This window comes from Aphis gossypii, unplaced genomic scaffold (assembly GCF_020184175.1).
Source record: "Aphis gossypii isolate Hap1 unplaced genomic scaffold, ASM2018417v2 Contig00317, whole genome shotgun sequence".
Taxonomy (NCBI): Eukaryota; Metazoa; Arthropoda; class Insecta; order Hemiptera; family Aphididae; genus Aphis; species Aphis gossypii.
This window is the reverse complement of record NW_026083063.1, coordinates 32022-104110: the sequence shown is the minus strand read 5'-3', so window position 1 is coordinate 104110 and position 72089 is coordinate 32022. Positions and strand designations below refer to the sequence as shown.

At 28.3% G+C, this 72089-nt stretch overlaps 8 protein-coding genes, 1 long non-coding RNA gene and 4 pseudogenes across 10 annotated transcripts; 8 read left to right on the top strand and 5 right to left on the bottom strand.

The window, feature by feature from the left end:
• The first annotated feature begins 4491 nt into the window (after window positions 1–4491).
• On the top strand, window positions 4492–7621 carry LOC126553724 (uncharacterized). 2 transcript variants are annotated; one of them, XR_007606577.1, is made up of 4 exons: window positions 4492–4983; window positions 6364–6531; window positions 6637–6960; window positions 7148–7621. XR_007606577.1 is itself a non-coding variant. In XM_050208848.1 (3 exons), exons 1-3 carry the CDS (start codon window positions 4867–4869, stop codon window positions 6892–6894), a joined length of 543 nt encoding a protein of 180 aa, XP_050064805.1. In that variant the 5' UTR covers window positions 4492–4866; the 3' UTR covers window positions 6895–7621. The 2 variants fall into 2 exon arrangements, 1 of the variants encoding a protein (XP_050064805.1); XM_050208848.1 differs by having other exon boundaries at window positions 6637–7621.
• A 28-nt stretch (window positions 7622–7649) lies between these two features.
• On the top strand, window positions 7650–9003 carry LOC126553723 (uncharacterized). Its single transcript, XM_050208847.1, has 2 exons — window positions 7650–8495; window positions 8704–9003. Exons 1-2 carry the CDS (start codon window positions 8058–8060, stop codon window positions 8827–8829), a joined length of 564 nt encoding a protein of 187 aa, XP_050064804.1. The 5' UTR covers window positions 7650–8057; the 3' UTR covers window positions 8830–9003.
• A 5075-nt stretch (window positions 9004–14078) lies between these two features.
• LOC126553722 (uncharacterized) lies at window positions 14079–15478 on the top strand. Its single transcript, XR_007606576.1, has 3 exons — window positions 14079–14342; window positions 14457–14681; window positions 15236–15478. It is a non-coding gene; the product is annotated as an uncharacterized LOC126553722 (long non-coding RNA).
• A 436-nt stretch (window positions 15479–15914) lies between these two features.
• Window positions 15915–17155, bottom strand: LOC126553717 (uncharacterized). Its single transcript, XM_050208843.1, has 4 exons — window positions 17111–17155; window positions 16721–16969; window positions 16407–16657; window positions 15915–16341 (listed from the first exon to the last, which is right to left on the bottom strand). The coding sequence occupies exons 2-4, from the start codon at window positions 16953–16955 to the stop codon at window positions 16189–16191; spliced, it is 639 nt and encodes a 212-aa protein (XP_050064800.1). The 5' UTR covers window positions 16956–16969; window positions 17111–17155; the 3' UTR covers window positions 15915–16188.
• Window positions 17156–17403: 248 nt separating this feature from the next.
• LOC126553713 (zinc finger MYM-type protein 1-like) lies at window positions 17404–18264 on the bottom strand (annotated as a pseudogene).
• Window positions 18265–28252: 9988 nt separating this feature from the next.
• On the top strand, window positions 28253–30711 carry LOC126553718 (myb/SANT-like DNA-binding domain-containing protein 3; annotated as a pseudogene).
• A 1248-nt stretch (window positions 30712–31959) lies between these two features.
• LOC126553719 (putative nuclease HARBI1) lies at window positions 31960–33038 on the bottom strand. Its single transcript, XM_050208844.1, has 3 exons — window positions 32589–33038; window positions 32294–32429; window positions 31960–32228 (listed from the first exon to the last, which is right to left on the bottom strand). Exons 1-3 carry the CDS (start codon window positions 32717–32719, stop codon window positions 32004–32006), a joined length of 492 nt encoding a protein of 163 aa, XP_050064801.1. The 5' UTR covers window positions 32720–33038; the 3' UTR covers window positions 31960–32003.
• Window positions 33039–33579: 541 nt separating this feature from the next.
• On the top strand, window positions 33580–34186 carry LOC126553716 (uncharacterized; annotated as a pseudogene).
• A 12296-nt stretch (window positions 34187–46482) lies between these two features.
• LOC126553712 (uncharacterized) lies at window positions 46483–48081 on the bottom strand. Its single transcript, XM_050208840.1, has one exon. It carries the CDS (start codon window positions 48079–48081, stop codon window positions 46483–46485), a length of 1599 nt encoding a protein of 532 aa, XP_050064797.1.
• Window positions 48082–52614: 4533 nt separating this feature from the next.
• On the top strand, window positions 52615–55707 carry LOC126553711 (uncharacterized; annotated as a pseudogene).
• Window positions 55708–56398: 691 nt separating this feature from the next.
• On the top strand, window positions 56399–57508 carry LOC126553710 (uncharacterized). The gene is made up of 3 exons (XM_050208839.1): window positions 56399–57121; window positions 57280–57423; window positions 57491–57508. Exons 1-3 carry the CDS (start codon window positions 56399–56401, stop codon window positions 57506–57508), a joined length of 885 nt encoding a protein of 294 aa, XP_050064796.1.
• Window positions 57509–58946: 1438 nt separating this feature from the next.
• Window positions 58947–62209, bottom strand: LOC114119892 (uncharacterized). Its single transcript, XM_050208838.1, has 3 exons — window positions 61952–62209; window positions 60900–61022; window positions 58947–60665 (listed from the first exon to the last, which is right to left on the bottom strand). Exons 1-3 carry the CDS (start codon window positions 62207–62209, stop codon window positions 58947–58949), a joined length of 2100 nt encoding a protein of 699 aa, XP_050064795.1.
• A 2645-nt stretch (window positions 62210–64854) lies between these two features.
• Window positions 64855–66022, top strand: LOC126553709 (uncharacterized). Its single transcript, XM_050208837.1, has 3 exons — window positions 64855–65305; window positions 65371–65591; window positions 65684–66022. Exons 1-3 carry the CDS (start codon window positions 64855–64857, stop codon window positions 66020–66022), a joined length of 1011 nt encoding a protein of 336 aa, XP_050064794.1.
• Window positions 66023–72089: the final 6067 nt, after the last annotated feature.

The following is a 72089-nucleotide window of genomic DNA, read 5'->3' as shown; positions in this document are numbered from 1 at the left end:
CAAGCAAATAGACATACAAACTAAAATCGTTTTCATAGTAAAAAAGAAATTAAAAATCTATATATATAAAAATGGAGACAAAAATGTATAAGACAATGTATAACTGTCACTGCAGTTCAGCAAGAAAATAAACTATATTAATATCGCTATTGATTATGATTGAATATAATAGTTACAATCGTTCTCCTGTCCGTTATGTGAATTCGTGCACTTTACTTTGGTCCGCTGCCCACGAACCAGCAAGCCGTGCGCCCGTGCCATACTGTGTTTCTTGTTCCTGCTGCAGCTGTCAAACCACGTTTTTCTTGTGTTTTGTGATTTCTTCTGTCTGGTAACTATCGTTCGCGCATTTATTGCTCATCATTTAATTGTTTTTCCCCTAGTTTAGGGCGGTCATTGATTACCAGCAGAAGATTGTGTTCCTCGTGGTTTGTTGCGTTGTGTGTCCGCTGTAGCAGTGTGTATTGTGAGTTCTTGTTTCTTCGTGTTGAGGTTAGCGGCGTTCTTGAGTGTGTGCGGGATCAATCTTGTACTTTTTATTATATTTTAAACTTATTATTATTATACGGATCCCGGCACCTCAAGACGCCATAACCCCAAGGGTATGTGATATATTTTATTATAATTAGTCATGACCGACGGGTCTTAGTTAATATAATATCATTCACAACATGAGTTATTTATTGTAATATTTTATTGTTGAGCCAAACAGGCAATTATCTATTATTTATTTATTGTAATTTTATTTAATATACCAAAAAATACAACCAAATCTTTTATTATACTCATGGGACGGTAGTGCAATAAGTTGCCTACCCTCCCGGCCGCTAAGGCTCATTAATCTACTTATTATTAAAGCTAAAGGCGAGCCAACACATATATTAATGCATATTTAAGATTTTTTGGTGCATATTTGATTGATTTTTAATGCATATAAATCCGCTTTCTAATTATTATATACTTGCGAGCATAAATAGTTTTTATATAAAACAATAGTAATAACTAAAAATTAAAAAAGCTTATTTTAAACTTTAATTTTATATGGTCATGCTATAGCTTATCGTACCCTTCACTTTTCGGTCAAAACAAAAATTTATATAATATATTATGTAAAAAAAAAAATAAAATAATTGCTGCCATATAGTTTTTTATAAGTTGCATAAAATGTTGTAAAATAATATATTAACATTATTTTTATGTTAATATGTCACAATATGACATAAAACAAATACCTAAATGATAATCCTGGTAGAAGAGCTGTAGCAAAATTATGTCTAGTTAGCTTATGGAGAAAATTTGGGGGCTAGGTAAATTGAGTCCGAAATACCATTTTTGTGGTAAACTTAGTCTCGGGTCTGAAAAGGGTATAGGTAAACTGAGTCCCAAATTAGTTTCCAAAAAAGCACATTTTCCTTCTCACTTTTACAGGCTTAGGACTGTCTGTTATGTTAACATAACTGGCATGGTTAAAAATGTGCTTTTTTTGTTTTTAATATCTAATATAATTCACAACGTTATACATAAAAATCACAATTAATTATATATATAACGGGCGTGGTTAAAAATGCGTTTTTTTGTTTTTAATATTTAATATAATTCACTACGTTGTCCATAAAAATCATAATTAATTATATTTATGATATACAAATTCAAGTCAATTTTTTTTTTTTTTTACTTTTATTATTCGATACTATTTATTTTTATTATGTATATGGTAAAAATTTATTTGATATATGCTCTTAACGAATTCAAATCTTGAAATTTTCTTGTTTTCATATTTTAACATTTCTTGTCTCGAAAAAAAAAATTTTTTCTACTGTTGTTTTTTTCATTTTAATAACTTCTTTGCTACGTATTTTTATATATGTATCTATTTGAATATCTTTAAGTACATAAATGAAATTGTAAATATTTGGATGAGAACAATTAAACATTCCATTCAGTCTTGAATGAAATGATTCGCAAACATTTGTCGTTCTATTTGTTGTTACCTTAAACTCAGCCCAAACATCAGGAGGAAATAAACCAGAAGGATCAATATATGTTTCAAAAACGTTATATAAAAATGCCTGTATTTTATCTCCTGTAGGTTGAATTGCCATGATATCTTCAACAAAACACTGATCAACATCATTTGGACTTAGAAAAGGTAAACCAAAAAATACTCTCAAAAATTTACTTTGTTCTGATTTCTGATCTCTATATACGTAGGTTAATCCAAGACTTTGAATTTTTTTCCACCAAATTTGTCCAAGGTGGAATCGACACTCTTTGATTTCAATCAAAGGCCAAACATGTTTCGCAGCATTATGTATACCTATCTCGAAATTCTCTCGAAATTCGATTTGGCAAAAATGTTAAGTCTATTGTTGAACAATAAGTTACAATATGTTTGAAAAATTGAATGTTAGTACCAAGTTCTTTATTTCCTAATATGCCAAATACAAGTGGTATATATACTTTATTATTAACGTATCCATAAATTGTGAAAATTTTATGATAGAACTTTGGACAGCTTTTAAATGTTCCGTCCACGTAAATGTTGTCTGTATCACAAAGCGTTTTTAAATTAGTTACTGTCGAAAAAATAATTATACTTGTATGAATGTCATTAATTATCATAAAAGGTTCACCAGTATTTGTCAATATTTCCATATTATTTAACGAATTTTGTGTTTCTAAAGAACTTTTAGATAATCTTGGATGAATACTATTTCGAGAATTTCGAATATTTCGTTTGATAAGGGTTACATCTGATAATGTTAAAGGGGGTAAATTATTTGTTCTTATTTCTGTATGAATTAATTTAGATGGTTTTGTCGAAATGTCAAGGATTGCTTTTCTTTTAAGTGTATTATAATTGTTGTCTATTCAGCGTTTCTTCGTGTGGTTTTTGGTGATTGTGGTTATCAGAATTAAAAATAATAGAATTATTATCGTTCAATTTTAAAATAACACTTACAATAATTTAAGTAGCAAGTCCATCGTTGAATATCGTTTTTAAGTGTCTTATGAAATCGAAATTTATGTCCGTCAACTATAAAAAGTGTCTTGTTTCGTTCACTTGTCATTAAATCCATTGTTTTAAACCACACTGTTTTTTTTAACAAATATATTTTATGAACTGTAATTTTGAAGTTGAACACTTGAACTACAACCGGTGATTAGTTGTTATAGTCATCGGTATAATTGACGTATTATTTGACGATACGTTTTTTTTGATAATCGATAAACGGATAATATAGTGTGATATATCTAGTGCTCATAAGGTCTTTCCAAACACTATCAGCAATCGGTAAACGATAATCACTAATTGGTGACTACATATAGTACTCATTGAATGTAGAAACTTTTTATTTATATCGTCGTTATTTGTAAATTATTTTTTTGAAAAATATTATTACTCGGGACTCAATTTACCTAGCACGTTAAAGTTTTCCAGACTCAATTTACCTAGCCCTAATATCTACCCAATTATTTGGGACTCAGTTTACAGTTTACCACTCCCGAAAATTTGGACAACGACAAAAAATGAAAAAAGTGAGTTTATTACAGACCCACTAAAATTCTATAAAATATTATTAGATGATAGATTAGAAAATATAAATATACAATTATTAAATGTTAATATGATACAAATGTGTTTAAATTATAAACATTATTACGTTGACAATTTTCACAATACAAATATTTTAATAGCTTTATTTACAACATCTAGTAAAAGATTAAGATTATATAAAATGTTAGATAAGTTAGATAGGTAGAGCTGTAGTTTGTTATGATACCGATTCTATTTACTATAAAGTTAACGGTGTTAATAAAATTAAAACAGGAACAATGTTGGGAGAATGGGCTGATGAATTAGGTGAAAATGTACATATAGGTAACAGATTGGGCATCTACAGGTCCTAAAAGTTATAATTATAAAACAAATGATGATAAATTTAAAACGGTTATAAAGGGTTTTACTTTAAATTATCAAAATTTTTTTAAAACTTAATGGAGAACAAAAATTTTGTCAATAATTATTAAGTATAATAGTAGTGTAGTAAACCGACGTTTTCAGCATAAAAATGTAGTTCTAAAGTCCAGTGGACTAGAACTATATCACGCTACCGAGTCGGATAGTAGGGTTAGGTTAGGTTAGGTCTCACCCACACATACACTTGGTAATTATGGTTTTACAAGAAACGCAAGCTGAAACGATGACAAAAATTCAATCAATTGAAACCGACAGTTATAAAAGTATGAGTTTTATTCAAATGCAAAAAATTAATTCAACTATAATGGCTTACGATGAATATTTAAGAAATAAATGTTCTAAAGATTTACTAAAATATTTATTAAAAGTGGGATATAAATATTTAGGGATACCACTTTAAAACGTTGACACATACTACAAATATTCAAATTAAATATAGAAATTAATTTTAAGACTAATCTGTATAGGAAATGAATTATACATATATTTATAAAACAAATGAACTTTTATTTATTATTTTATTATTAATTTTTTTTTCAACGGCAACGTTGTAGGTATTTCTATGCTCAATCGTGTTATATTTTGGATTTATATTGTTTAATTGTATCTATGCTCAATTGGGTAATGAAAAAGGTAAACTGTGCTCAATCGGGTTTCAGCCCTTGCTAAATGGATAGTATAATATACAGATAATTAATGTTAAAATTAGACTTATATTTTATGATTCTATTAGGTAGGTACTTCCTTACGTTTTGTAATCTACCTACAGTTAAATATCGTTTTTACGTAAAACTGTTTCGTCGTGAGCGTGTAATTCAATTATTAAGTGTTTTCATCAATATTAATATATATTATTTTTTATTATATAATAAACTAAAATAACTATGCCAAAAATTATGAATTGTGATAATCCAGTGAGACGGTACTTCAAATATCACGCTGAAGGTGAAAATGCGAACAAATCTATATGCAAAATTCAAAATTGCAATAAAATATTAGCAGTAAGTTTCAATAAAATAACATATATTTATAAATCCATTACCGGTACTAAGTCACTCAAAATCTACAAGTTGTATCTTACAACATTTTACGAGGGGATTTTTAAAGATTATGGATCGATATTAAAAAATGAAAAAATACGTGATTTTTTATTTTTAACAGGCAATTTTTAACATACAATCGTAAAAATAAGTATTATTATTGTAATTTATTATAAGTAAATTATTATTAATAAAGAAAATGGAAGAAATTTGAAGTTTTACTGTAGGTATCTATATTATAAAAAATAATGTCAAAAATGTCAAAAGTCGTAATTTAAATTTTGGTTTATCGCAGCCATTGGGTATCACTGTATTAATAAATATAACTTAAATATTATATATTACTTATTTAATATAGGTATTAACAATACTAAATCAAAACCGTAAATTAAAAATTTAATATAAATGTATAGTTTATTTCCACAAACGTGCTTTTAAATTTCTATATAGTGTCGTATACGCCGATTACTCGGACGTATACCAAAATAAAGTTAAACACAAAATAACGCAAAGAACTTTATTTAAACACGACGTCCGGTGGTGATCGAGTCACACGATCACCACCACTGACTCCCTTTGCTGTCTTAGCCATCTCACTTATATAATATTACACTTACAATCGAATTACTATCGATTGTTCTACATTTTTCTATTACTACGTTAAATTTACAGTTTATAGACACTATGATTATTATGTAATTGTTATTTTAACCCGATTAGTAAATTATTAAACAAATTTATTTACATTTCTTATTATTATATCTTGCTTACTATGCTAACTGTAATATAAAGTTTACTGGCACTGAATTGCACAATTGTTATTTTAACCTATTTGTGTGAATAATTAAGTATTGCTTAACTTATTGAATTTTACTGTTTTACTAATTATTATCTATAGTTTTTCTTAACTTATTTCTTACGTACTAACATCTCTTATAAAATATTCATACATATAATACAACAATAGGTATATTTAAAAATAATTTAATTTAATTTATAATAACATTTTTAGAAAAAAAGCTTTACCAGAATTCATTAAAAAATATAGTGGTTACCATTTAAAATAAAGAAACGCCTCTTTTTTTGTTTTTTAAATATTCCGTATAATCGATCTATAATCGTTAAAAAAAATCCGCATAAAGTTGACATAATAGATGTACCCTGTAGCCTATATAATTTAAATTGTAGAATATAAGCACTAAATATATTAAAAAATTTAATATTTTACAATTTAAAATGTGGAAATAATCAAATAAACTATTTACATTTATATTAATTTTTGAACATAACATTATAACCAAACAATGTTCAAAAAACTATGAATATATCTAACACTTTAAGGGTAATCATTTGGGTAATTTGAAGCGTCACTTAAAGGTCTTTCACGCCATAGAATATCAGCAAATATTATTGGAGGAAGATGAAATTAGTACAGATACTACAAATACCGTTTCTATGTCATCGACTTCTTCAAATTCACCTGATTTATTTCCACCAACACAAAAGAGAGTAAGATACTAAGTTATCATCATTATTTTTAAATAATGATGGTATACTTTTATATGTATTATATTGTATTTTGATTATACAAACATTTGTTGTCATATTTTGTAGATGCACAGTGCAGATAAAACAATTAACGTGTCAATAAAACGCCGGGCAGTGATTGACGGCTGTATTGAAATGGTCACAATTAATGGTAGACCCTTAAAGATATTGGAGGACTCTGGTTTTAGAAAAATAGTAGATCCCATTTTTCGATCTTTAGGATTTACTATGAACGCTGATGTTGTGCGCAATAATATTTGTAATCGGGCAAGTTTAGTCCGTAAAGCTATTACTGAACAAATGAAAAAAAAATTTTTTGTATAAAAATGGACACTGCAACTAGAGTTGGTCGTACTATACTTGGCATAAATGTTCAGTTTATTTATGAAGGTAAGTGCTCATAAGTTATTAATATAAAATAAAATAATATTAATTACTAGCTGAATAACCTGCTATATGTATAGTATATATCAGATACTCGTAATTTAGATGACAAATATTATAATATTGTAATATTTATTTTCAAATACCTACTTATCAACTTCTTATTTAGCTCTTGTTCACTCTTTATTTTTAGGAAAAATTATTATTAGGAACCTGGCTACGACAGAAGTTTATCAAACTACATCTATCAACTTAAAATGTATACTTTTAAAAACATTGGAAAGGTACAACTTAAATCCTAAATTTATTTATTCTATTACGACAGACAATGGAGCGAATATGTTGAAAACGGTTTCATTAATTCGTGAAATGAATAGAGATTTCGAGTATTTCGACAATAATGAAGAAATGTCTGAAAATGTGCACAATTTTGAAGATAATCAAGTTCACACAGATGAAGAAAACAGTTATAATGTTTCGGAATGTTCTGATGAAGACAATAATATGATAAACGAACAAGAAAACGAAAATAACCAAGAAACATTGCCTTCAATCATCAACGATTTGGGTGCAGAAGTCCACACATTGGAGGTATTGAGGGGTATGCGATGTGCTGCTCACACCTTACAACTATCGATTCTAGATGTATTTAAAACAGAAAGTATAAAATCAATCATAAACAAATCACGGAGATTGGTGAAGACGTTGAGATTACCAAAAAATTTAGAAGCTCTCAAGAATATGGATTTAAAACGACCTGTAATCGATTGTGTAACTCGGTGGGGATCAACATATGACATGTTAGAAAGTCTATTAAGATGTCAAAATTTTTGTCAAGTGTTTGGTAGACATCAAACGAGATTAAACGTAGACAGTGATTTTTGGACATCTTTAAATGACCTCAAAAATGCCCTTGGACCAGCTGAAATAACTAGTTGTGTATTACAGGCTCAGCAATTATACCCAGGAGATTGTTTACTTTATTGGAAAAAATGCATTATTCACACAAGAAAAATAAGTAGGTACAAAATCTAAGTAGTTGTTTTTTATTTTATTTTATATATTTTTTAGATTCATTTATTTCAAATAGTATTGTTGAAGCTATGCAAAGACGAGAAACGACTTTATTCGACTGTGATAGTTTCAAGTTGGCTATTTTTTTGGATGGTCGTGTCAATGTTTTATTAGATGAAAATACACTAAGAGAAGCTAAAAATCAATTGATACTATTGTCATCAGAATTACACAACATTGATCCTGTTATTAGAGAAGGGCAATCTGTTTCAAATAATAATATTGAAACAGATGAAGTAGATGACTTAGAGCTTGAACTTCGTGCGGCGGCAGCTGACCGGAGTAGTGGTTTGGTTAGTAATCAAGACCAAGTTGTATTGGATATTCAAAGGGAAATTGTAAATTTTATGCAACTTCCTAGGGAAGATAAAAGTAAAAACATTATGGATATTTGGACAACACTTAAAAAAATGTACCCATTGATGTATGAATGCGCTTTGGTTGCTTTAGCATTACCAACTACACAGGTAACTACAACAATGGTCAATTATTTATATAATAAAAACTAAAAACTATGAATTACGACGAAATATCCTACACTATTAACTATTTTATAATCTTTGATTTAAGTAATACTCATACATTAGTTCCAAAAATATATAAATATTTGAAATGTTATATAATGTTCATTATAATATTATTATAATACCTATCGCTAATTTTGTTGTTAAATAGGTCACAGTGGAACGTCTTTTTTCCAGTTTAAAATTCATATTGAATGATCAACGAAATAGGATGAACCCCTCTTTACTGGAAGACATAATGGTTGTACGGTCAAACTATTTATTTGACAAAAGTTAATCTACCTACAGTATATATTTATAGTTTTTATTGATTATTATTTATAATTTTTTATAGTATTTATTCATTATTATTTATTTATAGTTCAATTGATTATTATTATTTATTTATATTATTTATTGATTAATATTAATTTACAGTATATATTTATTATTATTGTTAATTAATGTATTATGTTATCTACTATATTATTACTCAATACTCATAATAACTTAATACCTATAATCTATAATATCATCATATTATATCATCTTATATTGTCAAAAATAAATGATCGGCTATTGAGTTTATTTTGACTGAAACTTTTATATAGCTTTTTGATTCTTTCAAAGTCACATGATGCTGTTAGGGTATATTTGTAATCATTATATTAGTTATTATTAAAGATAGGACTAGATGCAATTTAAATTCTAGATTTTTAAATTAAATTACTTATTATTTTAAATAATTTTAAATCCAAAATAGTCAAAATACTCAAAAGATAATTTTAATTCATAACGTTATTTTCAAAGTTCGAAAAACGGTTTAGTTATAACGGTATAGGTTATAACGTTTTTTTAATAATTGTTCAAAGAACTTAATAGGTTATGACGCTCCTCATGTCAATTCTTTAAAGAACTTTAAAGATTATAACGTTTTTGTATGAAAAAGTTCAGTAAACTTAATAGTTTATAATGTTATATTATATGAAGTACCAATAAACTGAAATAAATAATTAGTTTCGTTCCATTATACTTTGGTTTATGAATAACAATAATGTTCTTTAACCGTTTTTTTACGTTCCGTTCGGAAACCCTGGCAGTAGGCCCCTAAACAATTTATATGATGAGGCGTTTCTTTCTTTATTTCCATTCAAAACAATTGAATCTATTAATAATGCGGAAGCAAGATTAAAGGCGGAGGAAAAATTTGAACGTCAATCGGTAACATTTTTATCAATTTAATACATTTTATGTTTTCCATATTTATTATCTTATAGGTATACTAGTATACATTGTCGATATAATGCTTATTTCAGAGTTATTATATAAATCAAGTAGGTGGAACATGTGTCAACAATTTTTTAAAAAGGGTATTCACCAAGCTATTTTTTAAACGAATTCGCTACAAAATTGTCATGGGCGGGTTTTCGACAAAATCAAGCATTACAAAATTTTAAAATTGTGAATATTATAAAAGGTAATTTAACAAAGTTAATATTTTTATTTTTAAAAGATGCATCATTTTAATTATTTTATATTTTATGTGGCTTTTAGATACAGCAATCAACACATTTCAGACAAAAGAATCTGATTTTGAATACCATGTTAAAGACTGGTTTCGCCATGCTTTACAAAGATTAAAAAGAGAAGAAGAAAAAATTAAAGTCTAATTAAAAACTATATATTTTATTTTATTTTTTTGTATACAATTATTATTACATTATTATGATATACCTGTTAACTTTCTTTATTTACAGACAACGAAAACAAAGGAAAATACAACACTTAATATACTTAATTATCCAAACCTTTATTTTAATATATATAACACGTACAGACAAATGACCGGTCTGGCCTCAGGACAACCTGGTCGAGAACGGTCTCCAACGCAGTTCTCCAACCAACTGTTCCAACCCACCCAGTGGCCAGTTATCATCCCATAATAATCAATGTCGTCTCACTTAGTGGTGGGAGAAAATATGGCTTCGTGCCATAGTGGTAGTTTACATACCTAAGATTTGACTATTTTATTTGTTACATCAGTACAAAGGTTTTTAACCTGTTTATTTATATTTGTCTCATATTTAAAAAAAGTTTTATGTTTTTATTTAGTATAATATTTGATTGAATTTTTATTTAACTATTGATAATTATGATATACATTTTAAAACCTTAAAAATGAAAGAAATAAAATCATATATTTTCAAAAATGTGATAAAATAAAAAAAAAATGTCATTATTTTGCTTTTAAGTTTAAACCCTACTAGTATTAGGCTTATCAAAACTTAATAACCATGATTATTTTAGTATATTTTAATTTTATCGTAACTGTTAAAGCTGTTGGTTCGTTTTCTCAAATAATAGTAAAAAACTACTTTTTTTATTATGTTTTTATTTAACTTCTTTAGATCCGTAAGAGAAAAAATAATGAATCATTATCAAGAAGACATTTTTTGCGTCGTAAACAGGACAATTATATAATAATTTTGAACATCAACATTCAATTAATGTTGGAGAGGCGTTCAGTTACTTAAGAGTGAACCAAAAAACAAAAGACCAATTTTTTGAATATTTTAATATGGGAATGACATCTGCCTAATAAAAAAAAATTGTGCCTATGTATTCTTATAATTTTTTAATCACCATAAGAATAACTTATGAGGAACTTTGCATTAAATTAAGTATTTTGATAGGGCCAAAAAAATTTTATCGGCACTTCAAAAATATTTTTACAGAAAAATTGAAAATTTCAGTTGTCTATAAATAGCTCAAAAAAAGTCAAAATATTTTGAAATTTAAATCACGTAAAGAAAACGTGAATCTTAATAACTGGTAAAATTTTCAAGTATCTACGACTTATACTTTTTGAATAATAACAAATATCAAAAATCGTTTGAGGCTAAACTGTTATTTAACATGGTTTTGTAAAAATTTAAATTTCAAACACTCATAAAAATTTTTTGTCTGAATCCGGTAGAGTTTTTTTTACAGATATTTGAAGAAAAATTTATGGAGAACCTTGTACCCAAATTTTCAAAACTTAGTTATAAAAGAAAAAAAATTATGATTTTTCAACTTCAAAATAACTTGCAAATTTTCGCGTTTTCGACAGATTTCGTAAAAATTTGAACTACTCGTATATACGGATACCACTGACATTAACATTTGGTGAAAATTTCAAGTATTTTCAGTGATTAGTTTTGAATTACAACCATAAAAAAAAATCGATTTGGTCGAAAACTGGTTTTGCGTAAAAATTGCCGTTTTTCCGTCATTTTTTTTTGTTTTTCTCGATTTTTTTGAAAACTGTTGGAAAATGTTAACTTTTTACCTCTATAATGCACCAAGGATATTCACTTTTACATCGGAAACCACCCCCACTGTTTGAAATTGGAGCATTATTTCGACTATTTATGCTGTACACAGACACAAAAAACAAAAAAAAAAAAAAAAAACATACATCATTGTAAAATCAATACATTCTTCACTTCGTTCAGAATCTAAAAGAAAGTTAAAAGAAATTTAGGAGCAAATATACAAGCAAATAAGCTCAATACAACACATCACTAATATTATACATTTTTATCTTTATACCCTGTGATTTTTATTTTTATAATCTATGATTTTTTATACATTTTACACTTTTTTTTACAATAACACTGCATGTAACACAGCTTAATTATAATATAATATATATTGACATATATTCATAAATATAAATATTTTTAAAATAAAATCATGTAAAGAAAATGCCAATCTAACCTAACTGGTGAAATTTTCAATTATCTATACTTATACTTTTTATACTTTTTAGACTTATATTTTTTGAATAATAACAAATATTATCTATTAATGTGACATATATTGATAAATAAACATAAATATAAATATTGATAATAAAATAATTTATGTATAATTTAATATTATATTTGCTTTAAGTGTTTATATCATAATTACGAACCCTATGTGGGTTCAGCGCCTCGCGCTGAATTAGATTAGGATCGGTAAAAATATGTATACATTATGCAGAGAGGTTTTGGCTCCGCCCCCCTCGCTGAAACGTACTAGGATCGGGAAATACGCTTACGGCAGCATTCGATAACGTTCGTTACCCCCGACCCGCAAAAACTACCGCCTCCAAGTTTATAACTGGTTTTTGAGAAGTACTCACTGCCAGCGACAAACTATAAATAATATTGCGATTATAGATAAAGGCGACATAACAATAATAATAATTATTTTTAATATTTTACTACGAAACCATTGGTATAATATATATAATAATATAATTGATTATTTCATATTTGTAGTATATTGACATATTGTATACCTACTATAAAATGTATACTACATTATTGAAATATAAGTTATAAACGTGTAACAAATTATTTGCTCGTGGTCATTGAAGACACATGAACTTGTATTCACGATTTTATTTGTTAATTTGTATACGAAATATTTTATTTTACCCACTACCTATCTACTATTTTGTAAAGTAAAATATTAGCATGGGAAACAAAAAAAATAATGTTAAACGTGTTACCAAAAAACGCTTAACTCGTATTCTGGTAAATCGTCGAAAAAATAAAGACAATGAAAGGTAAGTTCAATATTTTACAATTGTACAATGTTATTTTGATATAGTATTATAATTTATAAATTACCTATAACAGGTAAGTACTATTTATTTTAATTAATGTTTCAAAACGAAAACATATTTTCATTATTTGTAAAGAGACAACTAGCAGTTTATTTAAATTTTTATTAATATTATGGTGGTGTTGCTACAGTGATTTTTGCATTAGTTCACCACAAATAGCGAGTTGTGTAGAATTTACAGCAGAGACAAGTACACCAAAACTGAAATTGCAAGTACAAAACCAGCTTGATGAACCCGTATTAACTGTTAAACTTACGGCTACTGAAATTAATTAATCTTTCTAGTAAAATTTATATTAAATCTTATAGTAGTTTTTTATGTATTTTAAATGAATTGTAGTGTAGAGTCTAGACAATATTTTCATTATGTATAGGTGTGCTAAAATCCAGGACGAATTTATTGACTCTCACGAACTGACTGTCAGTTCAGTCTCAGAGGTTAGGTTAGAAAAAAGCCTCATGTAAGAATTTTGTTACCATCCGTAATGTCTTATGAATTAAAATTTAAATTAATTACCTATATATTTATCTAGTGAAAGAGCAGGTGAAATAAATGGGTGTAGGATTGTAGACATCGGATATGTTTTTCGTCAAATTCTTGATTGTACTCACGAAGGAATGTATGGATGTAATTTTATGAACATGGAATATATATCGGAATTTAGGAGAGGTTACTATTCACAATTCTTATTCAAATGTAAAATGTGCTATATTCAAAAAAAAAATATTCTTCAAAATTTAATGAAAATCTTCAAAATCAATGGTCAATAAATAAAGCTATTGTAAATAGCACTATTGCAATTGGTAATTAAAAAAATTGATTTAAATGTAATGCTTTGCGATTTTGTTTTAATTAAATAGTAATTTATTGTACGAGTAGGAATTGGCTATACCCAACTAGCCGAATTTTCTGTTGGTTTAAAAATACCATACATGTCTGCAAAAATGTACCATTCATTTCAGTCAGTTCTCCAAGATGATATTAAAGGTACAGCTTGGTCAGAAATGAAAGCGGCAGGAGATGAAGAAAGAAAATATGCTATAGAATCGGGTTCTATTGATAATAACGGTATACCACTTATTACAGTTGTTGCGGACGCTCAGTGGTCCAAGAGGAGCTATAAAACAAAATACGACGCTTTTTCCGGAGTGGTAAGTGTTTTAAACAATTTAAAAATTACATAATAAAATAAAATTCAAAAAATTATTAATTAAATTAATAGACAAATCTATAATTAATCTTAACTAATTTTTACGTGACTTTAGGCAAGTATAATTGGATACAAACAAAAAAAAAAATACTTTTTGTCGGAATCAGAAACCGATATTGCGTAATTTGTGAACGTGCTTCTAATAAAAATATTGAAAAACCGATACACACATGCTTCCTGAATTGGAAACACGGTGCTACGAGTATCGAAGCGGACGGAGTAGCAGAAGGTTTTACCAAGAGTTTCGAAATGCATGGTGTTAAATATTCAAAATTAATTGGTAAGATACAATTACGTTTATTACATAAATAAAAATGTATATAAAGAACATTTTATGCATATAAACAAAATTTGACTCACAATTTTTATTTTTTTTTATTGCGATAAAAACGACTTAACTAAAACCTTGTACCTATCAAATTTAATATTTAAGATTTTTTAGCCACCCAAATTTAGATATTAAAAAAAAAAAATATATTAAACCGTTAATTTACGCGTGTTTTTGAAATTATTAAATTTAGACGCTCGTAAAAATGTATAGTTGACTCATGCCCGATTTTTTTTATAACTATTGTAAGAAAAATTAATGGAGAACCCTGTAGAAGTTTTCAAATCTTAAATAATATTTAATAATAATAATATCTATTATAAATCTCTTCAAATTTTATGAATTTTTAACAACAAAATAACTTTAAATTTTCGCGATTTTATCATATTTTGTAAAAAATTGAAGAATAAAAAAAATGTGACCTACGATTTTTTAATGGCAATAAGTACAACTTATGAATATTCTTGTATTTTTCACTCCGTTCAGAATCTAAAAAAATGTTTTAGGTGACGGTGACAGTAGTGTCACAAAAAGGCTAAATGAAATACTACCGTATGGTCCGAGCCTAAGAGTCGAAAAAATTGAATGCAGAAATCATATGCTTAGGAACTATTCCCAAAAAATGTCTGCACTCACTAAACGGACAGAATTTCCTATTGCGATAAGAAAAAAAATTGCTGATAACCTCGTTAGGCTTAGAACTGATATAACAAAAGCTATACAGTAAAAATCTGAAGAAAAACCATTACAACAGAAAATTTTAAGTAAGTACCTACCTAATTTATGTTATTGTTTATTACATTTTGTTTATTTATTTGGGGCTTTTTAGATCTTAAATACGACATAACCAACGCACCAAACCATCGACTTTTTGATTGCCATAAAAAATGTGCTCCTTATTTTAGGTAATATGGTCAGCCCGCAGCTGTAATTGCAGCACGACATAGGCGCAATTTCAACTTTTGACTTGGGGGGGCTGAATATATTAAGGGCAGGCAGACCCGTGGGGGGCTTTGCCCCCCACATCCCCCCCAATCAACATTCATATTATCTTACCTTATAATATTAGTAACCTGATTAAATTTTTTTTCTTCATTATTACGGTTGACCTATCTCAGGTTATATTACTCACTTCTAGTGGGGATGTGATTTATAATAACATAATTTTAACAACATAGTAATACATTTATTAAATTATTTTAATTTTTAATATAATAATATATCAATCAAAATAAACAAACAACAAATTATAATTGTAACCTTTTATTGGTCTTAGCATACTCAAAAAGTATATCCTCAGCTTTAAGCTGATTTGATACATCTCTTTCGATATTTATTATTGCCAAACTGGAAAATCGCTCCTGATCCATCGATGTGCGCAACCAATTTTTAATTCTTCTCATAGTGGAGAAAGAACGCTCACACGTGGCAGAACTAACAGGAATTGATAGAGCCACTTTCAACAAAGTGTATAATTTGGATAAATTTCAGATTGTACCACTTCTTTTATTTTATCAAAATCAATCTGTAATTTTATGCTTGATCGAAGGACACAATTTTTTACCACCATCATTTCACTTTTAAGAGCATTTAAGTCAATATTGAACAACTCCTATAAGAAAAGAAATTAATTTTATATTAAATTGAATACATCTCATGTTAATAATTTATCCTTACTTTATAATTTTCAATGAAAAAAGTGCTATCATCATAATTTAACATCATAAAATTATCAACTGCTGTTGCCATTTTTAGGCTTTCAGTGGAAAATCTTTTTTTTATGTTTGTAACAATAGTATCAATTAATTTGAAATAAATTATTCGCCAGTGTTTTTCATTTTCATCAATTTGTTCAGTGCTTGTGGTTGATGATAAATGGAAATCCTTCAAATGATTTGGTTCTCTTTTTAATCTCTTAGCTGTACAATCTGAAATCAACAGTAATTATATAATATACTTCATATCAATAATTAAAATATTTTTATACTAACCTTTTATAGGTGTTTCAATACCATGAGTTTCAGAAAACAATTCAACAGTAGACCATACTTCAGAAAAATACTTATCTGAACGTTTCTCTTCAAACGTTTTTATTACACCTTCAATAACTAGGCCAGCTTTGCCCAATGTAGCTGTTTTTTGTTGTAACTGGGTGCTAAGAATATTGATAACTTGTAATATATCTTCCAAGACAATGAGATGAAAAATAAATGAAACCGTATTCATTATAGATAAAATTCCTATTAAAAAATTATTACTAATCAATTAATTGTTACTGTATGATTACAATTCACCGTTTAGTTTATAATAAAAAAATAAAATGTTTAAGAGGTATGAGTATGAGTTAGTAAAAACAAATTTGACTTATATTTTAAATTTACCTAAGGCCTGGGAAACATCTCGATCATTAGAATTCTCAATTTTTTCTTTTATGCTTCAATTATTGCTTTAAAATTATGTTTAACTGAAGTACAATTTTGACTCTGCAATTCCAACGTGTATCACTTATTGCTGTGATAGATATTTTTTCAAACCTAGTTTTTTTGAATTTCTTTAAATTTGAAGTTGTTTGTTGGCATAGAAAAATGAATATATATGGATTCAAGACAATTAAAACATATCGGGTCTCCTTAAAAATGTACATAATATCAAAGTTATGATACGTTTAAAATAATGAAAATATTTTTTTCTTTACCTTAACTATCTTGCACATGTCAATTACAATTAAATTGACTCTATGTGCCATACAGTGAGTATAGATGGCACATGGGTGTCTCAACTTTACTTTTTGTTGCACACCATTAAATCGGCCAGACATCACGCTAGCTCCGTCGTATGACTGTGCGACTATTGGTATTTGAGCGATGTTACTTGCATCCAAATAATTAAACATAATAGTACTCAATGAATCAGCATCTTGTTTCTCTGATACATTTAGAAAAGTTAAAAACCGTTCAACAACATCTAAATTTTTAGTATATCTTATGCAAAAAGAAAGCTGCTCTTCATTGAAAGATCTAGAAAGTATATAAATACAAACATAATTGTTTTTTATCGGGTATATAACTATCACTAAGTTAAATGTTTACCTTGCTTCATCCACCATTACACTAAATACACCACATTCTTTAATTTCATTGCAAATAAAATCATTAATTTTCTTAGCACATACATCAATAATAGTGTTCTGCACAGACCAACTTGTATAGTTGGTTTTGGAATAAAAATGATTTGCAAATATTTCATCAAATTTAGCAACCATTTGGCAAGTTTCTTTAAAATTTCCTAAAATGTGTTTTATAATTTTAAAATAAGAATATTTAAACATATTTAGAAGTACAAACTTCTGTTTATAGAAAACTCGTTTCTCTATGGCCTCTAAAAGCAATTCCTTGTTTACTTAAAAACAATGTTATTTCAATTAACTGCATCATGTAGGTTCTGTTTCTTTTATTTGTTGCATACTTGCAGAAACAATTTTGTTATGAACAGACCCATTTTTTTGCATTGAGTTATGACCTGACCATTTAGACATAGCAGTTAAATGATGTATACAACTGTTATGTAACTCAAGTTTGTACAATTAACCTTTGAATCTCTATAACCACTTAACTAAAACAATAAAATAAAAACTCATTAATGGTTAAGAAATAAAAAGTAGTGATGTATTGCAGAACATACAGACATACAGTGTATACCCATATAAAAGTAAATTGTATTTGTATAGAATTCTAAAATCTAAAATTATTATATTAAAAACTTACTTTTTTCCAATTATTAAATCCAATACTAATAAATGTTTGTTCAACATGGCCAGAGTCTTTTGAAAATAACGACAAGCATAACAAAAAATAGCATCATTTTTAATGCTATACTCAATCCATGGAAATTTTTTATAGTATGTACAAGAAAATGATCTGTTTTGTTGTCCAAATTTAGTTTTTGGAAATACCTAGAAAAACATTGAAGTAATTAACTACCTACCTACACAATTAGTAATTACAACTTAAAAAAAAATTGCATAATATAAATTATGAACAATACAATAAGAAAAGGGAATTTGTAAAAAGTACTTACTTTTAAATTGGCCTCATAGGCCCAGAATTTAAATCGCCAAGATCTAAATGTCCACTTGAGGTATTATTGGTAATAGATTCATCATCGATGTTGACAATTGGTATTGGTAGCAGTAGTGATAGAAACCGATAAATTTTGATCAACATCTATTTTTGTAGAAACTGTAGAACTTGTAGAAGTAGTTGTGGATTTATTTTTGTTATTGAAAATGTTGAATAACTTTTTACTTTCCATTGTTAAGATTTTAAAAACGTTGAAATAAGTTTGAATGCACTGATCAATGATCATGTAAAATGAACGATAAACTAACGTAAACGCGGATTGTTAACTGTTGTAATGAAAACGTCAAAACGACAAGAGGATAGCGATCATAATATGTCGCTAGGGAAATACCTAGTTCGGGAATATTATGCGGGATTATCAGGTATTGGCTATTACTGGAATCGTGCGTTTATAGTAAAGAGTATCTTATATAATTATTTATTATGAAGTAGGTACCTAAATATACATTTAGACATTTAGTATAATATACAATCGCGATCATGACGTGATAGCAATAATAAAGCAATGTAATAATTCCTAATAATATAGGATCAAAATAATATTATACATTTATTTCTACAATATCAGTGATACTTTTTATTTTTATAATTAATATGGCAGTCTCATAATATATAATATTATTTAATATAAAAAAAACTGTACACATTTATAATATTATAGCTTTTTAAATTTGTAGATTTTTGGGGGGCTAAGACTAATTTAGGGGGGGCTAAGCCCCCCCAAGCCCCCTCAATTTGCGCCTATGCAGCACGATACACAACAACACATAGATATAGATAATCATAAACTGTTCCTATTGTCACAGAGCCTAATGAAACCAATTTCCTTATATATAAGTTTAATTACACGCCGAAAAACGAAAATCTGCTGACGGATCGTATACATACGATATTTGGTATTACCCGCTGTCTACTATAATATAATATACTGTGACTATATAATTACTGAATAATATAAGATATTATAATATAAATTAATATGTTATTATATTATATTATTATATAATATATGATGTGTAGTGTACTAGTGTGTTTGGATTTGTGTTTAGTCTATCTAATATATCTATGATATTATATTATGGTATTTCATATAGGCAGTTCTATTTTTATTTTACAAAATATCTCGTACACACATTTTAGTTATCTATAATCTATATAATAATACGCCTGAATGACAGTCGCGACTCTCCCGCATGTGTGATTAGACACGACAAAAAATAAAATAATAAGTTATAAGTAATAACTAGGGCAGAGGACTTGTAGCATTTGCATATTTTTTTTGCACAGTCACAAAAATAGCAGAGTACGAAAAAAATACGTTTCATACTTTCACAAAGCTGTTGTTAAAATTTTATTTTGCATATAAATGCATATTTTGAGTTTTTTCAGTTTTTAGGGCATATTTCTTCCATTTTATACTTTTACATGCATATTTTAAATAATTAATCAAATTATCAATATTTTTTCGTCGACGCTTTTATTTATTTATACAACCTAAATAACGTTGAATTAAAAATAATTTTTGATTTTGATCATAATATTAATAATATGGTTGTTGACTTCTCAGACGCTTGATTTATCTATATAAATAATACATATATATTATAGAAACGCGTCTCGAGAGTTGCCGATTAGATTTTTTATCGAGTTATTAATGTTATTTATAGATAAAAAAAATAATATTCAACATGCAAAACATTATCGATACGGGCTTGTCGCCGACATCGGTCATATTCATATTTTAGTAATCGCTGTGTGTCTCAACGATATTGACCATATGTCCAAACGCGTTCTATTTATTATACTTATACAAAATGCCTAAAGTTAAAGTGTCTTTATCTTCACAATTAAAGAATTATGTGTCTGAATTCGGTCCAGAAGTGTTTTCAACAGACGGTAAAATACTTTATTGTAAAATTTGTGATATTAAGTGTGGAAGTGCTAAAAGGTTTAATGTTACACAACATTTGGCTACAGGAAAACATCTAAAATTAGTTGCACAGAAAGAAAAAAATGCAAATATAAAAAAAAGCTCAACAGCATTTTCTAACAGATAGCAAAAAATCAAGCTTCAATAAAGATTTGTGTTCCGCTATGTTATCGGCCAATATACCGTTAAATAAGTTAAATAATGAATCTTTTAAATCATTTTTAGTAAAATATACCGGAAAAATAATTCCTGCCGTGACCACATTACGAAAAGGCTACGTAGATGAAATTTACGACGAAACATTAACTAAAATTAGAAATGCTGTTATCAATAAAAAAATTTGGGTGTCCATTGATGGACCACCGACTCTTTAGGGCGCTTTGTCGCAAACGTCATTATTGGTACTCTCGAAACGGATACTCCAGGACAAACATTTTTATTAAACTCCGAAGTACTGCCTAAAACTAATAACTCGACTATTGCAAAGTTATTTGACGACTCTATGCATATTTTGTGGCCTGAAGGAGTACGACATAACGACGTCTTATTATATTTAAGTGACGCGGCACCTTATATGGTAAAAAGTGGAAATGCAATTAAAATTTTTTATCCTAAAGTTGTTCATGTGACGTGTATTGTTCATGGGCTTCATCGTATAGCAGAAAAAATTCGTGGACACTATTCAAAAGTCGATAAAGTTGTTTCTAATGTAAAAAAAATTTTTTTGAAAGCGCCTTCTCGTGTAATTATATTTAAAAATATAGCACCTGATCTATCACTTCCTCCGGAACCTATAATTACAAGGTGGGGATCGTGGATAAAAGCCGCATGTTATTATTGCGAACACCACGAAACTTTGAAATCCATTGTTAATTCTTTGGATACAGAAGAGGCAATTTCAATCAAAAATGCACAAAAGTATTTTGCTGATCACAGCCTAGCGGCAAATTTAGTATTTATTAAATCTAATTTTGGATTTATCCCTGACGTAATGACTGGTCTTGAAACAAAAAATATACCATTGTCGGATGCTATAAAAATAATTGATAACGTTTTTTTAAAATTGAATCAAGTACCGGGTACAGTGGGAAAAATGGTTCAAGAAAAAATGAATGATGTTTTAAAGAAAAATCAAGGTTACCAAATATTAACTCAAATTTCAAAAATTTTATCCGGAGAAGAAACTTCAATGGTCGGAATACCTGAAAATTTGAGCCTAGGAGATTTAGCATATTTTAAATATGCTCCTATAAATTCCGTTGATGTTGAACGTTCTTTTTCAATTTTCAAAGTGCTGCTAGCTGACAATAGAAAAAGTTTTCAGTTTGAAAATTTGAAAAAACATCTTATTGTTCAGTGCAACTTCCAAGGTAAAAATGTGTATTAATCTTAAATATTTTTAATTAAAATATTTTGTCAATTGTTTTTTAGTTGTTGAAGAAATTGAAACATTAATATGAAGAAGTATCAAAACCTTTTAAATCTTTAAAAAAATCATTTTTTCTAGCTTATTTTTGAGATACGACCAATAGTAAAAAGTCGTATCTCAACATAAGACCTTTTTCGTGGGAAAATCAAAGGTCGTATCTCAATATAAGACCTTTTTCGTGGGAAAATCAAAGGTCGTATATTGACATAGGCCCTTTTCTGTAGGAAAATCTAATGTATTCGGTCATGTTAAATTAATTAATATAGGCAGAATATGGGGTTTGGGACCCTTTTTTTATAACAGCATAATATCGAAACCTTAAGGATCTCAAAATTTAAAATAATAAGTATGTTAGGCCCCCAAACTATATACACTAGTTTCACCAATGATCAAAGAAGGATTAAAGAAAAATAAATCAATTTAAAGTAATGTTCATGAAGTTTAATAATGTAATAATATAACATAAATTACAAGAAGTATAATATAATAAAATAAACTTATTTTATAATCAAACAAATACTTAAATTATAATAATATTCATTAGTTTTACAAAATTTAATAAAATGACTTAATAAAAATGTGTAATACAAAATAAAATCAACCAATTCCTTATTAGATTCTAAAGAAAAAAATACCCAATTTATAATAATGTCCATTAAGTTTAACAATTTAATAAAGTAACATTATTTAAAACAAGTATAACAAAATAAAATAAACTTTTTCTATAATCAAACAATTACTTAAATTATAATAATATTCATTAATTTTAAAAAAATTAACAAAATGACTTAATAACAATTTGTAAAACAAAATAAAATCAACCAATCCTTCTAGGATTATAAAGAAAGAAATACTCAAATTATAATAACGTTCAGTTAGTTTAAAAGTTCAATAAAATTTAATGATATAAATTATATTGTGAAGTAAAACTAAATAAAATAAACACAATTTGCATTCAAAATAATACTTAAAATATTATAGGACCATAAAATAAGTAGGTATAACTACCTAGAAGTTAGAGATTTGTAAAATTCATGGTATGTAGTTGGAATAAGACCCATTTCACATAACGATAACAAGTCATTATACTTTGCTTTATCAATTGCAATTTTTTCAGTATACGCTTGTACAGGTAAACAGCGAGACTGATATCTGCCTTTTTGTTTCTTTTGTTTTATATCTATTATAATAAAATCTGGCGATGTCAGGTTATATTTTATACTAAGAATAAATGGTTTATCATAGGTTACCATTATTTCTTTGATGCAGTTCCATCGAATTTGGCAACCATCAACAGTTTTAGTCCAATTGTATGACTTATCTTCAACGATTGGCTTGAAGTTTAAAAAATCTTCATTTGATACTTCGGTTACTAGGTATGGTTTGCCAGTGACTTTCGCACACCTCACCAAGGTTATCCATTGGACAGGAACATAAATGGTTTTTCCTTTTTTGGAATTCTCAATACATGCATGCATGGAATCCCCCTCGTTTTGAGTATGTCCTCTTTCGAGGAATCGATGAGTGATTTTAACCTTTAATGTGAAAGCAGCATACTCCCACATAGAAAATAAAAATCTATTCCGATTTTGTCCTCCACAATTATCGGAATAAAAAATAAATTCAGTTACTCCATCTTTTTTCATCATCGTCATGAATTTAAACAAACAAGTGGCTATTTCATTAGCACCCCTTTTGACCTCGGCCTCATTCCACATAAAACAATATCCTATTTTTTTTGCAATGTCAAAGATGGTAAAGTTATATGTAGCAAACTTCCTTTTATAGTAAAAGTTGCTCACCTCTCCTTGTGGAGTGGTTAAAACCTTTTCTAAGTCGAAAGCTGCGACACACAAATTAGGTTCATTAATTCCACGCTGTTTATCATCGATTTTCTTTTGCCTAGCAATATCTTTATTCGATAGATGTTCATTGTAATACATTTGCTGTGATTCTTTCTCTGCAGGAGTTGAAATTTTATACTTTTCACATGTATCACATAGGTCTTTCTTGGGTTTGAAAAAACTGATATTAGTGGATGTATTAAAAATGTCATTGTACTGTCGAAGAGTCACATTTTGTGTTTTTTCACTCACTTCTTTTTTTTTCACCCATTCTAAATACAAGCGATGCATTTTGGAAATGTTTAGGTCTGAATCCAAATATTGTTTTTTATTGTTTTCCCTTGTATAATGTGAATCAACAACAGGAAATAATGAGATATGTTCCTTAACACATTCTTTTACTTCATTTGAAACTCTAAGAGGTCTGTTTGAGTGTCTTCCTCTTCTATCAGCCTCTATAGTTGGTGATAGTTCAAGTTTTGAACTTACAGTGCTTACAATCTTTTCTGATATAGAAAGTGTTTGTAAAAACATGGTTTTACATACTTGAATTTCATCTTTTTCTAAAGGAAAATAATATTTCCTTGAGAGTTTTCTTCGCGATATCAAAGATCCTACTTTTTTTTCAGTAATTTTTACCCATCTAGCTATAAAATCCCACTGTCTAGTATGGTCTCCTATCTGCCAATATTCTCTGAACAGATTCTTCCGGATTTCTTCGCTAAGTTTATCCATACATTTTAATCTACATTTTTTACATGGTGGTCCCATAACTTTTTCCTTCTTAGTGATCCCTAATCTATTTACATACTCTTCACCATAGTTTAAATGTTTTTTTGCCTTTACATCAATCCATTCACTCTCATTCTTAGTTTTTTTTCTTGTTAGTTTCTCCTTTGGTGTGATTTTCCTTTTTTTTCTATTTGTACTATTTAAGTTAAGCCCCTGTAACAAATAATTGTGTAGGTAAGAATATTGTGGAAAAGTCCTTGAAAATTATAATATAAATAATTATCATAATAATATTATGCTATAAAATTATATTTGTACATGTAAAAAAAAACATTATCATTATTAAAAAATAATTTTTAAGTAACTATTATACATTTTTATGAATTAAATTATCTAATTGCAAGTTATGATCATAAACAGTTGTAGGTAGTAAACAATTAATGTTGTTCAAAATATTAATTTTCTTTTTTTAACATAAAATTTATTTTTGAGCTTCAGACAATTTTTTCTAAAACCTTTCTTCAATAGGTAAACGTAAATGTCAAAATTCAATTCAAAAGTTATTAGTATATTAGTATAATATTATATTATTATACTAGATATCTAGGTACCTAATAAAAAGGTACAATGGTAAACAATTGAATTACAATATTTTACTTACATGACTTGAGGTTGATTCATCAATATCTTCAGGATCAAAATAACTGGCATCTGGTTGACCCTCAGATGCATTATACAAAACCTGTTATATTTTATTTTATGTTAATTAAATAACCATTTCAATAATAATTTTAAAAAATACACAAATTTATTACTGTTTCTACTTCATTCTCATGATCAAAGCTGTCACAACCTTGAATCTTTTGTTCTGTGGTGGAAAATATAATATTATACTCAGGATCTCTGTCACTGTCATAGCCATTAAAACTGTTATCACTGTCGATAACTTCTTCACATACCAATAATTTCTAAAGTTAAAAACATGCAAATATATTAAAAAGTATCTACTCATTGTTTTTCTTTTTTTTTTAAATAAATAATTCAAAATATTAAATTCTGAAGAATTATAGTACTTGAAGTAATTTAAATTATCAATTTAAGTATTTAATATTATAAAAGTATATTATTAATTAAAAAGGAATATTATGTATTTAATAAAAATAGGTACATCAAAAAGTATACAAAACTAATTATTAATTATCACTCAAATTAAAATCTTGCATTACAAAATCAAAATCAAAATAAGATTACATAATATTAAACTGATTCGCATAACTTTTAAGTTAAATCCAAATCAAAATTCATATTATTATAAAACATTTTATAATAAATATAAGTTTTACAAGAAAAATAAATAAATAAATATAATATTATAACTAGGTATTCAAACCAAAGTTTTAATATTATTAGGTATTTATAAACAATTTGTTGTATCTATTTAAAGGGTAGAATACAATTTTATTGCAACATTTTACTTACGTCTAAATCAATTTTTGATGTTAATTTGTCATTGTCTTCAATGGTAATATTTTTAAAACTGTCGTTGTTTTCATCCTCATTCTCAGATGCATTAGATTCACATGAACTTATACATCCATACATATATGAATCTAAAATACTAGAAGACGTGCTAGAAGTATCACTCAAAATGTTATCCTATAAAAGGTGTCAATAATAGTATACATTCTTCATTTGAATAGCATAAAACATTAAAAACAGATATAGATAGACTGTAATATTTAAATTAATAATAGTATACTTACTTCCGGAAATTGATCCATTGTTGTACTAATACAGCCAATATTTTATATTTAATTATAATTAACAAATTATTATAATTAAAATCTTCATAACAATTAAATTCAAGAAATAAAAAATTATTATGGATGGCGTTGGAATGACGGTTTTTTTCAAGTTATCAACATAACCACACTTTTATAAAAATGTATGAAATAATAAACATAATATTAAAATAATTAACAATAATTAATAATAATATAGTCGGAGACATTGGTTTATTTTTAGATTCTTATCTAAACATACGACCTCCTTCGGCGGTAAATAATATTTCAAAAAGGTCGTAACTAAAGATACGACTTTATTCGTCGGAAACCTTAATTTGGGGAGATTCTATAAAATATTAGTTTAAAATATCTTTGGAATAGCTAGAGATACGACTGTTTTCTTGGTCGATAAAGAAAAAAATATTCTATCAGAATGCAGTCGTAACTCAAAAACGTTAAAAATGGAGTTACGACCCTTTTCGTTGGAGGTGTCGTGTTATTAACTTGTTTATTTATACGTGTGCGCGAATCGCTACGTTTGTTGTTATGATATATATATTTTTTGTGTGAATTTTATTTAGTGAATTATAGGCATAGGTAGCACCGACAACCCGTGAGTTATTTTTTATTGTTATTTATTTATTATTATTGTCTGGCCAGAAAGGCCTTTCTTTTCTATATTAACTATACCAAGTTACTGCTCTAATAGCGTTTTGTTTTATATTATAATTATTGTGTTATTGAGCCAGAAGGGCCATAACTCTTTTTCATTGGATTCTATTATATCTATATTTTATTCTGTTTAGCCATAAGGGCTACACAGCCTTTAATATTAACTGTTTATATATTTGCAATTATTACCTAAATATTTTATATATTATTATTAAATCTGCTTGTGCCGAACCGGCAATTATTTTACTTATCATATTTTATATATATTTTACTTGTCGCCATAAGGGCCGTTTATTTATTATATTTTATATTTTGTTTGGCCATAAGGGCCGCGAATTTATATATACCTTTTTTTTACTTGTTGGGCCAAAAGGGCCGTAAATTATTATTACTGTTTTGTTGAATTATATAGCCGTTATTACCATTTAAATTGAGTTACCATTATTTATTGTAGTTACCTACCTATTCGTTAGTTTAAGTACACACACACATATATACACACGTACACACACCACCGCATACTAGCACTCACAGGTCTTGCTCGGCGAACCTGGCCACTTTCTGTTGAGTGCTATACCTATATACACACAATTTACACAAATCGGTCGGTGTGTGAGTGCAGCGCGCGAAGCGCCTGGTTACCGGGCGCGCGTATTATTATTATATGCTCCCGGCCCGTACACTAATTGTTTTATATTTTTCAGTATTATCTATTTATTTTTTATATATTGCCAAACAGGCGGATATCATATTGTTTTATTACTTGTGTGATTTTTTTATTATTCAATTATACAGTCCACTTAATTATATTTACCTATTTATTATTTTTATTGGAGTTACCCTCAATTATATTAAAATTATATAATAGGCAACGCCCCTACAAAAGTATTACTTAATAATTATTTTTCGTAAAAATTAATTTATTATTCCATGCTTATCAATAATGTTTATGATAATTATCGGTGTTATCAGTTTGATACTTATAAACAGTTTATATTTTATAATCAATCTGATTATTTTTAACTTGAACTCCGAAGTACCTCAAGTAGTCAAGTATCCAAAATGGATTCAAAATCAAATAAAATTATGAAACGCGAAAGAGGTCCAAATTGGGAAGAAGATGAAAAAACAATATTTTTTCATTGTTACGAAAATGTGGCCAAAGTATTAGAAGATCCGAAAAAAGATTTTAATACCAACAGCAAAAAAAATCAAGCTTGGTTATGTCAAATGAATAAGTTTAATGCTCATTCTAATGTTAAAAAGGTAATTAATAAACATTGCTTTCAAAATAATTGTATAAAAGGTATTTCCTTTATACGAGTAGATTATTCTATTATGAATGTGTATATTTACTTTAAATGTAGTATGTAGATAGTATTAGTACATTAATAAATAATTATTTAAAAAATAAAAATTATTAATGTACCTATTATAATTAATAAAGAGAGAAATTAAGAATTTGAAAAAATTTTGGGAGTCTGAAAAAGCAAAATCTCGTAAGGCTTTCACTGCGGAGAGAAATGCAAGATTAGGCATGGAGGTGGTTGCCTACCAGAACTACCCCAATCTCAAGATCCTGCTGTGGAGGAATTAATTAGAAGACCCCATATTGTTGAATGGACTAACACTTTTGATAGTTATGGTGTTGCCACCTTAAATTTGAATGGTAGTTTTATTGTCTCATATAATATAAATTATCTTCAGTTTCTATAATATTTTGCTATTCAATTTTTTTTTTTTGATATTTAGAAAGTGTAATGGACAACACAACTCTTGGTCAAAGTATAAGCATCATTGGTATGTATATTAGTAAAATTATTAAGAGGATGTCAGCAATTTTTTCTAGCATTAATAATAATAAATGTAATGAATTAATAGTCCAATTACTTTAAAGTTGGGTAAGATGAGGTAAGTGGAAAACAATTTAAAAATCCAACTTCATCTTAAAACTATGTTTTGTTTCTATAAAATTGGTTTCACATTAATTGTAAATACATCTATAATATTACTTATATTTTTTTTTAATCAGGTCAAACTATGATAATTTAATTAAAAAATATTTTAAGGTACCTTAAATGAATGATGTATTTATCCTACTATCCTATTTCCATCATTTAAATATCCTGAATTTTCCATTCTTTATAAATTGTTATTAATGTTAGAGTGAGATAACTTTTCATCTATTTATATTAGTTGAATATAATTACAACACTAATAAATTATATGACACTTTTCAAAAAATGTAAACTATAGAACCAAATACTATAGATCAGAATGATTCTATCATACAAGGGTTCATGTTCAAAGGAAATAAGGATACTGAAGCTTTAATAACAAATGGTTTGTACCTATGCAATAATTAGATTTGTACAATATTTTACATTTACTAAGTAAAAGTGCATAAACTTGTCTTCATTTTTTAGATGATAATCCTATTATCATTACATTAAAAGAAGATTGTATAAATGGAGGTAATTATTTTAAATTTTGACATTTTGTAGGTATTAATGTATTAAGTATTATATTTGATAACTTAGGTAAATAGTTTGTAGTCATCGCTAATCATTGAAAATGTATTACCAAAATATTAAATTTGTATATTAATGTATTTGAGTGCCTACTTATAATTTTGTATAGTCAAATCTGATACTGGAATGGCTTCAAAAAATGTTAAAGGCAATAAAACAGACAATATTTTAAAGGAATGTGAACTAAGAGTCAAACGCCAAAAAATAGCCTTTGATTATGATCAAAAAATGAATCAATTGCAGGTAAATATATACTGTTTGTAAAAAGTGAATGAACTTCAAATAATTAAAATACAGATGCAGATGGTAAGTTACAAATAATATGAATAATGCATTAGTAACAATTTGATACAAAAAGTATCTATTCAAACATGAAATTGTATCTAATTATTTTTCAGTAGTATTTAAATTTTTTTTGGATTTTATAGATTACAAACACATAAGCAGGTACACGATAGTTCATCATTTTTCGGGTTATTCGATTTTTCGGATACACTCTTAATATGTATATTATTATTATCATCTGCCATCCACATACTCATTAGTATTGAGTCCTTTCTTATTTCTTATTGTTTCTTTTTCTGAATCATATAATGGGCTAAACCTTTTCCTTAAATTAATTCCTTAAAATAATATGTTAGAATCAAACGTAAGTAGCTTGTATATTTTATTACTACTATAATGTGCTTTTAAACAATTATTTTTGCGCATTCGCGTTTTTTGCACACTTGTACAAATTTATTTCACATTTTTGTTTACATGTTTTTGCTTTAAATAATTGTCTTTTTTAAAGAGTGGTGTTTAATAATATTTATAACTTTTTATAATAATAGTCAAAATATTAAAATAATCAATTTTAAAAATGTATGCATGCAAATGGTATTCTTGTGAATTACATTTACAGGACTGGTAATAAATTACATTACAGATTTTGAATCAAAAGCTCATAATGCAAGCCACATTTGCTAAACGCTTTGAGGAACATAAATTGTTGTTACAATGCGAAAAACTTGCTTTAGAAATTAAAAAAATTAAAGAAAATATTATTTAAATATAATTATTTTATTTTTTATGCTTATTATTATTATTTAGTTAAATTAAAATGCTTATTTATTACCCATACCTAAGTGAAGTTATGTTTTTGTTACTTTTATATATCAATTGATTTGTTTTGTTTGTTTATTATATTATATACTTACTTTTTTTTTTTTATTAAAATTCCTTAATACCATTACATATTTATTAAATATAATAATGTTATATTTTGTGATATTATAGTAAATTGGGTTAAGTTTTTGTTTCTTTTATGAATAAATAAATATAGAAATACCATGGATAAATATAATGATTTATTTATTTTTTTAATTAAAATGCCTTATGATATATGCTTGTCTTGCTGCAGGTCCTAGTACACTGTGGTCAATTTCTCCAGCAACTTCACCATCTTCCTCTTCTTCATCACTATGTGTTTTATATTGATGATATTTTCGAAATATGTTGTGAAGTAATGCACAAGAAAGAATAATATTTACAATTGTACCAGGTGCATTAGCAAGACATCTTCTCAAACAAGGAAATTTTCTTTTCCATATTCCAAACGTTCTTTCTATTATATTCCTTATTCTAATCTGACACTTATTATATTTTCGCTCTGATGGTGTTACTGGATTTCTTAAAGGTGTAAACAAATAAGGTTTACATGCATAACCTATTGAAAAAAAATGAGATATATTTATTGTAGAATTGAAATTAAAACATAGGATATTTTAATCTTAAATTAGTTAACTATCTAACAAAAAAAAAAAAAAATTCTAAAAGCTTACCAATAAAATAAATATAAATTTAAATTATAAGTACATTAAATATAAAATATAAATAATATAATCATACCTCCATCTCCAAGCAATAATATGTGGTCTATACTTTCGGAAAAGTATTTGTTTGCATGACTTCCACTAAATATAAAACTATCATGGTAACTGCCTGGCCATCTTACAACTATGTCTAAAAATTCCATTGATGGTCCACAAACAGCCTATAGTATAGATAAACAGTAGGTATAAAAAATAACTTATTTTAATATTTAAATAAATAATTATTTATACTTTCTCTGTAATTGGGTTTAAAACCACTATTTGATAACTGTTTACTAATTAATGCATACCTGAACATTTAAAGAAAAATAGCCTTTTCTGTTTCTGAACACTTCTGAATCAGGACCTCCAGGATTTTGTATTTTTATGTGTACAATCTATGCACCCACCAATTCCAGGCATCTTGTACATTTGGTAAAATTTCTCTTTTATAATATTCCATGAATCTACATTTCTAGGGAAATGTACATGATTTTTTACATTACTTGCCAACATTCCAGATATCTTTTTAATTATTCTTGATACAGTTCCTTGGTTGATTCCTCTTAAGTCACCATTTACAATCTAAAATTTTAATTAACAAAACTTATTTTACAAAAAACTGAATGAGACTTAAAGTTGATGCCAACTTGAAAGTTTGAAGATGCGTAAAAACGCAGTGCTGTGAGGAGTTGAAGAATAGGTGGGATGGGCAAACCACGATTATTATTATGATGAATAGTAATTAATGGCATAATAATATCCATAACTACTTCTTTAAAGAACCTAAATTGAAAAATATAAGTAAAAATACATTCAATCTATGTTTGATGTACCTACATTTACACAATTGAATCTATAAAAATGATTTATTTCACCGTATAATTATTATAATGTTAAATATTTACAGAATTTCAATAAATAGTTACTATAACAGATACCTACCTGTATCTTTTATAGAATTGGAGATCAGAAAAGAATTCTACAGGGTTTTCTTGATCTCTGATGTACCTTTTAGGTACATTATCTTCATTGGCAAACTGCACAAATTCAATTAGTTCGAATATATCATCCATATTAAGTATACTTTAGGTAGGATAATCTAATAAAAAAATAACATAAATCGATACACTGTAGAAGGTAAAAGATAATTGTTTAATTATTTGTTGTAAACAATTTTAACAAATTTATTCCATTAATATTTCTATATTATCAGCTGAGTTAAAAAAATCATAGTTTACGGGCTCGTTAAGGGTGGTCTATCCACCACATAACTTTAAGGGAAACCTTAAGTGATAGCTATCCCATAAGTATGACTGTGCAACACAATTTTAAGGGACTGTGCTTAGGTGAAACTTAAATTGATTTTAAGTAACACTTAAATGACTGTGCATACGGGTGCTGGTGAGATAACATTTTTTTTTGAAAATTATTACCAATTATAACCTATTAATTATTTTTTTTGTTAGGAAAAACGACTAAATCATTTTTGAGTCAAATAATAAAAAAACGTTCTGATTGCCAAAAACGAAGACAAATTTCGACCAAACTTAAATATAAAGTAAAACGACCAAAAGCTAGTTCTAAACCAGACGAACATTATGGTAACATATTAGACGGTATGTAATGATAAGCTCATATATTATTGTAAATTGTAATAAATAAACTTAATTATATCTAATTAATAACTGTCGTATTTTTTACGTTATTATAGGTATAAGAGAAGTCGATGATCCATCGTTTGTAAAAGATATGGAACAGTTTCTGAAGTAGGTACTATAGGCAAACAATGATAAAAATACTGAATACCCAATACCTATAGCTATTATTCGTTTTATTCAATAATTTCGTTTCTAAAGGACTTTATATGAACCGCACCTCAGTAGAAGAAACTACAAGACATCAAGCCGAAAGTGAAAACTAGAAGGCAGAAAGGATGATCCGACTCACCGCTAGTAACTTTGGTCGTGTACTCGTGTATGCAAAATGCGTCGCAATACTAGTTGCAAAAATATAGTGCATTCAATCTTATATCTAACATTCAATAGCAAGTTAGTTTAATGTTATACACTTGAAATGCCGTACTATAACTAAAATGTGCATTATTAATATTAATAATATTTTTATTTCTATTTTTTTTTTTTATTCAATAGATTCTATATTTTTTTATTTTATAGGTCTGTCCAGTATGGTAGGGATATGGAAGACGAGGCAAAAACAAAATTTTAAGAAAAGTTCGGTTGCAAAATAAAAAAATGTGGTCTTTTGATTGATACGTATACCAAATTATTTAGCTGCTAGTCCAGGTTTAACATGATTTGATTTTCCTACTATTTTTCTAGTATATAATAAAATAATTCATTAATTAATATTACGATATTTTTTTTTCAAAATTATTTTAGATGAAATTATTGATGATACTGCTATCGTTGAAATTAAATGTCCTTATGCTGCAAAAGACACGGAAAATGAGATAGAGGCTGTATCCACTAGCAAAGTTTGTTTTCTACTAAAAAAATACCCTTCCTTATTTATTTTTTTAAAACCTAATTTATTTATTATAATATTAACACAGCTGAGTATTGTTCCATCAAAGAAGACAAATTGGTATTAAGTAAAAATCATATTTACTACTACCAAATTCAAGGACAATTGCATATTTCCCAAAAGGAACAATGTTTTTTTATTATTTACACGACTAATTGAATGTCAGTCCAGATAATAAAATATGATGATGATTTTTGGAGTACACATATGGTCGATAAATTAAAAACGTAAACATTGTTAGAATTAATATTGATTTAACTTTTGTTAAATTCAATATTTAGTTTTTAATAAAATATAGTAAGTATATCAATATTAAATTTTATACTTATAGGTTTTATCTAAACTGTTTACTGTCAGAAATCGTGGATCCTGTTTATAAATATAGATTTATGAAATCAGACATAAGAGAGTCAAAAATAATTTTACAACAAATGAAAATCACAAAACAGCTATTTTAAAATAAAATTAGATTTATTATTATCACTAATCATATTATTAAAAAAAATTATTTTACTCGTTTTTATTTGTATACGCTAATTTTAGTCATTTGAAATATTGTAAATACGAGTATGTAGGTATGTATGTATTTTTATTAATTATTATCATATTAAAAATCCATGTTTAAAAAAGGAACATAAAAGATGAAACACTTCAAATTAATATTAATTTGATTGCACTGTATTCATTTAAGTTCTATTAAATTATATTATAGTATAGGTATATTATATTTGAATGAGTTATAATGATATAGGTACAAATAAAGCTATGTTATAATACAGTTTCTACGATCTGTATATTTATACGTAAATTTAGGTAACCACTAAGCAGTATCTTAAATTATAATCAGTAGTTAAAAGGTATGCGCGGTTAGGTAAATATTACGGCGGCATTTGCGTATATGAATATTATAATGATACGAATAGTACTAGACGAAAGTTTATTGACAAATGAGCGGCGCTCCTGAAGTCCCGAACGAGCCGTCGTCGACCGGTTGCCGATTGCGAATGGTAGGCGTGACTTAACGCCGCGCGCTTGCGGATCGTTAAAACACCTAACAGCGCATTCTCTCGGCCGTTACACACGTTCACGTTTTGGTGCGATGTCCTCTTAACAGATTTTAAAACTGAACATAAACGATTTTCTTATTTTACTAAGCAGGGAACTTATATAGAATCAAAAGAAATAGTAATAGGGCAGAGATTAAATAAAGTCATTAGAGATGGCGTGTCCATTTTAGAACCCTCTAACTGTACACAACAATTTATACCTCTACGAAATGTTCTAAAAAATTTTTTTTCAGTTGAAAATGTTGTCTTAGAAATATTAGAATTTATAAAAACTTTAAAATCAGAACACAGGGTCTTAAGAAATTTTATTCAAGGCACTTATTGGAAAAGTAGAGTTGAAAATCACAACGAACGGATTGTGTTACCACTTTTTATGTTTTTTGACGATTTTGAAATTAGCAATGCACTTGGGAGCCATTCTGATATCCATAAATTAGAAGGTGTTTATGTATCAGTGCCATGTCTTCCACCATATCGTTCAACATTTTTATCGAATATTTTTATTCCTCTGCTTTTTTATTCATCAGATAGATAATTTGGCAATGCAATTATTTTTAAACCATTGATAGATGAATTAAATTTTTTACAAGAATATGGAATTGAAATTAATACTCCAGAGTTTAATGGAAAATTTTATTTCGAGTTGGGGCTTATTTTGGGTGATGATTTAGGACTCCATTCTATCACCGGATTTACTGAAAGTTTTTCATCTAATTATTAGTGTCGGATTTGTACAATCAGGGAGAAAGATATTAGGGTTCAATGTTATGAAGATAATGCTTTATTGAGATTTACTGAACAGTATAATGTTCATTTGTTACAGAATGATGTATCTATCACAGGTATAAAAGATAAATGTGCTTGGTTCGATGTAAATAATTTCAGTTTATTTGATTAAGTAGGAATTGATGTCATGCATGATATGCTTGAAGGTTGTTCTAAATACATCATGAAGTTTATTTTACTTTATTATACTAAGGAGTTAAAACCTACTTTATAAGTATTGAATTATAGAATTTATGGTTTTGATTTTTGGCCCGAAAATAATAAACCTTTCTCACATACTTTAGACAACATTAATCAAAGCAATATTAGGCAATCTACTTCGGAGATGTTGACATTAATTAGATATTTTGGTTCACTGGTTGGTGACTTTATACCACCAGAAGAACCAGTTTGGGAACTTAATATAGTTATGCGTAGGGTTATAGATATTTTAATATCAACATCACTAACAATAGATAGTTGTTCAATGTTACAAACCTTAGTAGAAGAAATGAATGAACTCTACTTAAGGTACAGTAATAGTCATCTCAAACCAAAATTTCATTTTTTAACACATTATCACTCCATGAACAAAAAATTTGGTCCTGTCATAAATTTTTGGTCCATGAGATATGAAACAAAACATAGGATTTCAAAAATTTCTGATAGATCATCATTCAATAGAAGAAATATTTGCATGAGTTTGACAATAAGACACCAACAATTAAATGAAATGTTTACTAAAGGTGAATTAGATAAATCAGTTATTGTAGGACCTCAAAAAGAAAAAGATTCCATTAAAACCTGTCTAATTCAAAATGGGCTGAAGTAAAGGGGATACGTTATAAACTAAATACTATTTTGACGTTAGACATTATGAATGATAACCCAAATTTTGTTATTGTAAAAGATATTTTTCTTTATGGACCGAATAGGGTAGTTTCTGAGTGCAGTAAATTTATAAAAATTGGTTTTGATGAACATGTTTTTTTGTTATGAAATAACATCACCAGAAATAAATGATATATGTTATGAATTCCAAGATTTATTGATATCGCCTATTCCTAATACTATAAATATTGTATCAAAAAATGGAATATATTATAGAACTATAAGAAGTCCTTTATAAATAATAGTTTACCTAAGTATCAATTGTAAATATTTTGTATATTTTTAAATTTTAATATTGTACATGTGTAAAGAATTTTTTTGTTTAATATATTGTATTGTAAAATAATTATATTAAACATGTTTATTTAATTTAGGTCAACAAATAAAAAAAGATTATTAATTTGAAAACTGCTTTCCTTTCAACTATTTAACCAAGTTGTATTAATTAAATAGTAATATTGTAACAACTAAGTAATTTTGTAACAATAACTATCAGATACACAATTTCAACAAGTTAGTTTTGTAGTACCCTCTTAATAATTTGTAGTATATACAATTATATATGTAAAGTCAAAAAAATATATATTTCTGCTTTACTTAAGCGTTCTGTTAAACCCGCACAGTGTTTTGCTGATTTTTCAAAATAACTTAGTAATAGTAACTGAAAATTTTGTAAATGTCATACTGAGCTCACCCATAAATATACATACTTTCTGTTGTCAATATTGATCACATTCAGTTATAATAACAGAACAAATTTGTTGTTACTACAACTTCTGATTAACAAGAGCGAGTTAGTAAGCGTAACCATACACATTGCTGTCCCTGAGCCAACAGGAATTCGCAGTTATAATAACTACATTTTGATTATCTTAACACTTAACAGAATATTTTTTCCAGTGTGTCGGCCGTGGCATCCAATGTATTAAATATAATATTTGTTTACAGAAAATCAGAGAAAATATTTTAACGTAAACTATTAATATTTATACCAATAATAATAAAATTGCAATAATAATCTTGACGAATTTTTGTTTTGAAGTCGTACTTATAATTTAATATATGTACGATATATTATTATAGTCTATTGGAATTATCGAAAATAGCTATATGTATATTATAATGATTGGGTTTTAGATTTTTATATTTATTTTTAGACCTATACACAATATACACCTATTAGACAATATACACCAGGAAAATTTGACAAAACGATTGCTAGTAAAGTAGTTAACACGATTTAAGATAGTGGCAGTAAACAACTAAAAATATCTCGTCCAACGAAATACAAAAAACAGAAATACGAAAAATATGAATACAAAAATGTACCAAACAAGAGACCGAGACTTCAGGGTTAACACTTTAATAATTACCTAGGTAATACATTTATTTTTTGTTTAATCATTAATAATAAGTACAAGTTTTAACTATTAATTATATAGATTAAATCTATAAACAATAAAATGTTGCTTATTATTCAAAAATATAATATTAGTATTATATTTTTAATATTTGTTAGTTATTATTAGGACCTATTTTAACCACCAATTATTTTTTGACTAATTGTTTAATGAATTTTGGTAGTCAAACCAACTTTCTAAGCCCAAAATTGACCAATTTATGGCACTTAGAAAACTGCAAAATACACGTAATTTATAGTTATTGACCGTAACTTAAAAAATAATTATTCTATGAATGTTTAGGTTTTATATTTTTTTCCCGTAATAATTAAATTGATAGTTGCACATTATTCTAATCTTAATTTCTAAATCATTTTCATTGTAATTTGTGTATGAGTTAAAACTTATAGCAGAAAAAACGTAAATAAGTACGTTGTTGATTTTATTACATTTAATTGATCTATTAGAATTTATTAATAATAAATACCAAATTAAAATCTTATTTAAGTTATAAGTTAATTTGTATAAATTGTTCAAATTGTTGTCCACCGTGAACAAAACATGATTCAAGCGTGCCGCATAAATTCTTTATTTGTTGCAGCTGTAATTTATTCATCAGTCAATTGATTACATGCTACTGTTATTTTATATTTTAAATTTTGAAGATTTATAGGTAGGTCGGCATATATTATGGTTTTTAAGTGACCCCATAAAAAAAATCTAGTGGCGTAATATCAGATGATCGTGATGGCCATTCAATGGGTCCGTAAGTTCCTAGCCATCGATTTGGAAATTGTGCATTTAAATAGTCGCGAACTATGTGAACATTGTGTGCTGGAGTACCACCGTGTTGAAAAATAATATTTTCTCTTAAAGCTAAAGGAATATCATCAAGCATCATCGGTAATTCGTTTAATAAAAAATTATAATATCGTCTACCATTGAGTGTTCTTTCATAAAAATATGGACCAAGCAATTTACTACCAATTAAACCACACCAAACGTTTATTCCCCAAACAGTTTGATTATTGGTTTCAAATGTCCAATGTGAATTATGATATTCCCAGTAACGGTTATTTTGCTTCTTAATAACACCATTATTCGTAAACTTTGATTCATTTTTTCATAATATCGAATTTAAAATTAATGGATTTTCGTCTAAACTGGTCATTAACCCATAGACCTGTAAACTAATGGACAGCGCTTAGAGAGAGAAACCCGTGGTCGATGTCGTCGAGAGAGAAAGAACTATGCGTTTGGGCATATCATGGAAGATCATTTACATTAGTTTTTTCATCCATGCGTATTATTTATATTGTCCATAGTTACAGTATTACCAATTGAACTAACACAAAATTGTATGGTTGTGTTACGACTCACGGTCTTGGCAGATCTTTTAAGACCGTGGGTTGTGTTGTTGAAATCACTATAAAAAAAAAAGCGAGGTCAAGTGAGTACCGCTCTACTGTACATTAGGTGCCGAGTGGACAGGCCTAGATTAACATTATCGTAGGCCCATCGTCAAGTATTTAAATTATTAAAAAACCTTCTCGTTGGGAGAAAAATTGTGGAATCTCTGTGTTAAGCTTTTAAAAAGAAAAATAGGCATTTACAGCATAAAAATCAAATCTAAACTTTTATAACTTTCTATATAGGTAACAGTTTTAGAAAATCTTAAAAACAATTCGTTTTACTTCAAAATACCTATATATATTATATTATATTATTTATTATAATTTCTAGTGGTTGGTGAAAAAGGTGGTACACCAACATTTAAGTACTTTAAAATTATTGTAAACTTAACTTATGGAAAATCTTATATTCAATTTTCAACTCTAAGCTACTTATACAAAAACAATTATGAATTTATACCTACAAAATAATATTATGCTAATATTAATAATTTTGACGAATTTTTGTAAATATTTGTACTTCAAACAATCATAAAAAAAAATTGTGACTAACGATTTTTTTTTTAACTACAATAAGAACAACTCATAAGGAAACTTGTATTAAATTTTCAAATGTTTTTGGCCATCCAAAATTTTTTTATCGACACTTCAAAAAAAAATTCTCAAGAAAAATCGAAAATTTCAGTTGTCTATAATAAATAGCTCACTAAAATTCAAAATATTTTGAAAATTTAACTATATATAGACCACACTAATATAAACATTTTATGAAAAATTCAAGTATTTAAGTGATTAGTTTTTGAGTTACAATCATATAAAAAATCGATTTGGTCGAAAACTGGTATTGCGTAAAAATTCCCGTTTTTCTGTCAATTTTTTTGTTTTTAGCGATTTTTTTGAAAACTGTTGGAAAATTCTTACTTTGACCTCTATAATGCACCAAAGATATTTACTTTGACATCGGAAACCACCCCCGAAGTTTGAAATTGAATCATTATTTCGACTAGTTATGCTGTACACAGACACACAAAAAAAATAATAAAAACATCATTGTAAAATCAAAACATTCATCACTTCGTTCCGAATCTAAAAATACGATTAATTTTAGATTATTCAGTAGGCCGCCTTTTTATTTTTTATTTTGTTCGTCATCCATGTTAATTGTTGTATTTGGTTAATACCTAATTATTCAATATTGTTTTTGTAATTCGTATTATAATAATAATATTCTTGTTCTCGCGCAACGTTAAACACAAAATGGTTAACACATGCTGTGTCTATGGCTGTAAGTTAAGAAGTGGTAAAAATATCAAGTTTCACAGGTATTTTAATAAATTTATTTTATAAATGAAAATTAACATGAATAATATAGTCCTTTACTATTATTCAGATTTCCTAAAGGGGATATTGGTGATAAGTGGGTACATATTTAAGACAGTTCAACCCGTCATTTGAAAAGAAAGCGAGTTAAAATGTATGTGGTCTTCATTTTGATCCAGATTTGGATTATGAAATTTCGAGGACTACTGAACGTAAAACTTGTATTTAAAAAAAAATGCCATACCTAGTAAAATTAGTCCAACTTTGATTAATTATACTTACTTGGATTACTCTAGTAAGTTGAAACATAAATGTAACTTATTTTCTCGTATTATAGTAATTATTTAATGATAATTCAAGACTAACAGATATAGCAATTCTTTCAATTGACAAAAACATTTCCAAAAACTTAGATATGGAAAAGGTTGTGGACAAGTTTTCTGCTGCTCATCACAATAGAAAAATAATGCTTGATTAAATTCTTTTCTTATTTAAATCTTACTTTGAATTTATTGTATTTTTATTTTTAAATATTAATTGTATCTATTAAATTTATGTTATAATATGTAGAAATGCACTTATACAATTAAAAATGTATTCATATTTAAATTTTTCTAATTATTATTACCTATATATTAAATTATGTCAAATGCTGAAATGCAACTATACAGTTAAAATGTTTTTATATTTAAATTTTAGGTCCTTCAATTGTAATTTTTATTTTTTTCAAATATTATTATTATGTAATAAATTTATGTTATATGTAGAAATGCACTTATACAGTATTACAGTGTTCACTGATACATAAACCATTACCAAACATTTTTTTTTTTGTTATTGAAATAAATTAAATTGTTGAACTTGCCCCTTCAACAAATTTACTTGCCTTTTACCGCCCCCCTAGAAAAAAAATTCTGGCGCCGTGCCTGTAAATACATCATCATTTACATAATAAATTTTAAAATAATGTAATAATACATTATGTGCATGATTAAAGGCATTTTTTCCATACACGTTTTTCAATTTTAATTTAAAAATTGTTTTGAAATTTTAAAAATACATAAGGTTTATATCACACATGATAAATACAAAAACAGGGTAGGTAAATATTTAACCCATCTTTGAAATCCTTTATTGTACCAATATTTTACATAATTGACTAGTGTCACGTATTCGTTATATAGTCAGTATTATTAATATATGTGAAGAAAAGATAAATAAAATAAAGAATATTATCAACAAACAGTATTTAATAGTTTGATAATTATAATTTATAGCTCAGCATTAATCAAATATAATAAGTAGTTAAATAAAATTAAGACAATTTATTATAAATAATAAATGTATTGGTTTATTCAGAACCAATTAAAAGCAATAATGCTTTGTAAGTGTTAAGATGAATGAGTATGTATAATGTTCAGATTACTGGTTTACATTTTTTTTTTTTTTTTATTTTTTTTTTTTTTATTTAAACTTTGTAAATACAATTAGTTTCAACAGTTACAATTAAAATACAATTACAAATTATAAAATACAATTATTGTTACCAATACATTAGAACAGTACAATATAAATTTAGATTAAAAAGCCTGAATGGTTAAAGAAAGATAAAATATTTAATATGATGTTTTTTTGTTTATTAGAAAATATATTTATAGTATCGAATGGGATGTTGGAGGAGTTCAAAATAGATAATAGGTGGTCACGATGTGTGGATAGGCTGGGGCAGATGTAGAGAAGGTGGTTAATATCACAGACCATAGGGTCATGGTGTAGTGTGCAGAGAGGGGAATCGTTCAGTGACAGTTTAAAGGAATGAGAAGGAAGTCGAGTATGTCCAAACCGGAGGCGGGAGAACGATGTTATGCATTTTCTAGAAATATCGAGGTTGTGAAACCATGGTGTTGTAGGTATGGTAGGAGATATATTTCTGTACCAGGTGCCGAAGTGAGGAGGGAGTGAACTCCAGTGCCTAAGCCAAAGATTGAATGTACAGGACCTAAGGATGGGGATAAAATCAGACCATGGAATTTTCGTACTTGAAGGGCATCTGAGGGAGGCAGAGGATTTTGCTAGCTTGTCAGCGAATTCGTTTCCCGCAATTCCAGTGTGGCCTGGTACCCATATGAATTGAATGTCCGAGCCAGATTCCGTAAGGGATAATAAGATATGTCTGATAGTGATAATGAGAGGAGAGGGATGTGAATTGAAAACATTAGAGGAGAGAGTTTGGAGACAGGACAGAGAGTCAGTGGCGACGAGATATTTATTTGGAGGTAAGGATGAGATTGTATTGAGTGCTTCAATTATAGCGAAGCATTCGGCTGTGAAAGAAGATGAAGTGGGAGGTAGATTATTAGAGAAAGAAATGTGAAGTTCCGGAATATAAAAGGAATTTCCAGCTGATAAGGGAGAAACAGAGACATCCGTGAAAATTAGAATGAAGAGCGGGAAGGTGTTATGAATGAAATCGAGAAAGATATTGTTCACATAGTTAGGTGGAGCGGAAATTAGGAGAGTTCGCGGGTGAGTTAGAAAGTTATTAAATATGTGAGTGATAGGAGAAAAAAGTAAGGATTGGAAATTGGTTTCATATTGTGGAAGTTTATTAGATTGTATGATATAATTGCGCGTGGCTGCAAGTGAATGCGCTATCAAGGCGAGAACTGGGAGAGTCTTTTGGACGTAACGCCAAGAGTAATAAACCTCAAGGAAGGAATTAAAAATATAAGATTCATTATTTGCTAATTGTTTGAGTAAGAATTTACCAGCAAGCCATTTGGTTCTTATATGGAGTGGTTGGCAATATGTTTCGACTTCAATAGCAGGAGAGGGAGTGGATCTTAGGGCACCAATAATGGATCTGAGACAAGAGATTTGTAATTTGTTAAGTTTGTTAAGATGCGCGAGAGCAGAAGAGCCAGAAAAGAAACAACAGTAGTCAAACTTCGCGCGTATGACGGATTGGTAAATTAGTATTAGGGTAGAAGGGTGGGAACCCCACCAAGTATTAGACACGGATCTGAGAAAGTTTGACCAGCTGGTGGCAAAAATAGTTAGATCATTAAGATGAGGAGACCAACGAAGTTTAGGGTCCATATTTAGACCTAAGTATGTATAATTTGGAACGTAGGGGATTGTGTAACCATCAATTGTTGTGGCGTCGCATTGAAGGTAACGTCGTCTAGAGAAAATTAAGGATTTACATTTTTCAGGAGCTATTGAGAAGAAGGAAGAGGATAGAACATTATGTAAAGAACATAATGCTTCGTTAAGGGAGGCGATAGCAAGGTTGATTTGTCTATTGTGGGAGTAAATAACTATATCGTCGGCGTACACAAGACAGTTGTGACTGGGAGAAATAAGGCGATTGGCAATAAAGCACATGTAGATGTTAAATAGAATTGGGCTCAGGCAGCTGCCTTGTGGAAGACCGGTTGTTGTCGTACGTGTATTGGTAGTGCCAAAGGGGGAGAGAAAATGTAAAGTTCTATGAGAGAAAAGACGAGAAATAAAATTAGTGAAGGAGAGTGGAAGATTTAGTGCAATTAGGTGGGAGGTTAAAAGAGGAATGTTTACGGTGTCAAAGGCGCCGCGAATATCGATAAAGGTGGCAACAAGATAATCTCTATTATTAAAAGACTGATAAATGTCACCAATAAAGTTGGCAAGGCAGTCTGTGGTGCCCCTACCTCGTCTGAAAGCGTACAGATTGTCAGGAAGAATTGTGTTAGACTCTAACCACCAGTCTAGTCTATTTTTAAAAATGTGTTCGACAACTTTACAAGAGCGAAGAAGATAAAGCAATCGGGCGGAATGAATTATTCGAATGAGCTTTAGGAATAGGAATTACCTTGTATTCGGTCCAGGATAAGGGAATTATGTTACAATCAATTAAATTATTAAGTATTTTGAGTAAAATTTCTAATGCATTGGTGGGTAGGTGTTTTAACATAAGAGGGGATATGCAATCGATACCAGAGGCAGCGGATTTTCGCGAAAAAATTGCAGTGTTAAGTTCGTTAATGGTTAGCGGTAAACTTAAACAATGAGAAGATGGTGGGTGTGAATGATTGGTTGAAAGATTGGAGGTAGATTCAGATTCCGAGGGAACATAGCAGGGTGCAACTTTTGTACAGAAGTCATTAAACCATACATCGTTATGTGGACGGGTGAGTGGGTGAATGCAATTCCGAAAACGTTTGGCAGTTTTCCACAGTGACGTGATGGATGAGGAAGGATTGAGGTTGTTACAAAATAATTTCCAGGCGTTCGATTTCTTAGATTTAAGTAACCGAGTAGTATGGGAACAAGCGTTATTATATCTGTAAAAGTCGTGAATGGCGCCAGAGCGGCGATATAATTGAAATAGCTTATTGCGAGTTTTGACAGCTTGGGTGCAGGTGGAGTCCCACCATGGAGGAGAAGGAGGATAGAGATTGTTGTTTATGTGTTTGCGTTGGATAGACTGATTAGCGGAGTCTAAAATTATTTGAATAAACAAGTTGTAAGCATCGATTGGGCTCAATGAGTTATCAATAAGCGTAACGTTGTGGTTAATAAAGTCGGAAAAAAAGTTCCAATCGGCTCTATTAAGATTGAATTCCTTGGGTGTAGATGGAGAAGTTACATCGTTCGAGGTGGAAGTTCTAGGAATATTGGAGGCGGTGTTACCGTTTGTGGATAGAGAGATAAGTATAGGGAAGTGGTCACTACCATGAGGGTCAGCCAGGGTTGACCAGGATGAGGACCACACAAGATTAGGGGAACAGAAAGAAATGTCTATGGAAGAATTGGGACAGTTTGGTCTACCTAGGTGGGTTGCGGTGCCTGTATTGAGAATAGAAAGACCTAAGGAATTGATGGTATTGTAAATCATGTTGCCACGCCTGGAAGTGAAGGATGAACCCCACGCGGGATGGTGGGCGTTGAAATCGCCTACGATGAAACTATTGTTGCTGGTAAGTTGGAATATGGATTCCCACAGTGCTAAGGAAATATTGGAATCATTGGGAATGTAGCATGACCAGAAAGAAATAATGGGCAGATTTTTGAGATTCAGAACTTCGATACCAATAATATCTATTTTATGATTGGAAAAAGATTGTTTGAGGGTTGCATTAATATCTATTTCGCGGACGTTGAGTGAGACATGTGTCATAATTGTAGAGCCACCATAACCATCAGCACGGTCGGCTCTAAAGAGATTGTAGTGTGGAATTTGAAAGTTCCTGGTTGGGAGAAGCCAGGTCTCGGATAATAATGCTATGGAGCATTTAGAGTCAGACAGGAGTTTCTGAATGGAAGGAGATCGGGCTGGGAGGCTACGGACATTCCATTGTAAAATACTGATTAAATCCATTGGTTTGTTTTTGAGATTAGAATTTGGATTTTAAAATGTACGAAAAGAAGTGGGGTGATTTGGAACTGAGATTAGTTAGGGTGGAGATATAGTAGGGAAACTAGGTATTGCTAAAATAGCGAGAAGAGAAGATTCGATTAGGTTTTGAAGAGAACTAGCTGTTTGAGAAGTGAGAGGAGCATTAATTAATGATTGTGTTAAATTGGTTGAAAGAGTATTTACCCATGTGAGGTCATTATTTTGATTTGTAGGATCATTTATCGATTGGCTATTATGCGCGTATTCCAAAAATGAACCATTGGGAAGGGAAAAGTTCTTTTGGGTGGGGAGTTTAAAATGTTTAACAGCCCGGGGAGGGGAATGGTGCCTTGAAGTTCTCGGAGAGTGGGAATGCGTATAGTAGGTTTCAGTAACATTGGGCGAGTGTTGATGATTGGATTGAGGGGGAAGGGGGAATTTTTTTTTGGAAGAAACCATAGGCTGTTTATTAACAATATTAGAATAACTAAAAGCTGAAGAAACCTGATTTTGTTTTTTGAAGTTGATGGCATCACGGAATGAGATGTTTTCGGTGGCCATGATTTTTTTGATGTCACGTTGGAAATCCCATTCTTGACAATTGCGAACAGTGGCGAGATGAGGGAGGTGACAGAAAAGGCAGCGAGGATCAGTGGCTTGTACGGTCGGGCACTGGTCGATGGAGTGCTTGTTTTCTCCACAATGACTACATCTTGGACTGCTGCGACAAAATTTGTGAGTGTGTCCAAACCGAAGGCATTTGTTGCACTGAAGAGGCGCACGAACGCTTGGCGAGACATCGAAGAGGACGTTGAAAATTGATAATGAATTTGGAATTTTGGTAGACAAAAATTTAATTTCCACAATGCGGGTAGGGGTGGGGTTACCGTCCCTGTGGACGACAATACGTTTGAATCCAATTATGGGTACAACACATTTTGCGCCTTCCAAAAAATCCTCCTCTGAGAAGGAGGTATCCAATTTAATAACTCCGTACGAAAATATTAGAGTTGAGGGTATGTAGGCCGATAAATTGTGTTCAGCTAGGAGAGGCGAATCGAGGCAAATATTAGCGTGAAAAGTCGAGTCGAATGTTACTTTTACTTTTTTGTGACCATTTGGTTTAATATTATTAATACCAAAAAAGTTTGTACTGAGCAATTTAGCCCACTTTAACGGGTGCCAGGTGGAAGTATTAGTGTCGATTAACTCAATGATAATTACCGGTGTACCGTCGAAGTTGGGCTCAAAGTGTTTGAGATGTTGATCAGTAATAAGTTTCGTTTGTGTGGCAACAGGTAATGTAGAATGCGACAAGGTAGTATTTGTAATAACTTGATCGGGTTTTGGTGAAGAGCTAATTACGTCGTTATCGATAATACTATTATCGTCGAGAGTGTCGCACGTAGCCATGGAGTTATCATATGTAAATTTATCTTCGTTGTTTATATTGAGAACAGGATGATTATTTATGATGTGTTGAAGGTTTGGTGAGACTGGCTCGTTGAGCATGTTTGAAGATTTTTTGTTCTTTTTATATGTGACAGTCTTGAAATTTGAATCATCGTGGTGAGTAGAAGCGAGCGCAGATTTAGCTTTACCTTGTACAGGTTTTTGCCCTAGAAGGCGGCCGTTGCCGCTAGCCGGCAACGGCATAATCGGAATATTTTAATAAAATTCGAAAAAAGAACGCGACTTTAATGCGGTAACTGGCGATAAGACGACCGTTAACGACGAGAGGTAGGTCGCGACTGACTGGTTTACATTAAACCAGCATTTTAAGCATAACGTCTCATAATATATAAGCTAAAAAAAAAACAGTAGTACAAAAAATACATGGTGCTTAGATGACATATGCTATGCGATATTGTATATTGTGCAATTGCATCTTATTATTATACGTATTTTCCGTGTCTATGATATTGGTATTTGATTATTTGTTCTTAATACTTCCCAAACATAATAAGGGGTTCAATGAGGTATTGGTTTTCTATGAATACAAACATGCAATATATTATATGCAACAGACCTATACCTAATAAGCAAAATTATTAAATACTTTCGCATATTAAAAGTTGTACGTATTTAATATAAACACAATTATATTTATGATATGGGTACGTATAATTTAGCATTGATTTATCAAGTAATGAAATCCAACTACAATATACACTCGAATGAGTTGAATATCGGTATTGAATAACAAATCCGCCTAAAATGCCCTGTGTGCAATAGTGTGACATCGACATCTCTGAGATGTTCAATTTAGATCTCAAATTAGACATCACATTTTAATATCCATTTGCCATTACATGGATTAGACTTTAATTAGGTTGCAGTATGAACTTCCATAAGTAGACCCATTTTAATTGATTATGTGAGGTTGAAATATTAACTACTATGCGATGTTTTGAAAAGCTTATCAAATTATCCATATTATACACAATAGAATATTTATTCACCCAATAAACATCGAGTGACGAGTGTCTTTTGGAACGACACATATAGCTCGCATGGGCGTCCCAATGTCGACAACAAATTAATTACTATTTTTTTATTTCCAAAAATGGAATAATAACCCAAATATAACATAGTGTTGATAAAAACAGTAATAATAACTAAATTCGTTTGTTATTCTTCATCATTTTCTGTCGGTTGTAACTGTATTATTCTATTCTGTGGTTGTATCAACTATCAGTATGTGCATTCGCGTTGTTTCTGACGATCGTTATACATTTTACTTCACGTGTTTTACTTTTTAATAATTTAAGTATAAACAATTTTAAGAAGACCTCGGCGATATGGACGAAACAAAAAAACAGGTAAATAATAATTAAATTATATCGATTACAATTAATATATTATACTGTGCATCTATTTAAGTGTGTTAACTTAGGTGAAACATTGAAATTATTGTTTTCACAAAGAGTTGTATATTATAATATAATATTATTGTATTAGTATTATGTACCTTGATGTTTACTCTTTAATTAAATTTGAAATGTCTGTCAGCTAAAAACACATTTAAAAATAATAAAATAATGTATAAATATACAGTAGGTAATCCAATTTTTGTAACTAATGTAAGTACATCTGTATCTACCGTACGCAGAGGTAGTGCATTGATGGCAAATGCCATAATTGTGCCCTCTTTTGCCAAATGATAATGAGTTAAGTGAGTCGGTGAAACCCGAAAGCGCAAATCAACCTTTTTTTTCGATAATTCAAAAGCGCAAAATGAATTTGCGCTTTTTTTCCTTGGTAGTGAGATTAAAGCGCAAAATTAATTTATATTACTTGATATAATATTTTACTGACCTAACGTACGACGCTCAACGCTTTCTATGTACATACGCGTGGCCTTACCACGACAGATTGCCGCAATGCATCGCGACGGTTATTGCATATTTTGTTTAATTAATTTAAAATAATACTTAAAATTATATTTTTTATTTTTACTGATTTTTATTAATAATTTTTTGATACTTGTTTAAATAATTTAAAATAATACTCATAATTATATTTTTTACTGATTTTTTAAACTAATTTTAATATCACTGTGAATACTTAATTTAATATTAATATTAACACAGCAGACATATTTTAAATAAATAAATTAGAATATGACATTATATTTATTGTACAGTTATTACATATTTTGTTTAATTAATTTAAAATAATACTTAAAATAATATTTTTTATTTTTTACTGATTTTTATTAATGATTTTTTGATACTTGTTTAAATAATTTAAAATAATACTCATAATTATATTTTTTAATTTTTTACTGATTTTTTAAACTAATTTTAATATCACTGTTAATACTTAATTTAATATTAATATTAACACAGCAGACATATTTTAAATAAATAAATTAGAATATGACATTATATTTATGTTATTTACCTATCTAAGTGAGAAGATTTTTATTTTTATTTAGATTACCTATTTTATTAGGTAAAATATTGGTATAGGTAAGAAATTCACATTAAGTACTACATTTATAGTATTTATATTTTATTAGGTATAGTGACAAACCTAATTATAATTATTATTATCTATTTTAAATCAACATTATAAATTTATATTAGCTATGTGCTACATAGGTAGGTACTTACATTTCTATATAATTCATTGTAAAATAATTTGTATATATTTATTAATTTACTACAGCTAACAAGTAGTTAACTTGTATTATGAGTATACATTTTATAAAAAATTAATATAATATGTGACAGTGTCTTTTTATACTTAGATTCTGAGAACTACACAGAATCTGAGAATTTATGTATTTTAGAGAGATATTTTTTATATACCTATTGTTTAGTGGGTCATTGGATATTTTAAAGAAGAACACAAATACTCTGTCATTCCAGTTGAATGGCTAGTGAGTACAGAAGTAAATGGTGTTACTAGTTCTTTTTGTAAATGGCCGCCGCATAGAGTAACTACAATGATGTTGATGAAGGGTGGTAAGACTTCAGAAAAATGGAAGTCATATCCAGTAAAAATAATAGGAACATTTGGTAAGTTTTAAATTATTTTACAAAAGTAAAAATTGTAGAATTTTATGGGGCTAATGGGCACATATATTTTATTATATCTATATTGTTATATCTTCTATAGATTCATATGAAACCGCTGCTGCTAAAAAATTCAGATATATATGTCTGAATCTGAAAATGATGAAGATATTTTAAGGCGAGGAAAAAGGTTAAAGGTCGATAACAAGAAAAATACTCAATCATTGGATTTTGATGACAGTGAGTGTAATAACTTTATAATTCAAGTTAAATTATCTCATAAAAACATCAATAAAACTAAAATTTAAAAAACGTACTAACTATTTTATGAAATCCTATTTTTTTTAAGAATATATTTTTTTTTTGTTTAATTAATTCTTTAAATATTACAATATAACTTCTCTATGGGTGAATCATAGAAATACATATTTATTTTGTTAAGAAAATTAAATATAAAGTTAAAATGTACATACTTATTTTAAGTTTGACATTTTATTTAATATAATTTTATCATGTGTTTTTAGGTAGTAACTCAAGCCAAGAAGAATATGTCCCTATGGGGGTTTATAAAAAGCCAACTTCTGCTAATGATGAAACATCAAATTCAATTTTGTCTTGTAGTAATTATAATAACATTATATCAAGTAAGATAATATTTATAGGTATTTGATAAATTCTTAAAAGTAATTATTGTTAAAACTATAAATACAATACAATTATATGACTTTTTACTTCAAAAGTAACTTAAATCAGGATAGAATACATTTTTGTTTGTTTTTATTTTAGCCGATTATAAAGCATTATGTGGTGCTGTTGAATCTTCCTTAAATTGTAAGAAAATTAGAATATAAGACTTATGTTTATTTTAATTTATTTGTATGCAAGTAGTATTATGAGTTATAATTTAAGTGTTTTAATAAATTATTATTACTATTTTGTGTAATTGTACAACCAGGTTCTTTGTTGCTAAGTGGAGATGATTTTGACAATACTACTAGCTACCACTCAAGGTTATTTCATGCATATTCTTTTAAAAATGTATACCTAAAATTCATTTGACTAATGTTTTATTTTTTTTTTTTTTAGATATACACCATCTACATTGCAGCTATTTGGAGAAAATTTTGAAAATGACAAACCAATTAGTCAAAGTAATATATATTATGCATACCGATTTTTTAATATTTTTTATATTTGTTTTACTTGAATAATTTTTATTTTTATTTAGATTACCTATTTTATTAGGTAAAATATTGGTATAGGTAAGAAATTCACATTAAGTACTACATTTATAGTATTTATATTTTATTAGGTATAGTGACAAACCTAATTATAATTATTATTATCTATTTTAAATCAACATTATAAATTTATATTAGCTATGTGCTACATAGGTAGGTACTTACATTTCTATATAATTCATTGTAAAATAATTTGTATATATTTATTAATTTACTACAGCTAACAAGTAGTTAACTTGTATTATGAGTATACATTTTATAAAAAATTAATATAATATGTGACAGTGTCTTTTTATACTTAGATTCTGAGAACTACACAGAATCTGAGAATTTATGTATTTTAGAGAGATATTTTTTATATACCTATTGTTTAGTGGGTCATTGGATATTTTAAAGAAGAACACACAAATACTCTGTCATTCCAGTTGAATGGCTAGTGAGTACAGAAGTAAATGGTGTTACTAGTTCTTTTTGTAAATGGCCGCCGCATAGAGTAACTACAATGATGTTGATGAAGGGTGGTAAGACTTCAGAAAAATGGAAGTCATATCCAGTAAAAATAATAGGAACATTTGGTAAGTTTTAAATTATTTTACAAAAGTAAAAATTGTAGTATTTTATGGGGCTAATGGGCACATATATTTTATTATATCTATATTGTTATATCTTCTATAGATTCATATGAAACCGCTGCTGCTAAAAAATTCAGATATATATGTCTGAATCTGAAAATGATGAAGATATTTTAAGGCGAGGAAAAAGGTTAAAGGTCGATAACAAGAAAAATACTCAATCATTGGATTTTGATGACAGTGAGTGTAATAACTTTATAATTCAAGTTAAATTATCTCATAAAAACATCAATAAAACTAAAATTTAAAAAACGTACTAACTATTTTATGAAATCCTATTTTTTTTAAGAATATATTTTTTTTTTGTTTAATTAATTCTTTAAATATTACAATATAACTTCTCTATGGGTGAATCATAGAAATACATATTTATTTTGTTAAGAAAATTTAAATATAAAGTTAAAATGTACATACTTATTTTAAGTTTGACATTTTATTTAATATAATTTTATCATGTGTTTTTAGGTAGTAACTCAAGCCAAGAAGAATATGTCCCTATGGGGGTTTATAAAAAGCCAACTTCTGCTAATGATGAAACATCAAATTCAATTTTGTCTTGTAGTAATTATAATAACATTATATCAAGTAAGATAATATATTTATAGGTATTTGATAAATTCTTAAAAGTAATTATTGTTAAAACTATAAATACAATACAATTATATGACTTTTTACTTCAAAAGTAACTTAAATCAGGATAGAATACATTTTTGTTTGTTTTTATTTTAGCCGATTATAAAGCATTATGTGGTGCTGTTGAATCTTCCTTAAATTGTAAGAAAATTAGAATATAAGACTTATGTTTATTTATAATTTATTTGTATGCAAGTAGTATTATGAGTTATAATTTAAGTGTTTTAATAAATTATTATTACTATTTTGTGTAATTGTACAACCAGGTTCTTTGTTGCTAAGTGGAGATGATTTTGACAATACTACTGCTACCACTCAAGGTTATTTCATGCATATTCTTTTAAAAATGTATACCTAAAATTCATTTGACTAATGTTTTATTTTTTTTTTTTTATAGATATAACACCATCTACATTGCAGCTATTTGGAGAAAATTTTGAAAATGACAAACCAATTAGTCAAAGTAATATATATTATGCATACCGATTTTTTAATATTTTTTATATTTGTTTTACTTGAATAATTTTTATTTTTATTTATTTATCTATAATAGATATAAGTCCATCTACACTGCAGCTGATTGGTGACAACTTTGAAGATGACACTGTTGCAAGTCAAAGTAATATTATGCATATTTTATAAAATTATTTTGTTTCTTTTACTTAATTAAAAATTGTTATTTTTATTATTATAATTCTTTTCTTATAGATAAAAGACCATCTACACTACAGCTGATTGATGAGAATTTTGAAAATAACGCTGCTGCCAGTCAAAGTAATATTATGAATATTATATAGAACTGCTTTAGATTTGTTTTACCTGCATTATTGTTCTTATTATTATTATTATTTTGATAGATCTGATACCTACTACACTCCATCACAATGTCGGACACTCTTCTACCTTTTGTAGCGAATTCTACAATGCTACAAATATGTATCTAAATAGATTAGATAAGAAGTTGGATCTTATTTTAGAACTTTGAACTATAGTTCAAACAGTGTACGTGTTCCAATTGATTCTAAATTTTTGAATAGTTTCCCATTGCAAGATATTGATAATTTAAAAAAAATAGAAGAAAACATTAAGAGTGAAGATTATAAAACTAAAATGGTAATATAATATACATATTAATATATTATATTGAATAAGTACCTACCTTTTTGTAAGAACTAAGAAATTGCTAACACGAGTAATACCTATGTAATTTATTTCGTTTTAGAAAAATTTGATATCTTCAATTGGTGGTACAAGTATAAAAAATTTTGTTAAGAGAGTACTTGGTCGATTATTTAGTAATAAGTTGGCATCAGAATGTTCCTGGTCTGGTCTTAAAAATAATTTCCGACTTGATAATCTGGCACTTATAATGCTTGTTAAAGGTAATTTTTTCATAAATAATTTTTAATTTAATTTTTCTTAGTAAGGCCTCTAGTGTACATAACTGTCATAACACATACTATTTTTTAGAAATAGCTTATGAACATTTTAAAATGGATGATAGCAGTTTTGAAAACATCATCAAGGATTGGTTTAGACACGGGAGTCAACGCTTAGCCCGTGAAAACAAAAAACAGTAAAATTGTAAGAACCATAATATTATGATTGTATGTCTACAAAATATACTACTGCATTGTTATTTCATAAAGTGTAGACTTTAAAAATGGACAGGAGAGGTAACAAGATCACCTTCTTGTCTATTAGGATTTTTGGCTAATTTATGTGTGTTTTTTAAACCTCAATGCAGTCGTGACTTGTAGAGAATATAATTTATACAGCATATTTAAAAAATATATATTATTTTTTTTAAATTAGAATACACCTACAACCAGATAATAGTATGAAATAATACTACTAAATACTTTTACTTAGCTGATAGACATTTTAGTGGTTAGATTGTATTATATAAATTACTGAAGTTAATGGTTTTTTAATGTAGTGTATTATATTAATGAAACTAAAAAACTTAATAAACTTATCCGTGTATATTTTTATGAATTTCAGTTTAAAAAATCAAAACCACTACATCTAATGTCAAGAAGACATTTTAATCGTTACACTTCCAGTATTAATAAAGAAAAAGTTGGTGATAATGAGTCTACAATATTTGCATCTGAATGTTTAATACCTACAAAAGAATCTGTAGACAGTGACAATGTATTACCATCAGATGAACATCCAAATACTATTGAGTTTGGGTTTGCAACCAACTTATATCAATTTTTGTAATAATTTTAATGATTCTAATATTCCTTTGACATGTGATAATGATAATATTGTAAGTCAATTATTTACAATTAGTGGTACACAAATTGAGAAATGTTCTAGTTTCAATAAAAAATTATGTCATTTGATTATTAAGTATAAAATTTCTCACAACTGTGTCAATGAATTACTTGAAATATTAAGATCTGAAGGGTTAGATGTTCCAAAAGATGCTAGAACATTATTAAAAACCCCCAAGTCCAAATCTCATGAAATTAATCATATTGCAAATGGGTCATATATTCATATTGGAGTAGAGTTCATGATTAAACCAGTTTTAGAATTATATTTTGATAATCTAATACATTTGGATACACTTTTGTTGAGTGTAAATGTTGATGGTTTATCAATTACTAATAGTTCCAAGTCTAGTTTTTGGCCAATTTTGATTTCTTTTGTAAACATACCTATATTAGCTAAAATAGTCTTACCAGTAGGAATTTTTTATGGTAAAAGTTCAAAACCTGGGTCAGTATTTTCTTTTTTTAATCCTTTTATATCAGAAATGATATTACTCTTTTCAAATGGGATCCATATCAATGGGAAAAAATTTTTATTTTCTATTGGCCAAATAATATGTGATGCTCCTGCCAAAGCATTTTTATTAAATGTAAAGCAATTCAACGCTTATCATAGTTGTAATTCTTGCATTGAAGAGGGAACTTATAGCAATAGGAGAATGTGTTTTTTGGGTATAGATGCACCATTAAGAACCAATGAGTCTTTTCGTCTTAAGAGTGATGAAAATTATCATAAAGGTCCTTGCCCATTTGAAGAATTACCCATTGACATTACTTCAGTTGTAGTATTAGAATATATGCACAATGTTTGTCTAGGGATTATGAAAAGGCTTTTACAATTCTGGAAAAATGGCCAAAAACCTGTTCGCTTCTTAAATAAAGATTGTGAACAACAAATTTCAAAAGAACTAGTTAACTTACACCCACATTTACCCTCTGAATTTAATCGTTTGACTCGATCAATGGATGAAATTGAATATTGGAAGGCAACTGAGTATCGTACATTTTTATTATATACAGGTCATATTCTGTTAAAAGGCCAGATAAAATCTTCTCTCTATCAACATTTTTTACTTCTACATAGTGCAATTAAAATATTAATCTCTATTGTAACTTGTTTTTCCTTAAATGACCTGGCCAATAATTTATTAAAACAATTTGTTCAAGATTACCCTAATTTATATGGAGAGGAATATGTATCGTATAACGTTCACGGACTAATACATTTATCTAGTTTTGTAAAAATACACGGTCCACTTGACCACTTTAGTGCGTTTAAGTTTGAAAATTATTTGCAAATAATTAAAAAAACCATTCATAGTGCAAAATGTCCCCTACAAGATGTTTATAATAGAGTCATTGAGCAAACATTTTATTCAGATGTACATAATATAAAATATCCTATACTTAAAAAAGAAATACCTTATGATTTTTATACACATAAAGATATTACTATAACATTGTATGAGAATGTTATACTTAAAAAATTTAAAGTTAGCTCTACTAAACTGCGTGATAAATTTTTTTTTTGTCTAACAAGAATGTTATTGTATCTGTTGAAAAAATTATGCAATATAGTAATGGGAAAATTGTTCTTGAAGTTAATCAATATGCAAACATTTCTCCTATTTTTACTAGTCCTTTGTCATCAGATGTCATAGGAAATTATTATGTGAATACGGAAGTAAAAACATTAAATTGCTTAATTGATTTATCAGATTTGAAATATAAATGCTTATTTTTTCATACAGCAAAAAATCAAGCAGTAGCTATTAATTTATTGCACACTGAATAAATATTATTTACATCACAAATAAGATTGTTATTATTAATATGATTATTTTTTAGTTATGAATTAGCCTATAATAAAATATTACAATATATTATATTCTACATACTTATTGATTTTCATTAAAAAATATAAGATTTTCAAAATCATAATTATATCTGTCTAACTTATTTACCTATATATGACTTATAATACACCTATAGAGTCCTACAAGTATATATTATAATTGTATATACATATTATATATATATTTAATATCATGTAACAATAATACAATAATAAATTGTGACTGCACTTGAATGTTACATAAATGTCACTATTGTGACATCACAAAAAAGGTAAAAACAAAAGTTCTGTAGATGGTGTATTTGATATCCACGAGACATCTATGCGATAATCTATGTATATGGGCTAACGATTAAGAGACATCGCAATGCGATATACTATGGACGTTTCGTTTTAACTTCCTATAAGTGATATCCCTCAACGTGGCGTTTGGCATCTCTAGAACATCGCATATTGGTGTTTACGCTTTAGAATAAAACATCGCATATCGCAGTGTGACGTCTATAAAATGTCTATGTTTCAAATTATTGCACACAGGGTATATAGTTACATTTGTATATAATATTGCTGAGTTCAAAAAATAATAAATATACATCAATACATAAATAGTGTATAGGTTGTAAATATATGGAAACTATAAAATATATAATATTCCGTTTTTAATAATTCAGTAATATACGTAAGTAGTGTGTTTTAGTTCCTTCTGTACCCCCCGCAAATCCCACGGATCCCATTACCCCGCCATCCCTACCGTGTGAGTATCATGCCCCGCCATGCCTATCGCTGCCGTGCCCCCCTCCATGCCTATTGTGGACGTGCCCGGCCATGCCCCTCCCATCCCATCCATACTTATCTACTACATGCTACCCACCCACCCCCAGTGTTGAGAATAGATAACGAAAATTTCATCTAGATAAGATACAGATAATTTTATAAAAATTTATCTAGATACAGATAAAGATAAATTCATTTCACATTTATCTAGATAAGATAAAGATAATCTAATTTTTATCTAGATAATATTATAGATAAAACCAATTTTTAGTATATTTAAATAACAAATGTACTTACTACTTTACCTATGTGAACATAAAGTAGGTAACTAAATAATTAATAGGTACTTGGCACATACAACAACAAATGTTTTTGTAGCTAAATAATTATATATTTTTATTTTTTGAATTTATTGAAACAAAGTACACTTATTTATATATTTAAAATATTATTGAGAATAATTTTTATGATTATTATCTTTCTTTTAAAACAATGACAAAAAAAAAACATAAACTTTATCTAAATAAAATAATAACAAAACAATGTATTACATGATATTATGCAGTAAACTAAATATATTATTTAAGAGAACATCTACAACAGAGTAGCTTTTCAAAGGTAGTATCTTTCAGCCGATTTCTACGTGGAGTTAAGACTTGTATTGCCCCACTGAACAATCTTTCTACGGGAGCAGATGATGGCAATGTTGTATTATATTTCAAAAATACATTTTTTACTATACCAAAAGAATCTAACATAGTCAAATCTTTTTTTTTTGAATTTAAAAATGATGAACTTTGGATCCCAGCTAAATTTGTGTTTCTACTTTTAGTGGAGCAGTGAGATTCATTTGAATTATCATCAATGAAATTTTCTGGAAAGCTGCTTTGTAGTAAATTGTTAAAAAATTCATCATCACTTTCATCATTTTCTTCACTAGATGAACCAGAATTTGGACTTGAATTAATAACAGCACTTAATGTATTGCATTCATTGACAAATAAATTTCTGCAAAAACTTCTATATCTTATTGGTACCCAGTTCATTTTAAATTTTGGGTGGCTTATTGATGCTATAATAAATGCTTTACTCTTGGAACTGTCTAAGTTAAATAAATAATCAAATCGTTTTTCAAGATTTTGAATTATGCATAGACTTAATGGTTTACAATATACTCTTCTATTTGTCAAGTTTAATAATAAAAGCCTTATGGATAAAATTGTTGGAGCCACATATCCTAGATAACTTTTTTTTTCTCCTTGTAGTTTGTCTAGAGCAGATGCTAATGGCTCCATAACTTCACAATACTCTTGGAGAAATAGCCACTCGGTTGTTTTTAACTTATTTAATTTCAGTTCTTCAAATACTGGAATTAATTTTTCTTTGTAAAATAATATTTTTTTTGCTGCATCATACATTGAGTTCCATCTTGTAATCACCGGTACGGGAAATTTACAATTACACTTATCACTTACTGTATCTGAAGCTGAAGTACTTCTACTGACCAGATTCCAAAACTTAAACAGTTTTTCAAACGTTGCATTTGAAATTTGTAAATAAGATCTGTCAGTTATTTTTGCTATGTCTGTTGTAGCAATCAAATTCAGAGTATGGGCACAACATTTCATATGATCAGGCAGGCAAATACTAATATCTTCATGATGTTCATTTGATTCTTCAGAAAGTAAAGGATATAAATCAACATGCTGAATTTCACAACATTCGTCATCTTCACTATCTGAATTTTCACCAATTGTATTAGAATCTGAATCACTGGAAAAATTACCTACACCATAAGTATTTGATTTTTCACACAATGTGGTTGAAAATGTCCGAAATGCTTTCCCAAAATTACTTGCGTTGTCAGTTATGGTATGTGTTATTTTTGAAGTACTTATTTGATAAGTTTGAGTTATTTCATTGATTACCTCAGCAATATTTAAATAATTATGTCCTCCTTTAATCCTTCTACAGCCCAAAACATAAGAATGACGGGTATAGGAAATTTCTTCTATGAAATGACATGTCATGCCAAGGTAGCTTTTATTGTTAGTGCTCCATATATCTGCTGTAGTACAAATATATTGTTGTTTATTGAGCAATGAAGTCAACATGGAAATATAATTTGTATAGCTTGAGTTAAGTTTTTTTGATATATAATTTCGGTCTGGGAGTAAAATAGAATCAGCAGATGTTAAACCAGTAAGGCCAATAATCAACTCTCGAAATGCTGGTTTCTCACACGTAACTAATGGTCTCATTTCTTGAATAATGTAATTAAACACCAAATTACCAATCTATAATATATAAACATTAAGATTACTTCCTTATATTTTAAATTACAATAAATTATTATACAGGATGTGATTCACTAAGAACGCTAACCCCCTTTTACTTTTTCAATAATGGAGTTATTCAAATTGTCTACAAATACTCTATAGGAATAAAATTGTAAATGTGCCTACCATAATTATCCCTATAATTGTATTTTATTAAGAAAAACTTATTTAGCAACTAGTAAGTAAAATTACCTTTTCTTTAGACCATTTTTTAGTTTGACCACTAAACAGTTTTGTTTGAATCTCAGTTGTTTTGGATACATCATGTCTTTTCCTTGCTTCATTTACTTGATGCATCAATGAATTATGTTTGAGCTGTAAATGTATAGGTAATTTCTTCTTAAGACTTTAAAATAAGATATTATTTTATAAAAACAGCTTAAAACTATTCATACAGAATTAGTGTGAAATAGCTATCAACAATTTCAATAGTAACTAATTTACTAAGATATTTTTTCTACATTGCACCTAGCCTGATTAAACTTAAGAAACTATATTTACATTATTTCAGTCATAAACTTAACTATAGGATGTAACATATTGAAACTTAAATAAACTTGATAATCAGCATTCAGTTTACCTTTACATAATAAAAATCTAATACCTATACCTACTTAGTACTTTAATAAAAGTAAGTTAATGTAATATTAGCATGTAATCTTGCAGTTCAGTACTATTAATATTATTATGTACATTATAGCATATAGGTAGTGGCCACTAACCAGTAGGTATATTACTACAGTAACTAGAAAATCATAAAAGTAAAATAAATAATATGCATAGGTAGTTTTTTACTTTTTTGATGAACTCGTTAACCTACTATCAACGTATCATTTAAAATAACGATTGTTATTATAATTTATTTTAATTAAATTAAATTTTATTTAAATTCAAAATTGCTACAATTATAAACCATTATTAAATACATTTCAGCTCACAATTTACCAGCCCATTTAAATTAAACTGCAGGGGCGGCCGATGAGAATTTAAAGATACCTCTTACTACCTATAGTACTATAAACTAGATAATAGATTATATTATTTATTAATATATTATACATATTAGTACATTACATTATTACATATACATAATATATGTATAAAAATAAATATACAATACTACAAACATTGTACCGAATATAAAAAAAAATATACACCTATCAAGACCTGTGATTATTTACTGATAAATTCTAAAATAATACTAAAATAACAATCTATAAAATGTAGTAGTAGTAAAAACTTACTTTTATGTGGCTTAAAAAGTTTCCACTCGAATTAGTTGATCCATTTACAATTTTTTGGCAATTTTGACATATAACTGACAATTTTTTACCTTCTACAGCTAATACTTTGTAAAAATCATTAAATAAGTATTTAAAACTAGGAGCTTCAAGAGGTGCTTGGATAGATTTGTCAATTGTTGAATGTGGGTCGTCAACATTTTCTTCAGTTGCCACTGTTGTCAAATCTAGACGAATTTTTTTTGTAACAAAACGGTCCATAATGTTGTACAGCTTCAATACTTGAAATATTTAAAAATCGGGAGAGATGTCACTTTCACAAAAATGTTGAGGCGAGCGAATGCAGACAGACTGTAGACATACTAAATATATACAAAAATAATTATCGATCTGTCATATTTCGTCGTCGTGGTCGGTCCGAATCGTCGATCGACGCACGCCGATAACATATTATATAAAATAATATAATAAACAGTAAATCGAACAACAAAATATTAAAAATAGACTGTAAAAACTGTCGCCATCGTCTGCACGACGCACGGCGATAACACAGAATATTATACAACATAATAATAATAATATTTAAAAACACTATGGAATTAATAAATAATAATAGTTCTTACTTTGTATTTACTATTTGTAATATTTGTTGCGATATTCACATATCACACTATATTATAATAATATATTGATTGTTGACAGCAATTATTATAGAATATTATAACTATATTTTTAGTTACTATTTCGTAAATGAGTTTAACTTAAAATGTTATTTGAAAAATATTAACAAACTATAATAGAACTTCTATCATTAATAACACAGATTTTATATTTTATACTGAAACAATTTAACACAATAGTCAACAGTCACCACTCACTACTCAGTATTCAGTTAACTAAAGGCTGCTGAATGCCGATTTCATACGCGCGCGCACAACCGGTCTTTGCAGTCTTATCTTTTCGTATACATAGAAAGCTATTTTTAGTGTTATAACTTACGAGTTTTTCCAAATATAAAGCCTACGCGAATCATTGAAATCGTCATCAACGTTAACCGTCAATAACACCCTTGATTACTAGATTATTAATAGATACTAGTAGAATCTCTATTAAGTCACTCTGGGTACTAGTATTAATAAATATGAATATATTATTCATGAAAAATGTTTACGATTTAAATAACTTTATCTAGATAAATTTATCTAGATAGGTAAATTTCTCATCTAAGATAACCAATAGATAAATAGCACACTAGTTATCTAGATAAGATAATAGATGAGTAATTTTGTATCTAGATAATTATCTAGATACATATATCTAGATAAGTCTCAACACTGCCCACCCCCCACCCCCGAAAATTATAAGTAGTCGAATTCAATATACTCAATTCGATTTAGTTAAAAATTTACTGATATTTAAAATCATGTGCAGAATACATTCGTTTTGAAACAGTGTATTAGTTAATTTTAGTTTATTGAGAGTTAGTAGCCGATTAATAATATAATATATAACATAAATTAGTAATGATTGATGAGGTCTCATTATCTTTTATAGATGTTAAAAATGAAAGTGTCACATACACTTTCATATTTCATCTATAACATTTCAATACAGCTATTAACTCTACAACGATATGCTCAAAATTGCTCTACTTTATAAATTAAAATAAATATACCTACAATAATATATCATTGTTTGAACAGCCTAGCTATTAGTTTTAACTGGATTAATTTTATTTTAACGCGGTAAGTAGATATGAAATATTTTAGCAATTCAAAATGCTATTATTACTTAAATACATATCGCCTTACACCATACACGTTGTTGTGAATAAATAATATGAATAAGTTTACCGTGAAATTTATTTGATATGTTTTCAATAGGTAGTGTAGTGATCTCTCACTATCGTTTATAAATGAGTGCTTGACATCTGCAGTTGGATCAGGTTTGTCGAAAGAAAAGATTAAGGTGTTTAAAAGTGAGACAAAGACACAATGTTAATAGAAGTGTTTATTAAAGTTAAAGTTAAACTTATTATATAAAAAGAAATGTATATAAATTTGAGGACGGCACGTTAAGTAGTTGCTCGAGAAAAAAAAGTTAATCTAAAATTTGGACATAGACTAGTAGCTATGGTAGATGTAAAACTAATTCTAAGGCATAAATCTAGTTTAGAGGCCAAGCGATTTTTTTCAATTTTTTTTATCGAAACTCATGTATCTCATCGAGTTAAGAACGATGGTGCAATCAGAATTTGTCGCTCTCATTTAGTTTCGGAGTTATGGCCTTCCAAAGTTTTCGATTTTACGTTTATACGCATGCGCGCAACATTACTATAATGATGCGCGGAGGACCATTTTTGTTATTTTTTTGTACTTAAGTATACGGTACACCTTTTGTTTTTTGAAACTTATGTAGTTATGTAGTATTTACCTTGTGACCTACTTGAGGTGGTGTTGCATAGCAAGTCGGGGGATATTTTCGATTTGCGGAGCGCAGCGACGGCGCCGAGGAGCGTAGCGACGAGTGCCGATACACGCGTAATCACTGCATTTTTGAATTGTCATATCGCTATAATAGGTTAATAGAAATAATATTAATATGGAAATTATTTATATATTACATATTATTTATTATATATAATATCAATTATAATTTGAAAAATACGGAAGATAAGATAAAAATTATTAAGTGTTTATAACATATACGTAGAAAAACCCATGTATTAATCGGGATACGTATAGATAAAAGTTAGGTCAATAAATGTGTAACAATTATTTTCGTATAAACTGCGCATACGCACCTGCTGAAAGGTTAAAGGTAGGTAATTGATAAAATAATCGAAAAAGAAATTTGTCATAACTGTCAGTAAAGTCACGTTATACTGTAGTTGTAAAGCTTACAGAATGCCTGCTCTTAATTTTATTGATATTTTTGAGTTGTTTGAATACAAAACTAATGGACCAGTTTCACAAACTGTGATTCAAAAATTACAGTCATGGAACTTGATAGCAAATGACAATTCATTGAAGTGCGACCAGGGACATAATTTAATATTATGTGCCAATTTGGAAGCAACGGATGGGTTTCAGTGGCGATGTCGAAAATCGAACGTTAATAAAAACAAAAAAAAAGTGAATTGTAATATAAGACTGTCGTTACGGAAAAACACGTTTTTCCATAATTCGCATTTATTTTTATATCAAGTTGTATCGTTCTCATATTTATGGTTGGAGAATGTGTCACTTCGGTTTATTGTGAAGCAGATTAAAATCGCTAAGCAAACGGCTGTTGACTGGTCCTCTTTTCATAGGGAGATGACTTTTTCTGCTATGATTACACATCATGGTGTAATTGGTAAATAAATATTATAATTAATGTGGCATAAATTGGCAATTTTCTTTTGCTAATGGTTTGTGTAGGAGGGGTCAATAAAATAGTGGAAATCGACGAATCTAAATTTGGAAGGAGGAAATACCACCGTGGCCATAGAGTGGAAGGCCAATGGGTTTTTGGAGGAGTCGAAAGAGATAGTGGCCGTTGCTTTTTGATTCCTGTTGAAAAACGAGACAAGGAGACATTATTAAATATTATAAAGGAATGGATTGAACCCGGGACCACTATCATCTCTGATTGTTGGAAAGTAAATAAAACCTTAAATTTATTTTACCACGTATATGGAATTTTTTCTATTTTATTTTGGTTGCTCATTCAACATATATTTTTAAATAATAGGGTTACGACTGTTTGGAGAAAAAAGGTTTTCAGCATTTAACCGTGAACCATTCCATTCAATTTAAAAACCCTGACAATGGCGCACACACCAATAACGTAGAGGGAATGTGGAGACACGCAAAGGCATTTCTTTTGCAGTATTGTAGGAAAAAAAGATTTTTTACGGGATACTTAGCGAAGTTTATGTTCATTAAGCATTGTAAATCACTTAATGTAGACCCTCTACCTGAATTTTTTAAAATAGCAGGGAAATTATATGATCCCGTTAATGCTCTATTGTTGGAAAATAATTCCGATGAGTCTAATTCTGACGATGATACAGAAGAAAACTGTGAATAATAATAAACTTATGTATATAAAAAGATACTTTAAAAATCGTTTTTTTTTGGTATAACTTCCTAAATAAAAAATAACGACAATTTTTTTCAAACAGATTCAAATTCAGTGCCTTAAAACACACATTTTGGAAAAAAAAAAATTGAAAAACGAGCTTGGCCCCTAAACTAGATTTGTTCCTTTGTTTCATACACTTGTTTACAGTTAATATCTAACAAATCGGTTTTTTCATCGCGCCATGGTAAAAATAACATAATATTTTCTTTGTAGAACTCTTGTTAATTTTTATCCACATTAAACCTAACATACCGTATGGTTTTTCTGATTTTATGTTTATGTATGAACTTGATTGGGTTTTCCGATTAGAGTAGAGTCAATCGGATAAGTGGTATCAGGTTCATTATCAGTGTCAGAATCAGAACTGTTGTTCGCCGGTTTTTTTTACCACTAACTTCATAATTGGAGCCAAATTCTGCTTAAGTTACATCTTCAAGACTGTGTGGTCTACATGAATAGTATTCATTGAAACCGTCAAAAAAAATGTCATCAGATTTTGGATTCATTTTTCATCTAACTGCCATTGGTTTCAACATTCGAGTTCTTTTATCAGGATGGCTATTATTTATAAATATATACCCAATTGAAGAATTGCATTGCTTCATACCTAAGCAAGTGTGCTTCTTGTGAAGAAATTTCCTGACTCCCTGAAAAAATTGACGCTATCTTTTTTAGTTGTTCTTTAACCGATAAATCAGTAGATGACTTAAGATTTTCGACAATGTCTCTCATTAGTTTTGATATTCCACGTTGGCTTTTTCCAGTATACTTGATTACATATCTAACACAAGAATAAACGTCCAATATGAACTGTATATCCATGTTAGATTGCCATAACAGTGTTGTGGGCTACGAGATATCTATAAGATATCTATAAGATATCAAGGCTAAGTTAGTATGACCATGCCTCGTGTCGAGGGTAATGCGTATGCTACTATGACCATGACACGTGTCGGGATAGTAAGCGCACCAATAATTATAGTGCACTAATGGTGCATTTGAGATGTTATTGCACATTCTCAAATTCGTGTCCGAATTTGCAACAACAACTACAAGCACCCCTGGTTTCACCCAGAAGGCGACAACTCGACGTAAACAAGAGACGCACCACAATATATAAGGGAGCCCGAAGACCAGAAACGGCAGATGTACCAAAGTTATCAACAACTGAGCACTTTCACGACACTCAGCCACTTATTTTGTTTGTTACATGTATTTAATTTATATGCAATAAAGACATATTTCGTTATTGAGTTTAACTTTCGTTCAAAATAACCATCTGGATTTAAATCTGATACTGGCACGCAACAACGGAAATAATTCTTCATTGAATCTAGAAACCATTCGTTGTTTTATTGTACGTTTTAGAAAAACTGTTGGCCGTCTGATAACAGTTCGAATAATGGATTTATATTCATTAACATCTTTAATTGACAATTTTTGTAAAATGTCTTCTAATGATGAAGCTGAAGATGAATCACTGTCCTTGGAGTCCCTGAAGTATTGCAGAAGTTTTTCATATTATAGTGTACAAATTTTTCTTGTGATCGGATTACTTATGTCTTCTGTTTGCGGAGTCGATATACAAGTTTCATTCATTGGCGGATATGGTATGTTGAAGCGACACTTTTTCATTTGTTTGTCTTTGTCAGTTCTGTAACATGTTGCGTGCCAGTATCAGATTTGAATCCAAATGGTTATTTTGAATGGAAGTTAAACTTAATAACGAAATATGTCTTTATTGCATATAAACAAAATACATAATAATAATGTTAGTTATATCAAATTTAAATCAATTAAGAATACAATATAAAGTATGTTAGTATAGTATATATTATTAATATATATATATTTTTTTTAAAAATTTAAATCTCCTTCATCGTGAACAATTAATTAATATTACACACGAATGTTACGTTCTACCCACTTACCAAATTAAATGACTGAATAACTAAACTTAAACATAGGATATAACAGTATTTATATTCTAAAATGTTTTATTAAATTTTCGTACTGTTGCTTCTGTAACACATAGTTGAATATACACTTTGTATATTCCACATCCAATCTTGGGTCATGTGCATACGTAGTCTTATGTTTTTTTATACATATTCTGTCATGCGTTTCTACTAAATTCAACAATCTTCCTGTTTTATCAAATTTTCCTATATCTATTTCGAAGATAATCTCCCTATTGCTTAATTTTTCAAACTGAATAAAAAAATTCTTATTAAAATACTTATCATAACATGTAATGTTTAACATTGGATAATCTAAATTTAATTTTTGTAAAATTGTTTTATCCGAATGCCCATTCCATACTACTATTATATTATTTTCCTTATTCCCTTGTTTGATATAATGATCAATATACTTTCTCGTTAAATTATTTCGTGTTGAATTTAAACTTTGTTGTAACTGATTTAAACACGCATCTCGTAACTCTGTTTTGCACACAAATATTCTCTTTATCTTTTTAACTGCTACTTGCAACTCTTTCTCAATCATGGGTCTAGCTTTTTCGTCAATTGGTAGCAATAAAGGTCTACCTTTTAACTTACTAACCTCAAATTTTTCCAAGCTATTTGATATAGCACCAGAGATAACTACTATACTCGTTCGTTTTCCCATTGAAAATTCAAAGTCCATGATTATGAATTTATGTGTTTCTTTTCTGAATAATATAAACAATTCAATATTAGTTAATTATATCCTATGTTACATTTTATATATATTTATTGATTATTATATTATACTTATTTTTATATTATTTGTTATTATTTATTATTTTTTTTTTTTACGAATAATAATGAATTATTAATGTTAATATTAACGTGGTGATGGTGGTGCGCTAAATGGTACTTCATCATATATTTCTGAAGCAAAATTTCCCCTTCTTACATTTCGTATTTGTGATCTATAATTAGCCAATCTTCTTGGTATATCAATCACTTGGCGATTGCTAACGTATCTACATTTTAATAGTATGTATATAGCTATTATTAATATAATAGATAGTATAGCCAAAACTATTGTAACATACAAAAGATTTGAATGTATGAACTGGTGTTTTTGACTTTGTTCTCTAATAACTTCTTCGTCTATCATTTGCTGAATCTCATCAAGTGATTTTGACACACTGTGCAGATCTGTTAATTGTATTTTTGATGTATTATTCCATACATCGCTCAATTTATATTTATGTATATGTTCAGGTATTTTATTAAATATATTTTGTATTTTAGTATTAGGTACAAAATCGTTATAATTTGTACTCGAAATATCCTCTATAGGAGTCAACACTGCGTCACGTGTGAATACTTGACAATTTATGTCTAATATAGTTATTGCACCTGAAACCTTAACTTCTTGAACGAAAGATTCGGGTAAATCTGTGCAACTTATTGTCAAAGTATCATCTCCAGCATGTATCCATGTGTTTTTATTAAGAATTCTGTGGTAAATGTTTCTAAGTAATGGAAATTTGTTGATACTACATCCCGTTTGTAATGCATCCGGTGTTTTAAATATTTGCATTTCACATGGTGTATTATCATTATTATCTAACATTGGCTGTGTAGCCTTGCATATTCTGTATATTGCTGTTTCAATGCAATCTTTTATCTCTTTTTCCGTGTAGGTAGTAAATTGTTTTCTATCCTTAGTTATTGCAACGTAAGTATATGTATTTGTGGAAATATACCATGAGTCAACTCCATATTCAACAAATTTTATTTTTATAGGTATTATATTATATAGTGAAAGTTCTACGTCGACAACCAATGGTATTCTTGTAATAAATACCAATTGTTCATTTTCATAGTATACGCTTATTTTTGTTATTTTTAAAAATTCACTTAATTCTGACGCTTCTGTTCTCATAGGTATAACATATTGTTTTTTAATTGTTCGTTCTGCTGTTTTCAATGTTGATGCAAGTTCTTGTGGTGTCATAAGACTTGGATGTATTAACCCCTCTCTTGCAGCTGTTATTATCTGTTCCAACGTTGAGATTTCATACGCATACTGATTAGTTATTATAGTGTATAGATTATGGACTTCGCCAGCCAATAGTAAATCTAATACGTCATCAGTTATATTCTGTAATTGCATCATTCTCTCATGTAATTTTTGTTCTTTAGTTGATATTTCTTTATATAGTGCCTCTGTTTGATTTAGTGAACTAGCAATCTTTTTAACTGCTGTTTTTACTACCGTTGTTTGGGATTTCACTATATGTAAAATATTAGCTCCTGTTTCCTCTGTTTGTTTGATTGCTTCTCTAGTTTTCTTTGCACATTTATCATCACATACACCAAATAATGTATACATTGCGTTACCAACAAGTTTTACTAATCCTCTTTTGTTTCGTTTATTTTCTTGATATACATCGGTTTGATTAACACTACCTCCTAACGACATATACAATCGTTCCTTTTGATTAGTTATAACTATTTGATATTTCCCACACAAATCTATATGACGTTTGTCAGAACATAATATATTTGTTATATTTTTCATTTTCAAACCTAATAAGTCGTACTTTGTATTATATTCCTTAAGTGAAAAATACGTAACCAGTTTATACTCTGCTCCTATCACCTTAGTAGGGCCTAAATTTTCATAATAAAAAACCTTGGATTGTTCATAGGGTACATATGTATGATATTCCGATGAATTTATTTCATTAGCACTGTTAAGTCCAACCATCATCACCAATCTAAAAGTAAAATTATACCTTCATTATAGTACTACTTAATAACATTAGTTATATGGTTTGTTAGTTTATTACATATCATTAATTATTATTTTTTTTTTTACAAACTCCCTTAATCTATTCATTTATACTATATATTTAATTAATCATTTGCTTTATCAATATAATACCGTTTTACATAATTTTTATGTACAGTAATGCCTCGTCGTCCACGTTGTATAACTATATTTTCATCTCCTATTACTTCAATTACTTCATATGGTCCTAACCATAGTGAATTAAGTTTGTTTTTATGTGCGTTATCTTTTAAAAGTACTAAATCTTTCAAGTGTATATTTACAGGATTCTCATTTTTGTCATATCGGTCCTTACTTTTTACTTTGTGTTCTATTAACTTCTCTCTCGCTAATTTATGCGACACTTGCATACTCTGTTTCAAATCATATAAATAATCATCATAATTATATTGTGGCTCTGGCTCGGATTTTAATTTAATTGGTATTTCTAACGTACGCCCGTACACTAACGCGTATAGTTGAAAATTAGTTGATGTATGTACCGTTGAATTATATACAAAAAATGCATATGGTAACAAATAATCCCAATTATTTAAATTGTCAATATCGTTCCCGGTATTCCATGTACACACACGAAATGTATAACAAAAGCTTCCGAGACCGTGTTTGCCTGATGATTAGGTATTGGTACTCCTAGCGTGTATTTAGATAAGTCATCTTGCATTGTTAAAATATAATTATTACTAGACAAGGTCGTTGGTAATGGACCTACAATATCTAAAAATATTTTTTCAAATGGTTTTGAACTTGTTGATGTAATAGCCATTGGTTGCTTTACATGCCAATTTGAAATTTTATTTACTTGACACGATGTACAATTTTTTACGTACTTTTTAACATCATCATTCATACCTTTCCATCTAAATTGCTTCTGTATGCGTTTAATAGTTTTGTTAACACCTAAATGACCTCCTAGTTTAGAATCGTGAAACTGTTTTAATATAGTTACTTTCTCTTCTTCCGTATATTCTACGTTCGCACATACCATAATTTCGATCTTAGTATTACGAAATATGTATCTTAACCTTGACCTTACTTTTTCCCACTGTAAATCATCATTCATACCTAGTTTATTCATTGCTAATTTATCTAAATTATTTTCCTCACAAAACTGTTTCAAGTTCACTAACGCTATATACATATTCTCGTACGTTGACCTCTGACGATCTTTATTTTTCGTTACTAGAAATATTATATACCGGTCATTCTGTACTACATA

Bases quoted from the DNA above. Each gene is read 5' to 3' on its own strand.
- LOC126553724 (XM_050208848.1), top strand. From the start codon at position 4,867: ATGCCAAAAATTATGAATTGTGATAATCCAGTGAGACGGTACTTCAAA. The intron at 4,984-6,363 runs GTAAGTTTCAAT...TAACACTTTAAG, and splicing joins ATTGCAATAAAATATTAGCA to GGTAATCATTTGGGTAATTT. The intron at 6,532-6,636 runs GTAAGATACTAA...CATATTTTGTAG, and splicing joins TTCCACCAACACAAAAGAGA to ATGCACAGTGCAGATAAAAC.
- LOC126553723 (XM_050208847.1), top strand. From the start codon at position 8,058: ATGCAAAGACGAGAAACGACTTTATTCGACTGTGATAGTTTCAAGTTG. The intron at 8,496-8,703 runs GTAACTACAACA...GTTGTTAAATAG, and splicing joins TAGCATTACCAACTACACAG to GTCACAGTGGAACGTCTTTT.
- LOC126553717 (XM_050208843.1), bottom strand. From the start codon at position 16,955: ATGAATACGGTTTCATTTATTTTTCATCTCATTGTCTTGGAAGATATA. The intron at 16,658-16,720 runs GTTAGTATAAAA...TGTTGATTTCAG, and splicing joins TATTGAAACACCTATAAAAG to ATTGTACAGCTAAGAGATTA. The intron at 16,342-16,406 runs GTAAGGATAAAT...CTTTTCTTATAG, and splicing joins TTTTCATTGAAAATTATAAA to GAGTTGTTCAATATTGACTT.
- LOC126553719 (XM_050208844.1), bottom strand. From the start codon at position 32,719: ATGGATGATATATTCGAACTAATTGAATTTGTGCAGTTTGCCAATGAA. The intron at 32,430-32,588 runs GTAGGTATCTGT...TTTTCAATTTAG, and splicing joins CAATTCTATAAAAGATACAG to GTTCTTTAAAGAAGTAGTTA. The intron at 32,229-32,293 runs GTTGGCATCAAC...TTAAAATTTTAG, and splicing joins ACGCATCTTCAAACTTTCAA to ATTGTAAATGGTGACTTAAG.
- LOC126553712 (XM_050208840.1), bottom strand. From the start codon at position 48,081: ATGCCGTTGCCGGCTAGCGGCAACGGCCGCCTTCTAGGGCAAAAACCT.
- LOC126553710 (XM_050208839.1), top strand. From the start codon at position 56,399: ATGTGTTTTTTGGGTATAGATGCACCATTAAGAACCAATGAGTCTTTT. The intron at 57,122-57,279 runs GTACATAATATA...TTGTCTAACAAG, and splicing joins AGCAAACATTTTATTCAGAT to AATGTTATTGTATCTGTTGA.
- LOC114119892 (XM_050208838.1), bottom strand. From the start codon at position 62,209: ATGGACCGTTTTGTTACAAAAAAAATTCGTCTAGATTTGACAACAGTG. The intron at 61,023-61,951 runs GTAAGTTTTTAC...ATACATTTACAG, and splicing joins ACTTTTTAAGCCACATAAAA to CTCAAACATAATTCATTGAT. The intron at 60,666-60,899 runs GTAATTTTACTT...TATATATTATAG, and splicing joins AAAAATGGTCTAAAGAAAAG to ATTGGTAATTTGGTGTTTAA.
- LOC126553709 (XM_050208837.1), top strand. From the start codon at position 64,855: ATGCCTGCTCTTAATTTTATTGATATTTTTGAGTTGTTTGAATACAAA. The intron at 65,306-65,370 runs GTAAATAAATAT...TGGTTTGTGTAG, and splicing joins TACACATCATGGTGTAATTG to GAGGGGTCAATAAAATAGTG. The intron at 65,592-65,683 runs GTAAATAAAACC...TTTAAATAATAG, and splicing joins TCATCTCTGATTGTTGGAAA to GGTTACGACTGTTTGGAGAA.